Source organism: Malaclemys terrapin, chromosome 4 (assembly GCF_027887155.1).
Source record: "Malaclemys terrapin pileata isolate rMalTer1 chromosome 4, rMalTer1.hap1, whole genome shotgun sequence".
Classification (NCBI taxonomy): Eukaryota; Metazoa; Chordata; order Testudines; family Emydidae; genus Malaclemys; species Malaclemys terrapin.
The window spans coordinates 70,531,565-70,593,862 of record NC_071508.1 but is presented as its reverse complement, the minus strand read 5'-3'; the positions used below and the strand labels follow the sequence as shown (position 1 = coordinate 70,593,862).

The following is a 62,298-nucleotide window of genomic DNA, read 5'->3' as shown; positions in this document are numbered from 1 at the left end:
GAGGTTGTAGACTTCCCAGAGGTCCAGCTTGTTGACTATATGTGTGGCTCCTATTTGGTCCAATAATTCCAGAATCAGGGGTAGTGGATACCAGTTCCTGATAATTACCTGGCTTAAGGCTCGGTAGTTGTCACAGAGTCAGAGACTGCCATCTTTTTCCTTGATGAAGAGGACCGGTGCACCAGTTGGTGAGGTTGACTTGTAGATGAACCCTCTGGCCAGGTTCTGCTGGAGGCATTCATGTAGGACAGCCAGCTTGGGTTTCAACATGGCATAAATCCACCCCAGTGCATTCCCGGCTGCAATTCTATGGCACAATTGTGGTATCAGCGCAAAGGGAGGTTTTCTGTATTCTTCTTTTTAAATACATCAGCATAGGTGAGATATTTAAGGGAGAATTCTGATGTAGGTTTGGCACGTGTCCTTGCCTGAGTGATCATCTCTGCCTGAGCCTTCTGAGGTCCAGGTTCTGGGGCAATGTTGGTTTGTTCCTGACAATACTGCTGACAGAATTCTAAAGGGAAACTGACCTCCTGTTCTTGCCAGTGAATGAGGGGATTATGAAGGGTCAGCCAGCAGATTCCGCGAATCAGAGAGAAGTGCTGTGCAGGGATTGAATCATGCTGAATCACAATGTTTCTTGGTGCCCCTGGATAACAGCTCCAGGAGAACTGTATCCTTGATTACTGGACATGAAGACAGAGAGGCCCCATCAATAGTTTCTGTTAGTTCTGGAGTGGCCTTGCATTGCAAAGAAATCTGCAGGCCCCAAGCTGCCACTGCATATATGAAATTGTTGGCCACTCCTGAATCAATGAAGGCCCATTGGATGGGAATCTGTTCAGGCTCCCTGGGGATGCACAGCTGAATAGGCACCTGCAAATGGGAAGCCCCCAAACGCAGCTCGTTGCATATCCCAGGCCGGACTGAGGTGCGAGGGAATTCTTTTCTCACAGAGCCCAACCCAGTTCCCCTTAGTGAACTGGAGACAACTCATTTTCCAGGTTCCTTGGGGCTCATGTATGAAAGACAGAAATAGTGTATCCAGGTTCACTGCAATGGAAGCATAGCTGGTGCCGAAGGCCTTGTTCCTTTTCTTAAGGAGTGATCTGTCAATGAGCCAGATCCAGCTGTATTGATTTAGTGAATGGAACCTGTGTCAAGGTAACAATATGTGGACAGGGAGGTTTTAGGGGCCCTCTCCCTCCCTCCATCCCCCTAATTATCTATGTGGATGGTGAGATCAATGAAGGTGTTCTGATCCGGGGGTGTCACCATGTGGGCCAGTTCATCTTTGATCTCTTCCCACACACCCGACCATAATTGGTACTGCTGCACTGCCTTATTCCACTCTGTATTCACCGTGAGATGGTGGAAAATGTGGTGTAGGAAGCAACAGTACCTTGCCCCTGCCAGAGTCTGCTTAGCAGCCTCAGCCAGACATGCATGATGCGGGTCTTCAGAGATTGCTGATATAGGTTGGAGGAAGGCATTCTAATTTGACACCACTGAGCTGTTACTTTCCAGCAAGGGGGAGGCCCAGTCCAATGCCTGCCCTGTCAGCTGATTTCCAAGCCTGCCTGGGCTGGGTCAGAGGCTTGGGTCAGGGGATGCAACAAGATCTGAAGGTGGAATTGGTTCATGAAGCTCCAGAACTGCTGGCGATTCCCATTGAATTGTTCTGGAAGAGGTATCACAGGCCCCTGTTCAGGATAGGGCACAGTAGCCTGGGTCCAAAGCAGTGTTGGCTTACTTGATCCCTCAACAGCCGACTCTCAGAGGTCTGCTGCATGACTTGGTTATCCGCCTGGAGGTGGGCGGCAGTAGTTCGGCTGCTGGTTCCATACCTCTCACATTGTGCCCACCCTCTTGGGGATTACTATATGGTCCATACAAACTGTCAGGACTGGGACATATATAGCCCGGTCTAGTGGTTAGTGCAAGGTCCGTAAACCAGTCAGAATTCAGAACCAGAGGGTCAAGAGCTGAGATTAGGAACCGTGAGACAGATACCAGGAATCAGGCCAGGTCAAGAAACCAGGATTAGGAGACGAGCAAGAGATCAGGAACCACGAGTCTGATCCCAGGAACCAGGAGATCAGAACCAAGAGACAAGAGCAAGTTGCACTGGGTTAGCAGTCCAAAGCATGGTGAGTCCAGTTTTACAGACTTCATGTTCCTTCTTCTGGTTTAAGTAGGGAGAGCAGTTCGGTGTTCCACCAATCAGGGCCCCAAGGTGGAGACTCCTATCTAAGCTGGGTTTCAAGGAGTCCCAGTTCTAGGTGATGCCAGCAAGGAAGGTTGGAGTATGATGACCCCCAGGAACTCTGGGTATGAGAAGCATGGGTCATGACAGTGGGACCTGCTCCTGCTCCCATTGAACTCAATGACAAAACTCCCATTGAGTTTGATGGTGCAGAATCAGGCCTATAATGCACATTGAGCTTTAAGGTTGAGGGGAAAATTAGGGGTATAATCTTCAGGTGAACCTGAGGATTGAACTGGCTTTCGACACAACCTAGAACAGTCACTGGGCTACTCTGACTTGTGCTGGGTAGAACAGTCCCCTGTAATCATTTCCTGACCATGGATCAAAGGAGCACCTCATGATCCCACTTGGACACATTCCCACCACCAGGGGAGACACATCTTTACAATTAGTACAGCTTTAGTCAGTTTGTGCCACTGCCAATGTAAAATGATCTTAATAGGGCCAACGATTTGAGCCTAGGTTTTCATGGGGGAGAGTTCATAGATTCAATAGATTTTAAAGGCAGAAGGGATCATTATGATCATCTTATCTGACCTCCCATACAGGACAGGCCAAAGAACCTCACCCAGTAATTCCTGCATCAAGCCCATTTGTTTTTTAATCCTTTAATATGTGTTACGTTGATTTTGGATAGCACTATTTATTTTTATCAAAATGTCATTGGTGACTAGGTCAAATACTTTACAAGAATCTAAGTATATTATGTCAACGTGATCAGCTTTATTAACCAGACTTGTGATCTAATCAAAAAAATGACACGAGGTTTGTCTGACAAAATCTACTTTCCATAAACCAGTGATTGGCATTAATTACACTGCAGTCCTTTTGTTCTTTACTCATTGTATCCCAGACCTTCCTTTCCATGATTTTTGCCAGGGTTTGATGTCAGACTAATCAGCCTATAGTTACTCATTTACTCCTTTTGTGGCATGAGTTTTTTTCCTGTCATCTAGAACTTCCCTGGTGTTCCAAGATCTGTTAAAAACCAACATTAATGGTTCGGAGAGCTCCTTGGCCAATTCTTTTAATACTCTTGGGTGCAAGTTATCTGGTCCTGCAGTTTTAAAAATGTTTAACTTTGATAGTTGCTGTTTAACAATAATAGGTGCTTTTTAATAGTGTCTGTGCACTTAAGTGTAGATTGACAGATATTAAACCAAATTCAGATTCAATATAGAAGGTGCTATAAATTAACTCCTCACTCAGCTAGACACCTTGATCCATTTACACCCACTTGCTGATGTGTGTAAGGGAGTCTAAGATGTACTTAGTATCTTACTTTCTAAGTAGTGAGAATGTGAGTGGTGTAAATTAAGCTTGGATTAAAAAAAATCCTGTGAAAAATAATAGGTACTGTTTGACCACCATTAGTTTAGACTCTTTCAGACCTATTTAAACTCATTCTGAATTTAGCTTAGGTCTTCTCTTCTTCCATCATGCAAATGTCCCCCCACCAACCCATCAGCATGCCTTAATCCTTTTAAGGAGGGACCCTTTCTAGAGGAAAGTGCTAGTGTAGACCACATAATTCAGTCTCTCTTCTGTAAGGGGAGCCAGTAAGGGAACCAACTAGTGCCACTTGTAACAATTTTTGTGATGAGGATACCTGTGCATTGGGTAACTGCAGTGTTACCAAATCAGGCTACCAGATTAGATGATGACAACTTTCTTAAACGTTTTGGTGTAGTTATTGCATGAAAACTGTAGTGTGCTGTGAAGTCTAACTGGCAGGTGTTACACTGGCCACATGCCAGTTGCCCAGGAAACTTATGAGTCAGGCTCTAGATGTTTTCATGATGGGATAGGGGGGAAATGTACATCTGCTTTTAGTCTGGATCCTTTGACTGATGTAGCTAGTGAGAAATAACTTCCCCAATTTTCAAAACAGAGATTTGGGATAAAAAGAACTCGCCTTTGGGACTTCAGATTGGGAAAAGATCATATATAATTCAACCTAACTTTAGTTTGGTATTCATATATATAAACAATACATTGGATGTACACACACACACACACACACTTAACTTACTAATTGATCCAGCACATATCTACCAGTGTTATTTTTTCAAGCCTAGTTCAATTCTTTTCCTATTTTGTATATTGCCCTTTACTAGTGTTAAGCTCTGCAAACAAAAATAGGTATTTTTAACTTTTATGCCTTACTACTTTATTTGAATTATTAGTAGTAATACACAATGGAGACAGGTGGGAAATAAAAATCTAACACTACTGTCTTTGAAACACACTAGTCATTATCTAAAGGGGACATTTCCATTACTCTGGTAAACTTAAAAACTAGAAATAATTTTGTAGCATCAAAATCCTAATTTATTTTACTTATTATTGAAAATATCTACCAAACAGCTGGTTAGTTGAGATAGAGGCATAAAAGAAAATCTTAAGCCAAAAAAAACAAAAACAAAAAACCCACCTTTGACATTTAATATATACATCTCTATGAATTCGTGCTGACTGACCCATTGCCAAAATACCTGTCATTTCCTAGAGATGTTGAAGAATGAATTATTTAAACGCTGCAAACTTTAAAGCATGGAGTGTCAACACAAGAAAATGCCACGTGGTTTGCCCACTACATCAGATTCCAGTTGATTAAAAACTGCTGTGTGCTGTTAAACTGCAAATTTACATCCATGAAGCTAATAAAAACCACAGCACTCAGGCATTGGGTTTTACAAATTTTATTTCTAGACTTTAGTTCTTTTGCTGGAAACTTGTCTGTTACAGGTCTGTTGGTGAAAATGTGCATTTCAGACCAGTGATGCCAATAAGTACGATATAAAAAAAATGTACAAATCTGAATTGCTTGCTTACTATAGATTGTTATAATAATGTGACAAATAAAACATCTCTGTTGGCACATGAACCTGTTTATCAGGATTTGGCCTTTTAGTACATACATATTTAAAGAAATTTGCAGTATGCACTGCCACTCAGTGTAACACATATAACCAACAACCACTAATGCAATAATCATGTTTGGTTCAGAGACACAGAGATGCCACAAACAGAAGTGTTCATGAGGTAAGCAGTAAGAAATGTTCCTGAAATTTGGACAGAATGTATCCAGTCCTCCTGGGTCCTGCGACTGCTAGTAGCATTGCAATGCTTTATTTATACACTATGTAGGATCTTAACTGCATTTGCCCTCAAAATGAGTTCTAATTCTGTTTTGGTTTAGCAGCATACAGGCAACAGCTAGATTATTCTTCAGCATACAACTCTGTTAGCTGGCTTATTTATGAGATTTACAGGCTTTTTTAAATTAGCATTATGCTATAATTAACAAAAAACAAAACAAAAAACCCTAGTATATTATAACAGATTAAACACACAAAATACTTAGAGTTCCAGAAGATAACCTATCATACCAAATGATGAGTCCCAGCTGATGGGAAACAACACCAAGTGGCATATAAGAGTTATATTATAATGCACCTTTCATATATCAATGTGGCTAATAACACATCTTAAAACTACTATGATAATAAACCCCAGATCAGACAAAGAATCCAGCTTTATAAAACGCATAACAAAAAAACTGACATTACTTGATCTTCTGAAATGTCTGTCGTTTTTAAATTAATGCAACCTAGTTGCGAATCGCGAGACCCATTCAGAATAATGTTCAATGCATTTCAGTTTGCAGTAGAACTATGAGGCACTGTGTACGAACATTAAAACCTGGTCTAAACATGGTTAACTGAAGTATGAGGTATTGTGAAACAGGAACCTTTTTGGAATAGAGCAGTAATAATCACATTAAGTAAAAATTGATCACATAAAAAATCTACAAAAAATGATGTCAATAATATAATTTTCTATGAGAAAATTAAAACCTATAACATGGCAGTATATGACATTGTATAACAACAAAAAACAAAAACAAAAAAAAACTGATCCATAAAATAGCAGCAAAACACAATGACAAAGATACAGAAAGCAATGTTAATTTTTTTTCAAACCATGCTGGGAATTTATCCATAGCAGCTCAATAAAAATGGAGCATTCACTCCTTTTTTTTCTTTTTTTCCTTTCTTTTCTTTTTTAAATTTTTTTTTACAATCAACACCTTAGCGGCAGTTTTCTCACATACATTTCACCATCACATTCTCCTCGAGCATCAACTTCAACAGCTATGTCCACGTCCCTTCAGCTACTTTCTAAAATAATAATAAAAAGATACATAGCCAAGATGTGCAAATTTTCTATTTGTAGCTAAATAAAAAACAACAACTGGGGGATATATTGGAATAAGAACTCCTTTCAAGTACACCAAATCTATTCTTTTTTAACTATGGCGTTTCTCATGGTTAGATAGTTTTTGGAAATGTCTAATAAGGGGCCAAATACACTGTTTTTGAAAAGAGTGTCTTTTTTTTTCCTTAATAAGCTGTGTTAAAACTGCAACATCAAGGGTAGAAAGGTTTTTTTTTTTTAAATCAAGGGGCGATTGCGTTATTTTACAAATCATACTGGCCTTATGAACATCCTCTGCAATAAATATTCTTTTTGCCTTAACTATAAATTATATATTTTAGTGTTTAAAAACCTTCAGTTGTAAAACATCTAGAGACAATCCTTAAACTATGTGTCCTATACGTGAACCTTTAAGGCCCCTAATTTACAAACGTGAGTTGGCATCAAAGGATTTCTAAACTTCAACTTTTCTATAGAAAAGGATAGGAAGATATCCTGGCAATTTGTGAATGCAATTTCTCTCACTGGAACACAACCTTCGAAAAAAAATCACCTTTCCTCTAACACCATAGTTAAATGCACTTGCTTTGCAATTCAAAGTTTGCGCACAAGCACGTATATATTTCCAAACCATTCCATTTAAAAAAAAATTCCCACAATAAAAGAACGTATTTCCTATATCTAATGGACTGAAAGTGCTTTGAATGGAATGGTTTTAGAATATTTAAAAAAAAAAAAAAGACTAGGCTGTGGATTGAACCTGACCATAATGAGGCTGAATATCTGTTGGGTCAGACCAGCATTTTATACACAGGTAACTACAAAAATATGAAGATTACAAAAATATAATATATTATGTCAATATTTCGGTTTCTCTTTATAATAGAGTATCGTATGAGTAGTACATTGGCCCTTCCCCGACAATGCTAAGCTGGAACCCTACAAAAGCCTTATGCACAGGCAATCCACAGGTACAAAAGATTAACATATAATAATGCTGTATACTAAAATACACTAACTTATGGGTTACGTTAACCATTTATAAGGTGAAGAGGATAAAAACCTAAGAAAATAAAATAAACATTTACAGATGAATTATAAAGTGACTAAATGCATAAGCAAGCAAGATACAGAAAAGCCTAGAACTGCGTTAAAGCTATGCTTTTTATAGGAAAAAAACAAAAAGAATATGTCATTTTCTATTAAAAAAAAACCTCTTCTACTTTAAAAATGGTTCGTTGGTTGGTTTTGTTTGTTTTATATGTAAGAAATCAAATCTAATACCTCCCCTGGAGACATTTTGTGTGTTAATGTCTATTTTTACAACATACAGACAAGAACACTTTAACATAAAAACTAGTTGATTATTATTGTATAAAATCCTCTATTTTTTGTAGCACAAACCCCTTAGGTTCATGCAAATATTATTTTTCTTTTTTTTTAAGACAGTTTTGGGGTATTTTTTGTTTGTTTGAAGTCACAGATGGAAGGGAGAAAGAGCAAGGAAAAAAATAACAAGAGTGAAGCTTTCCCTTCTGGTATAAAAATGTCCTGGAGAAAAGGGTTTCTGGGGGAGAGATCCTGATGTTGATTCCTTCTCAGATGCCCTTTCTTTGTCTGCTCTCATTGCCAAACAAACCGATTTGTAGAAGTCCTCTTAAATGTTCACGTCTCGCACATCAGTGGGTGTGCAGGAAAGGTCTGCTTCATCCTCAACAGTCTTTGTTTCTGAAGATATGTTGTGTTGCTGTGCCTGGCGTAGACTGGATTCGAGGAGGGATTCAATCTGTTCTTGGCAAGCTCGTAAACAATCCTAGAGAAGATTAAAGGGGAGGGGGAACATAAACCTTTAGAAAATATATAAAACCATGTGCCTAATACTATTTTTGTTGAAGGCAAATAAAAATGTAACACCATTTATATAGGGGGGGAGGGAAGAGAGAGAGATGAAGACTGGATAACTCAAGGGGCTGGGCTACAGGTTTTTGCCATCTGGTATTTAGAGGATTATGTCAAATGAGAGTGTAGTCTCAGTTCATCTCCCAGTGGGATAAGTGTGCATCTCAACAAATTGCTACCACAGCTAACCTTAACTGGCCCAATGTTGTCTGTCTCAGAAAGAAGCCAATGACTGAATGGGCCATGGAGACGAAACTATAATGTCACCACTGGTAATGATGCCTCCATCCCTAAAGACACATTGATGGGACAATGTGTTGAAGCCTATGATACTTCTGCCTGTACTGTAAATGTTCTGTAGATGAACAGAGGGCTCTGTCTCCAAGGCTGTCGATTGGGCATCTTTCATGAGTATGAGAGTTTCATGCACCGTGTTTTTGGAAAAATTCGAATAGCCTCATTCTGATCTCATAGCAGTGTGAATCAGTGCAGTTACTGAGCATAAAACTGGAGTAAGATCAAGAATTAGGCCCAAGACTGTGGTGCTATGTAATTTCTATCTTTACAACAAAAATGCCTTGGTACTACAATCCAGTAGAAGTGATATAGGCCATTTCATAAACAATGGCTTCCCAGCTAAGGAATGGCTAAAAAAATTTTAAGAGCTTTTCAGATTAAAGGTGCTATATAAATACAAAGTATTAATGACTAATATTCTGATTATATTCAGCAATGGCCTGATCACATTAGCTAATTGATTACTAACTCTGCAAACATCTAAACAAAAAATGCAGCATTCCAAAAGACCAAAATGGATGCTTTTCTGCTGAATGCAGGTCTTTCACAACCTACCATCAAACAGCCAGTAACCTCGTGGCAATGATTTAGAAAATGTTGCCAACCTTTTAGCTTGCCACTGCACTCACCGTCACAGACAGAGAGACCAACTAAGAGTGAGACAAATCTCTCTGTGACTCATGGCTCAATATTTGCTTGATCCTGCTAAGTGCTGAGTGTCTCATGTCTCCAGGAAGGTGCTGAGCACTTTCCACTCACATTGACTTCAATGGGAATTAAGATCACAAAGCACCTCACAGGTTCAAACTTCATATGGGTAAAAGAACCCCCCCGAGCATCTAAGAGTACAGTTAGAATCAGCACATCTAGCATCCAAAATCTATTTATTCACAAAATCACAGAAATTAGAGATGGAAAAGAGCTGTTCAATCATCCAGTCTATCTTCCTGCAAATGCAGGACTAGATATTCTTTAGTGCCATGGACGCCCATTGCATGGGCATAGACCTGGAGTGCCTTAAACAAGCAAAACAATCACACAGCATATTGCCAAAATTCCTCCGGCACGTTGTTTACTCATATATTTATAACAAACATTGTGAGCTTTTCTCAACATATTTAACTTTGTGTATTAAGGACTTTGAAGTTTTCTTTTAGTATTGCCTCTTCTGATTTAACCTATGACATGCGTTAGCCCTTGCGGTGAACCCAGTCTTCCATGATAAATTGCTGTCAAAAGTGTTAGGATGTGCATGACTGAGAATGAATGTTGTTTTCCTGAGAGGGTGACCTGCCTGCTGTTTTCTTTATCTCCCAGTTTCAATTCTGCCTTCATTCAGAAGCTTCTTGTGTGATCTACCAGCTTTTCACTGATTCCACTACCACAAGAACCTTCTCTGCCACCAATAAGGGCACATGGCATTTGGGGTAAAATAAGATTAGAAACACAAGCAAACAATTCTCTGCAAGTCCTTTCTGAGACAGGGGGAGGTTAATCCTACCTCTAAGCAGATCAGACCATCAGTTACAGCTCACTGAAAACACATAACCTATGACCTTTTCTGGTTTAAACCCTAGTGTAATATTTCCTCTTGACAGAGACACACAGTATTTTAAATGACAAAAAGAAACGCCTCATATCCTAAAGTCATCATGCCTTTGACTCCTACATACCTCTGGCCTTCCCAGTGAGATCTCTAACAAGACTCCCCAAGATATGACAGATCATTTCTGACTTCAGATCCCACAGGACACCCATTTTAACTCCTGATAGCATGCATGCCATGACACACATAAATAGATATATAGAAATAATAAGTAAACACAGTTTCTTTTTCACTTCCAAAAAGTTCAGGCACTTTCAGGTTGACTCAGCCATAACTAGGTGGCAAGTTTCTCATTGAAAGCCAATGCACAGTTGTTTCAGAGCAATTCCAACACTGGCTCTGTTTTGTTGGAAACACTCTCACATACATGTTTGACTCTGAAAACTGAAATATGAACTAGTTTTACTCATAAAATTGAACAAGCAATGAATATATTGTGTAAACAGTTCAGGAGGGGTTTCTATAAATGATTATTCTTTTCCTTTTGGGTACTGATAAAAATCTTCACTCTGAGACTGCAGGAGTGGATTGAGTTCTGATTGTATGTTGTTAAATAACATACAATCTTTACAGCTTACTGTAAACAGGCTGTCTGCTAAATTGCAATTTAATGAACAATGTGATGTTTGAAATGTTTTATGTTTTTGTTCAAATTATTTTTTCACATAGATATTAAATGAACAGCTTCGCTGCAAGAATATTAAATTTCTCAAAAATGCTACATACAAAAAAAAACTTACTGTGTACATTTTCATCACTAGCATAACATTACTGATTCCCAGTATTACACTTAAATTTTGTTTTTCCATTCTACTCACAGCTTCTGAATACTGGGAGCAAATACAAACTTGTGTGTTAGTCTGATAACTTCTCCCAACAACTTTTCTGCTTCACTACCCAAATTTTCAATGCCCACAGTTTGTTCAAGGTCATAAGCCCTTCCTGGATTAATTAAGCTTCTCAGTTAAAAAAAAAAAAAAAAAAAAAAAAGGTCTACTAGCTTACTGACGTGGTCAAATACCTTTATTTAACAAACACAGTAGACATGATCAGATTGAAATTCAGTCCAGCATAAGACTTAAGGTCAGATCTGAAGGAAACAAACAACAACAAAATCTATTTGGAAATCCTTTGTTATTGCCTGTCTCATTAAGAATAAAAGACACATGTTTGAAGGTGTCTCTGGTGTGGGCAGGCAAGAGAAGCAAATTCCAGTGTATTAAAAGACAGCATGGAAACCCAATCTAATCTAGTTTAGCAAATTTCTGGCCTGGAAATGAATGTCAGGCAAAATTCAGTCCATTTGGATGATGGGGTCAGGAATAGAATGATGGAAGACAGCCCAAGACTTCTAATTGTGATTATCTGACTTCTAATTACCACTGATCAAAGGCAAAATGGGAAACTGGACTCCTACCAACATAAACATGAACCATAAAAGAATTTCAATCAGGTGATATTCATTTTACTTTAGACTCAACTTTCTTGAGACTAAGGTAAAAACTATCAGTATGAAAACTGAAATCCAACAGACCATCTGCTCCAGCTAGCAAACAATCAGGAAAAGTGTTAACCATTTTGTCAAAATGCATCAGTCTAATAAATACTTCAAAACAATCGAATCCACGTGATATTAAATGTATGGCAATATGTGCCATCACTTGTGGATCAGCAACCCAAAGATCAGGATTAGTGTTTGATCCATCAGTTAAGTTAATTTGTTTCATTAAAAATGTGTAGTAAGCTCTAAGGTCAGAGATCCCTTTTTGTAGAAAATCAAGCAATTGTCAAATTCACAGAATAATTATAGCAGAGGATATTTCACCTTTTTTATAAACATGGGAACAGAAATCATGTTAATACAGAAGACAAAGAAAGAAACAACAAAGATTTAGGTGATCTTTCCTTTCTGAGGTTCCTTAAAATTTTTTACATATAACATTATGCTATTTCTTATTTTATCTAACAAACTATGTAAAAATCTTAATATCTAGTTATTTTACATAATTATTAAACATAATTATCAAAAAAGTTTCCCTCCCACTCACCTTAAAGATCTTCCTTTTAAGTTCAGTTCATACAGACTGTGGCCTTCAGACTATTTATGAATAATAAAACTCAGTGCCCAAAGTGCTTTTACTTCTAATTAAAAGTACTTTCCTGTTTCAAAGAGCTCTGACATTGACCAAGTCAAATCATGTAAGGACACGTTGCAGTTCTACATGATATAGAGTTCTGCGATGTGATAGAATCTAATTCAGGTTACATATCAAAAAATTGTAAATAATATTTTCTTTTAAATCAGACATTCACTATCGGTGTTGATAGCAGGTCCCTTGCTTCTTCCTAAGTTCCTGATTCAAATTTCTTGAATTGGATAGAGTTCGAGCATACCCTTAAGCACCTGCATGGTCCTAACAAATAAGCCAGAGTATTACAGGTAAATACCACTTCAGCAGTGGGATACTTAAAGCATCTGTAGTACTTAAGAGTATTTAACATTTCAGCAGTGAATCAGTACTAGTGAATTCTGCTTCTAGTAATACTAAGGGCAAAAATAATTTGCTGAACTGTGTGGTATATTATCTTGAAATAGTTAGGATGGGCAGATAATAAGCAGCAGTGAAGTATTTGTCTATGTTGGCATCACCTAAATTCTATCAAAATATCACAAAAATATTCCCTTATATGGGAACTAATCATTACAATGCTTTCACGATTTGCTAACAATCATTAACATTGTTCTACATATCATAGCTCCTTATATTAACTTGGGTGTGAGTTGTTTGGTTGTTAGAAGAATTATATACCTTCAGTTTATGAATACATAAAATGAAGGGTTTTACAGCATCTCAAAGATTCTATTGCAAACCACAGGGTTGTCTTTATTTGAGTCATTGTCCAGAGCTTGGAGACCTCACAAGAACCTTTTTAAAGCATCTATTTATTGGTCTTCCACATTGTTACAAAACAAAGCTAAACTCTGCCCCAACTTCACACACCATTATGACATGGATCATTGACTTTAGGTCTTCCTTGTAGGCTCCCTTCCTGGCCCATTCACTCATGAAAGGTTTATTGCTCACTAGTTACTGATGTGCATCTCCTGGAAGCTGCAGGGCAAAATGAGAGTTCTGTGAGGACCATCTACCTTGTCAGAAAGTCGTGGGACAAACATTTGTTCCAAAAGGGAATTCAATACCAGCTACTGTGCAGGTCTAGCATGTAATAAACCAAATTAGATAATTAGAACCCCTTTAAAAAAAGCATTTCACACCACTTGGCACAATAAAGGGTCTCAAGAGTGGTCGGAGATAAGGTTAGAGATACCATGAAGTCTATTTATTGCAATCTTAGTAACTATTTCCTTGTCTTATTTTAAAGGTTTTTGTTCTACATAGGCTGCTGGTTTAATAATCTGCAAACCGAATACAGCCTCAGAAATTGTCCTAAACCAATTTAAGAGTTTCCTTTGCTTTGTTGATATGTCTGTCTTAACAACATTAGAACTGGCCATGGTATTCATATCAATGAACTGCAGTACCGTAATCTCTGATTTTTAATGTATATAACGATGACTAATAGTCACTGGGAAGAACAAAAGAGAATACATTTGAAAAACCACATCCAAGTTGTACTTTGATCAGCGTTTACTGTCAAATCATACACTACACTGAGACACTCAAAAAACTCTAAGATAGAGAGATTGAAAGAATCACTTACCGGGTCACATTTGATAACTTGTGATAGGAAATGTGTGAGACATTGATAGGAGAGGAAAGTGTTAGTGTTTCCCAGGTGAAGGCCTTGCACAGCTGCTACCACACTCCCAGCTGCGATCATGGAAGGTGGGTTTGAAATAAACTTAACATCTGTTTAAAGAGAGAAGCGGGGAAAAAAGAGAATTGATTTATTTAGGATAAATTATTGCTTCTGTCACGCCTAAGAGTTAGATATGATTGCCAGATAATAAATCTTAAGAGGCTGTAGGAATGAAAACAAAGATTCCTCCTAATGTCATTTAACAATATAGGCAATTATAGGGCCCAATCCCACAAGCACTTATGCACATGAATAACTTTACCTGAGTGAGAAACCCTTTTTAGAGAAAGGCCTGAAAGGCTAATAATTCCTTTGAGGGATTTTTAGGATATTAGGGCCCTAATCCTGCAAAAACTTATAATATACTTTACTCCTGTGAGTAGTCCCATTTAAATCAATGGGATTACTCACACGAGTAAAGCTATTCACATTTTAAAGCATTTGCAAGATCAGGTGCATTATGTGATGTAAGCAGTCTCTGCATCATATACCATTTAAAACATAAACCTTTAAAATTATGTTAGAGAGAAATGTATAACTTTAATATAAAACAAAAGCAAAAACAAAAGAGATTGAGACTGCTTAAACCTGTTAGGAGGTGAATATTCCATATTTAAATTAAGGTTTCATCTTAAAAATGCTTTGTCTCAACCTAGTCTCTTGTCAGTCATTGCCATCCATCCTGGCAACAGGGATTTAATGTAAATGTGGCATAACTAAGTGACGGGGGTCCCAAGAATTGGCGGACAATCAGTTACATTCTGATGTGACACCATGCTGACAAGAGGCTGGGCCCCCTTCCAGACTGCATTGCTGTAGGTCTCTCTACAAAGCCACTCCCATGATTCCTTGAGGGGCCTATCTCTGCCATTAGAATGTTATTCTCACCCCCCCCCCCTTTTTTTTAATAAGGGCAATAATCCACATTTTAATGCTCTTTCTGCTATACCGGAATGTGTTTGATTTTTGATTCATGGCAAAGTGCACCCTAGACCAAGTATTGGGAGGAAAAGAAATGTGGTACTAGTAAATGTCTAACCTTTTAGGGGAGAAAAGGGAAATGATACCTTATATACAATAACTTGAGATACATTCCTTCACCTATTATTAAATGTACAACGTACAACTTCTCCCTTGCTGTATAAACATAAACCATCTGTCAAACCTTTGAATTAAATCAAAGACATGAAAAAGCTAAGCCGGGGAGGCTCTATGAAACAGTTTAAATATTAAATCATTCATCTCCTTTATGATTTAATATCTTTTGTGTAAAGGCTTTAACAGTAAAAGCATCAGGATTCTCTCTCTGTATATACTAATCACCTATTGTTGTAGGTATTATAGGTACAGTTTGGGGTTTATATCTCTGCCACTCCATCTGTACCCCAACCTGTCCCATACCCACCTTTCAAAGGGAAATTTGCCCAGTGCTCTATGAAATTGAAAGTGCCTTCAAAATTAAATTGATGTGATTAAGTATGGAAGGGTTTGTTATGTGCTATGTTGCCAGCTAAAAGCCAATCTGTATCTAAACTCACGTCACATCTTGACATATCTGAAATAGGTCTAACTTACCTCTTCACTCCCCCACCTCTCCCCAACTCTTTCCCAAAAGATATCTAAATAGATTTAGTTTGACCATTGCCAATAAATGCATCCCAGAGATAGTATCTGATCCGTTCACTCAAACAAATCACTAGTGTGTTTTCTTAGGTATACTTAAAAATGAGAGGCTTCTGTTGGTTTAAACAGGTCTGAAGAGTTGATTCACCAAAATTTAGTTGTATATACATACACAGTCACAGTGAATTAGCTCCAGTGTTTATTAGTTTCTGCATAATTATCATCCCAAAAAATGGCCAAAATTGTATAAGTTTAATGAGTCCATTCAGACAGTAGCAAGTTTGGGATTCCTATTTGCTTTTTTCTTTTAAAGGGGGCAATAAACAAGAACATGAATTCACAGTCACACCCTTAGTATGTCCAAGGTGGAAAAGTAATAATGAAGTTTAAATGACCAGTTTGTGTCTGTCCCCATAACCGCTCCAGACAAGCAGCATGGACTGTCTTTTTGTTGCAACTCAACAAGGAATTATTTGTGGCAGAGGCCACTAATTTCAGCATATTAATCAGGGGGCCCCTCTGGCCTGTAATTGGATGCCCCCAAGTGAAGAGTGTGGCATCATTGTCAGCCTCCATCGCCTCATCTTGCGCTATTGAGCGCTCAGGAACAAGGGGGCTTCGGTGAGATGAATTAGACCTGACACAGCCACAATGGGGAAGGGGGCCCCATCAATTGAAGCACACATCCCCAGTAGCCTATCTGAGACTTCATCCAAAAAGAATAAACAACTTCAGCGTTGTTAAAAAGAGAGAGAGGGAGAATGAGAGAGAGAGAGGGTGAGAGAGAGAGAGAGAGAGAGAGAGAGAGGGGAGGGGGAGGAGAGAGAAGAATGCCAGCCACCCTGAAGGGAGGACAAAGCAGGCATCTAGGCGCTGCAGTGCTTTAAAAAAAATTCCTAACAAGGCGAGTCACCCCTTTTCCTTTTTAAATGGAGCAGCAATTCCATCCGTCTGGAGAGCTGGGGGCTATGAATGAAAATCTTTTCATTGAGGCAAATCAAAACTGTGAACATAAATCACTTGCTGCAAGATGCAACAGGTTCCAACTGGTCACATACCTTGAGTCTCCCAATTTTATAAAGGCCAGAGAATAGAAGAATTGTAGCAAAGTTGTTTCAAAGGGAAGTCTTTTTTTTGTCTCTCCACCAGGGAGGAGGAAAGAGAGGAGAGAAGAACAATAATAATAACATAAAGGGGCCTGGTATGTTTAGATAACCAGAGGGCCACAATGAAACGCTGAAGCTCCCAATATTTGTTCCTTTTCATTGTTTTGCTTGTATAGAGCTGGAGTTTTTCCTTAACTCCAGTCTTAACTTGGGCCAAAAAAAGGCCTGTTTCCTTTTGAGTTATCCCTGCCTTGCTTGGCCAAGCCAAAGTCCCATTCATTAAGATCAATTATGTGTTAACTTCAAACAACCCCTGGTAATTTTTTATTTCCTTCTCTAACCTAACACAGCAAAAAGGCATCCTTTGGTGAAAGTATATTTAAAAAACAAAACAAATCCCCTTCTATTAGGCAGACAATTGAGGAGGGAGCATAAAGGGAATTCCACTCAACATCACCTTTCTATGTAATCTTTTCTACCAGGAGCAAATACACATACACATCTTCGAACACTTCACCTGCCTTCACCTTGTATTTCAAGTAGTGCTCAAACAAGGCCTGACCCAAAGGCCACTGGAGTCAATTTCCCAGTGGCTTCCATGGGCGCTGGATCAGGCCCACAAGGTATTCAGGGAAGTACAACAGGTTTGCAATCCACCTAGATTAGGGCTGGCCAGAAAAAAATATCACACATCAAAAAGTGAAGGTCAGATGCTGCTGATGCCACATGTTCTTCATTTTGTCTGGGCATCACTAGCCAACAAGGGAGTCATCAGGAGACAAAAAAATCTGGGCATCCAAAAATGAAATAAAAATCTAAAGCTGATCAAACAGCTCTGTTCAACACTACTTACTCAGGTAATATTCCCAGTGACTTCAATGGAGTGCTGAATAAGTCCCGTAATCTTGATGACCTCCATGCTATTTTTAAAAGCTAAGTAAAATTCTCTGAACGTGGGTCACATTCGCTGATCCATTTTCCAACTACCCATGCGGTGAGGAGCATAGTGTTAAATATAGACTCTGGATGTGCTTTCTAAAAGAACCATAACAACACTGACAGTAGATCAAAGTACTGGACTCCTAGCAAGGCTTCAACCTTTGAACTACTCTTGTTTTCATCACTATCACTGCCAGCACAACCACCTAGATTAAACATCCCTATATTCAAAGGGGAGACTGGATAGCTATAAAGAAACACCAGATACAACTAACAACTTCGGTGGTTTCAGACCAGGCAATCACACATTAGAATTCACTGCAATCTCATTGTTCTGCTTGAATCTCTGTCTAGGAGAAAACATTTGATTTTCCACAAATGTTTCAAATCCTTTAAAAGCTGTTTGGAGAGGTTGTAGTACTCACATATTAGGAGCAATGCACTGAGTCAATCAAACTTGTGAGCTGCCTGCTATTCTGTACTTAGGCCTACGATAAAGGCAAGGCTGAACCCTACCAATAATGTCTATATTTATCTTCAGCGATTCTATGGCTGTATCTCCAGGCCAGACACTTCAGTGGGAGTTACTATGTGAGACCAATAAATTATTTTTATTTTTTTTAATGCTTATTTTTTTTCTTGGATCTTTTGACCAAATCCATTCCTTGTGTAATACCACTGAACACTAATTTACATCACAAATTAATTTGCTCTTTGGCTTTAAATACACCCTAAACTTTCAAGTACAGAGAGACAAGAGGGGTAGCCGTGTTAGTCTGTATCCACAAAAACAATGAGGAGTCCAGATACAACTAACAGAGACCTTTTCTTCAGACTGAACGACTCCGTGTCATGCAGGCATGACCTCTCCTTTCACTTAACTGTTACTGGATATGAATATTCATATTCATAAAGACAATATTACTCATTTCCAGTGAGTTTTTATTAGTGTCAACATGATCCTTGACATTCATCTTTATGTGATGCTTATGTGATGCTTCCCTTCAAAGGAACATTTGCTTTGACTGCCTTTGATTCCTTATTCTTTTGCTACATTTGGGTTTCTCGTGCCACACTGAAGGGAATCACATGAAGTAGATTTTAAGAAAAAGTGATCAATCCTTTAAAAACCACCTTTGTCCTGCCAGCCCCTCCACTCTTTCCCATGAGAACAGTGGTATCTGGAGGAGATCATAAAGGCAGTGTTACTCTTCTGATCCCTTGCTCCCCATCTTATTCTTATTATGATTCAAAGGATAAAATGCATGCACGCCTGCACACCATTTGTGCACGTGGGGTTTCCGGGAATTAGCACAAACACACACACAGTGCCCTTGAAACCAAAGATCAGGCCTCTGGAAACCTGGCCTGGGGAACAGTCAGTGTCTCTGGCTCCTCTGCAGTCCGCCCCTGCACATGCCTCCAGCAAAGCACGTGGCCAGCTGGGTGTGGACAGCAGATTCAGCCCTGTGCCAGAAAAGCGTCCACGCCATGTGCCCCTTCTGCAATCCACCATCTACCAGCATGGGAAAAGGGGAAACTTGAATGAGGGAGATTTTAAACATGCCAGTGATGTGCAATACAGAACTAACCACATACAAATTCTTCCTCCTAACAACTTTCAAAACTGCCTTAAAATGAATCCACAATGAGGGAGTCTGCCTCCAGGCCAGAGATTCTTTGACAGGCCTGCAGAGGCCTCGATATACACTGGAGAAGGAGCTAGCCATTCTTTGAGATATTTTTATGTAATCACTTTCCATGAAGAGTTTTATGCATTTACTTTATGTTAAACTCAGAAGAGAGGCAACTTCTTAGAAACTTACCTTCTGCAAAGTAATCCACCTTCTGCAAACAACAGGGGACAACAATCAGTGCTTAAATTATCTGCACTGAGTTCTGTGAACTTGATGTATGGTAACGCTACGGGAAGTCTTAGGAATTGGGGATAAGGGTGGGTGTGCATGTTGGGTTAGGGGAACAACACGCCATTTTAGTGTGCAGGGCATACCTGTAGCGCACAGAGCCACAAAAGTCTGGGCATGTTTACGGATGATTTGCTTGGTGTCCTCAGCCACAGGCATTTTAGTAAGGAAATGTTCAATGAAATCATGAGGGGTCATTGCGGCCAGATTCCATTTCAGCTTATTCACCAGAAACAGCTCCATTTGCTACAAAAACAAAAAGGAGGAAAGGGGAAAAAGAAGGAAAACAGTTAGAGGCTCTGCTTATAAATAGCTTTGAAATGTAGCAATTGCTTCTGAAGTAGTTAAGGTGAATTTCATCTGTTTTACTGTATTCTGGAATCTTAATGTACTGGCATCTTTTTGATGCACTGACTTCTGCATGATTGGGAGACTGATGACTAAAATACTACACTTCCTCACCAGTGGTGCTCTGATGCTGTTAAGGAGGATTACTAGCAGGAGCGTACCAAGGTGAGGTTGCCTTTATGCATGAAACTACTGCAAGACTATCCTCACCCAGCAGCCCTTAAATGAAGCACTCCATTAACCAGTCAAGTTGCTGAACTGCACATTAGAAACGCATGAGGGCGCCAGCCACCCACTTTTTACCCATTGTACTGTACTTTCTCTTAGGGTGAGGTAATAATGAGTATATTAGGGTTTTTTCATTCGAATAATCTACTGTATCATTTAGTCTGCAATCGCTGAGAGTTTTCACAAGCCCAACTTTCGCTGGCTAAGAAGCGCGTGAAACCCTTCATGCCATCTTACTGGAGCTGAGGGGGTGGGGGCAGATCCACACTCTGAGATAGCCGTGTAAGTTACATCTCTTGCTCCCATGTGCAGTAATGGAGTTAGCCTGGGAGCTGGAGGTGAACGAGCAATAATTCTACGGGGTGAATTGCGCATAATTATTCAGTGTGAAGTAGGGGGCCACACTGGGCAGATCTGAAGAAGGAGCCTTGCGATTTTCTCTGTCGGGGTTGATTTTTATTTATTTTCCTCTCTCCTGATCTTGCTTTTTCCAGATGAACTAAACATGAAATTACCAGTAATTCGTCGGGTCTAATGGAGTTATCGGTGTAAATGCACAGTTTTTCTGCGGTTAGAGGAATAGTTTCCTTCATTTTTGAAGCCACAAACATGCAGGTAGCTCCCAGAAGTTGCAATCGGTTTTTCTTGAGGGGTTCAAACGACAAAAATCTGTCCAAATAATTCATAGCCAAGGGGAAAACTTCCTCTTCACATTTCTGCTCCTCGCAAACCTGGAAAAGGAGAGAGCTCGTTGAAACGAATAATAATTGTAGCAACTATTAAATCTAGTCATGCCTCCTCCCCCCAACCAAAGCTTGAAGGGCAAGGCAGAGTATGTGGGGGACGGGGGAGAAATAAATTTCCCCCCAAAGAGTGGAGAAAAGACTTAAAAGAAACTGAAAGAGAAAGTCGCAAACGGAGAAAGTAGGGAAATGTGGCGTTACAAATCCGCAGCCGAGCTTTGGCAAAAAGGGGAAATCTGGATTCTCACAGATCGGTTGCCGCTTTAAAAAAGGCAAATAAATTGCAAAATGATGCGGGGACAGAGCTGGGTTCCCAGGTTTTTGTTCTTATTTGCCAGGGTGCTGCCGATCCTCTGCTTTGGTCGAGACACAAAGGTGGCGTCCGGAGCAGCAGCAGCACCAGCCCCATTTCCCCAGACGTCATCTTTTCAAAAAATATTTAAAAATATTTAAAAAATCAGCCGAAGCTCCAAAAAGGGCTGAAAACGACCCGGCGGGGGTCCTTTACCGATCCCCGTGCTGATAAGACACCTGGGGGCGTCCAGGGAGATACCCCGAAATCAAACTCACAAGGTCCCCCTCACCCTCTTCAGAAAAGCAACGTGCGACATTTCGTAGAGCAAGGGCAACGTGCTGCGCTTTCAAAAATTAATTAAAAATAGATCGCAGGCGCCCAGGGCTTCGGAAAAGGCATGAAAATGTAGCCCCGGCTCCCTAGCTCCTGCTGGGAATGCCCTGAAACATGTCCTGCCAGGAGAGTGGGGCATTTGAACTGGATTTTGCCATGCGACCTTGCTGAAAGTTTCTGCAGCACAAGCATGTCTTTGAGGGGTGACCACAGCTCGCTCTCTGCTCTGAACAAAGAAACTTTCACCCTGCATTTCCCCAAGAAATGACAGAGCCCAACAGCCGATCCTCCTGTCCACAGCCCCAGCAGGGACCCCCGTTTCTGGAGCACCCCTTGCCCTCCTTGGCTTGCTCCTCGGGACTTGCTAATTTTCTAATTATTAATAAACACTTTTGCTTTGCAATAAAAGAACAAAGATGGCGCATAATACTGGCACGGGCAGCACTTGCATACGTGTACATGGATATTAATTTAAAATAAAATCCCAATAAAATAACTGGCAAGGTTTAACTGCAGCCCGAAGACAAGAGTGGGGCGTTGGGGTGCCTGGGAAGTTGCTGTGCTCATCTGGGATCCTAGAGAAGGACTCTTAAGGGGGCTTTTTCCAAGTGGGGCTTTCAAACCTTGTTTTCTCTGGCAGTGAGTTCATTCTAAAAGGTTCAAGGGAGACCCCCAGAATTTATTTTCTTTAGAGATGGGGGTGTGGAGTTTCCTTTCCCTCTATCGAAGACACCTCATTGTTAAGAAGTAAATAAACGATAAGGGGATAAAAGTCATCACACTCTTGACTGTCAATATATATCGGTAGCAATATGTCCTGTACTGAAGGAGGGTTTTTTTGGGGGGGGGGAGGGAGAGAGAGAGCTGGGGCTGGAATGGGGGAGTCATTCAGGGTTTATTCATTAATGCAGAAGCTTGCAAAGAAATCTCTGAAACATACAAACCTCCAGCATCCAAGTGGCAACTATTTTCCTCATATATGGCAAGATTTCCTTCTGCACGCACTTGAAGTAGGACACAGAGGGCGAGCAGGTCTCCTCTGCCTTCAGCATTGTCTGCAGAACCCTGTCATTTAGTAGGTTGGCATCTAGATAGGCTCTTCTGATGGTTTCCACTTCACAACACAGCAGCTGATGTTCCATGTCTGTCTCCTTCTTCTAAAGTCAGTTTTCTAAAGGACTGACTCAGTCTCTCGCTCTCTCTCTCTCTCTCTCTCTCTCTTCCCCTTCCAGGAGTCCCTTGGATGCTGCTTGCTGCTACTGCCGCTACAGCCCTCTGGAGGCTGCAAAACTTTCTAACTTCCAACAAAACTCTCCTGTATAAGTCGCTGTGACGTTACTGTTGTTAAGCAGAGATCAAAGCACAAGAGAGAATGAGAAAGAGAGTGAGAGAGAAGCCAAAAGCAAGGGGCAGAGCCCTAAAGCCATCCCATAGGCTTTAAGTCCTTCCCCTTATACAGAAGCAGAGGTTTAATGCAAATGAGACAAGGGCTTGCTTTCTTCAAGGGAGGCAGAGAGGTGGGGGAAACCCAAATTGTCTCTTCAATGTATCATGCATAATTTTGCAAAATGGAGAGAGTTTTGCAGTGGGAGCTAAATGATGAATGGGACTAGGCCACACACAGTCAAGCATGGATATAAATACAGGGAAACTTATTTATTATTATTTTAGTGGGGGAGGGCAGCAGGACCATATTAATTATTAATTATTGCCCAGCTCTAAATGAAACTAGTATTATTTAAAAATATGCTTCCAACCTGGACTGCCAGGGCATGTACAGGACCATGTCCTTTCCCCTTTCCATTCCTTGTATTCTCCCCCCAATCAGCATAGATTTTTGCTACATCCCTGAATTTGAAAGGAATTAAGTTCCCCCTACAATATTTGTTTGTTTTAAACTTTAAGCTTTTACCCTGCAAACGGTGTGGGGAGGAACATGGTGATAGCTCATCCAAGCTGCAATAAGAAAGCAATTAACCCTAAACAGGCAATAGATCAGATATCAACACCCCACCCCCACTACACACACAACCACCCAGAAAAATCCCAGCAGTGCAGCAAAATGGTGGCCAGCATTTCTTTTAGCACAGTTAATACCTAGAGGAAGGTGCTGATATTCACTGGGGTTACCAAAGGCCTGAGCCAAAGCTCATTTAAGTTAGCACAGCCTTTCCGCAGTTATAGTATTTTGTAATGTGCTCCCAGCATGGGTGACTTTAGTTTCCCAACAAAGTTAGCCTATTTTATACCTATGAAACCTTTTCAATTTTTTTTAAACACTTGTTAAAGTTCTTCCCTTTAACCTGAAACATATTCAGAAAAGAAAGCTGAGCAGGCATTTGGGACTGAAGGGATTTGGCTGCTTCTTGCATATGGGTGAATGCTATGAGTGAAATCCTAGCCCCATCCAAGTCAATGGCAAAACTCTCATTGACTTCAGAGGAGCCAGGATTTCATTGTGTCTCTTGACTTTTTGGGAGGATTGTAGATGTGGAGGTCCACTTTTGTCTCCTGCTTGCTGAAATGGTTCTCTACCTGCCTAGTGTGGGCACATCTTAATAAAAATGCATAATAATAATCATGAATAATAATAAATAATACCTACTCTTCTACAGTGCTTAGCAAAGCATCACCAACTGGGTTGGATTGCATGGATGCCACAAGTATGTATAGGGCATGATATAATGCTGTGTAGCCACATCCTCGTCCCTCTCCCACACACAGATAAGATATATTGGATATATTGCTACAAATCAAAAGACATATGGCTACAGTTTTATTTATGTATAGTCTATATATGATAGGCGACTTTCACATCTGACATTTGTCTTTTCTTTGTCTTATCTATATTATGATGACACATAAAGGCCCCAATCAGGATCTTAGCCCCTATTGTACTAGGCACTGTCTACCTATGTGAACTTATAAGTTCCTGCCCAGAACTTATGGGATTTTTTTTTTAACGTGGGAAGAAATTTCCACTTACATAAATTACATTTCTTTTTTGTTATTGAAAAGTAGCAAATACGTTTCCATTTTTATTAAACAAATAATACGCTCACCCCTTTAAATTAAATAAACTATTAGTCCATCCACCATGGCCAAGTTTAGAGTTACATTGTTTCACAAATACTTAAATCCCTCCTCCACCTCAAAGGTTTTTTTTATAATACCTGATTTGTTCCTTTCAAGTATTAGTGACATTTTCTAAGGCATTACAATTTGGAGACCTACATGGCATCTTTTCTCCCTCCCCCCCCATCATGATCACATTAGTTTGTTTGTTTCTTGATCGCTTTTGCTAATAAATCTTCATCAGTGATCAGCTGCACTTATTCTCCTTCCCTCCCCCCCACACTATATTTGCTTTATGCAATCCTTGCTTTCCTGATGCATTTTCTTTTCTTTTCTTTTCTTTTTGCACGATGCGAGCAAAGTTGTGTGTGTGTGTGTGTTTTTTTTTTTTCATTCATAAAAATCCGCGTCGGTGTGGCAAGAGCCCTTGATTTATGAGGCGGAGTGGTATCAGCTACAGCTTTTCCGGAGCCCCCCTTCCACCACCACCCTCCAGCTGAGTCTGCTGCACAGACTGGCTTCTGCTGCGTGTGGCAAATTATTGCATGAACGAGATCGCCCACTTAAAACAAAATTGGCTCTAATTCCTGGAGGGAACCCCCGCCCCTAAAATGGGCTGAAATACAAGAGGAAACTGGAATTAGCATAAGCCAATAGGGGAATAGATCTGTTACCAGGCGGATCAGGCAGATCTGAACTAGGAACTTGGTTGATTTCTCTCTGACAAGACAAAGGGGACTGCTCAAAAGTGCAAGAGCTACAGAAAACCGTGAAAAACTTGAGGGAGGAAAAGTTTTATGATACTTTACATGCAGAGGTTCACACCACTACTGCTGTCACTGATAGTGACTACTGCTCTTTTACAGAAATAATTCTCAAACATCAAAGCAGAGTCATCAAAGGAATTATTTACTTGTGCACACTTTAAAAATCGCATCCTAACGCCGAGCAGAGAGAATTCTGAGCTCATTGTAGAGCTTCAAGGCTGATGTTGAATAGCTCACTTTGTTCTAACACGGGTGATCTGCAGCAGATTTAGCGGTGTTGCAAAGAAGCATTCAGAATGCAGTTTAATTCCCTTCAGAAAGAAAAGCGTTGCAACATTTTCAAAACAGATTGCGTATTCGTGCCTGTCCGTTTATTATTCAAATGCAGAAGGACTTAGAAATTGCTCAGGTGGGGGTAGTTTTCTACCTCTATTAAAACATCCATTTGGGTTAAGTTACCCACATGTACATGACTAGTCCTGTTCATTGCTATCTCTTCTAAGTGTGCACTTTTCACTCGATCCCAGACGGAGGGAACCAGCCTTCTTTTGTTTGTAAGAATGCCATAAATTAAACAAACCACTTCCCACATGTGTAGGTGGAATCTCACCTTGAGCCAGATACCTGATCGGCAACTTTAAAGGTTTCTTTTTCCCCCTCCTCAGTCAATGTTTTCCATTGTTAAACTTTCTCATTGAAAAAAAAAAAAAAGCTTCTTCCTCCACGCTCAGTCTCCTTTTTTACATCGCAGATTTCTGAAGTTTGCCTAAAACATGCGGCGAGTCCCAACCACCCCCAATTCTGTCTCGCATGTTGCCTTTCGCAGCACGTATTGTTCCTAGGGTTATATTCTGCTGGCAGTTTCCACGAATGCCCAAAGCAATCAGCCCTGTCCATCTCTCAAGCTATGCACACATCCCATGGTTTAAAAGACAGAGCGAGAGTGCGTGGAGAGGTGGTGTGGGAAGGTCGTTAGAGTGTGTTTAAAAGCAAAGCTGCCTGTTTCTTTTGGATCAAAGTCACACGAGGTCTTGGGCAGGAAACGGCTTTAGCAAGGGCCTAGTACAACTAGCTACAATACATCCCAGGAAGGCCCGGGATTGGGGGTAGAGGTGCAAGGTGGGAGTCCCCATAGTGACCCAGGTGCACCAGGCCCGAGCTAGAGCAGCACTAATGGGTCGAACGGGCCATTTCTATAATCACACGTTTGCCTTTGGAGGCGACGTTCTCATGTGCAGAAAAAGTTCCATGCGTGGTTCGTCCCATAACGCGTCTCACAGCCAGGGGCAGCAGCAAGCAGGGATCCCACACACCCGCAAACGCGCCCGGACTGAATGAGCACAAGCAGTCTCACGCAGCAGCAATGTGCTGGCGTTTGCTCCGCAGCCACTTTCCTGGGTTGAGTCACAACCTCAAATTAGTTCTATTTTCCGCCCCCACCTCCACTTCTCTCTATATATAAAATGATTAACAGGAAGCAGGCTTTGGGGAAGGGGCGCTGGGCACTTTTTAGATCAGATCAGTAACCAATAAACCATATAGTGCGAGAGATTTTTGTGTTCTAGGATTGCCCAGACAGTGTGTTCTTGTTGCTGTTTAGATAATGACATTTTCCATGATCCGACTTCGTCTCTCAAAGGACTTCCTTTTAATTGTTTTTTTAGACAAGGGTACCTTAAAAAGCCCATGAAGGCAAGAGATTTTTGTCTTAGACATCTAACCTCCAGACTGCCTGGCGTAGCAGTATATGCCCCCCTGTTCTCGCCCCTCTTCCTCCAGCACACACATGCATGTTTTCTAAGGGCTTGCTGTGTCTTGCCCTTGATGTTGAATTGCATTGTGTTCCTAGCGATGAGCATTTCTATCACTTATCCAAGGATTTTGAAGAGATTTGGATGTTTAATGTGCGAAATATTCGCCTTCTTCGTCTGGTGCTTTTTTCCTACAGTAAGAGGCTCATTTATTTAACTATCATGCAGAATCGAAGAGGTGGGCTTTTTTGGGGGGTGGGGGGAGGGTCCTGCAAGCCAGTTTCTAATGATATAAGATCATTCCCTTCTCCTGGGCAATGGGATAACTGCAGAATATAAAAACTCCGGGGGCTGGCAGTTCTCTGAACTGTGTTCCTGTTACACAACGTGGGCAAAGTGGTTGCACACTCTTACATATTCTGGAGGTCTCAAGTAATAAATACTGGATTATGTTTTGCCTCAAAAACACTTTCCCCCTTACATGTGGGCCACTGGTTACATTGTATTCTCATGAAAGAGGATGCATCCAAATAGGACAGGATAATGCAAATAATTGCTATTGTTATTGTATGAAAATCTGTAACCTTAGGTATTGTAATGACAAATAAAAGGTGACAGTTTGTAACTGCATATTTCATAGATTCTGCATGTTTGTGCAGTGCCGCTGAATATTTTGGTATACATTAAGTAACCTTTTACTTTCTTTGTTTAGTTTTTAACAAAACCTTTTAAAATAAAATAAAAAATGGTCGTAATGATCAATCTCTAGTATCCCATGATACTGTCCAAAATCCAAAATATGCTAACCCCCTCCCCCCCCCCAAAAAAACCCCCAAAGCCCACTAGCTAAGATTTTTATTTTTTGGTGAGTTCTGCATTGAAGCCAAGGCTGGGGAAATATAGTATGCTATCGCTTTAATTGAGGCTTCTGTCTTCTGATCATTAAATGGAAGCGCTGCACATTCCTCACATTCCTGCCTGTGCCTAAGTTAACAAGCCCACATGGTTTCTCTTATCACCACCGTATGTCGTAATCTTTCTAAGAGGCGGACACATTAAACGTGAAAAGTATACAGCATCTTCTTAGCCACATGATTTACTGTTTGCAGGTTTTATTTATTTTGGAAGCTTTGTTAACTCTGAACAAAGTTTTATATAAGTAGAAGGTTTGCTTTTTGCAGCACAACAATTGATGTAGCAGTGTCAATGTTTTACACACAAAAAAAATATACATTTATTGAAAGTTGTATTGTTAGAGGTGAGAAATTCAAATCACAAATGAAGAGCTAACTAAATTTATATAAATATCATAGAAATTAACGGTGAAATAACAGACCTATGCACTGATGTCAGACTCAGGAATAAGAGGGTCACATCACAGAAAACATATCATTTTAGAAACCTGGACAATATATCTTCACATTTTTCAGAATTACAATATTTAGCCAACGGGAGTATTTTCTTTAAATTAGCTTGAGAACTTAGTCTTGTTCTGTCTGTTTTCCACTATTTTCCTTATTTAACTCAGTGCTATTTCTAATTCTATTATATTTCTTTATAGTAGCACATAAAAACCTCTCTCAGTGTTGGGTCCCATTGTGGTATGCAGGACTGGCTCTAGGCACCAGCAAAGCAAGAACGTGCTTGGGGAGGCACATTTCTAGGGTCAGCATTCTGGCCATCCTATTTTTCCCAGGCAGTTGTGCTCACGGAGCTGCGGCACTTAGATGGGGCGAGGGCACTGCGCCCCTGGCTGCAGTGGGAAGGAGAAGCCCCAGCCCCGGGATGCTAAGCTGCCAGGGCCCAGCCGTTACCTGGGGAGGAGAGGGCGAGTCCTGCTGGGGAGCAGGGGCTGCGCACAGTTGCGCACAGGCTGCTGCGCTGCCTTGTGTCATCCCTTATATCGGGACTTCTCTGCGTGGCCGGGTAGGGGAGGGGATAAAGCCCCTGCAGGTGCTGGGAGAAGGTGACATCACTCCCTCCGCTTCCAGCGCCGGCTGCGAGCCCCAGCCCCACCTGAGCTTGGGGTGGTAAATTTTTTGCTTGGGGCGGCAAAAAACATAGAGCCGGCCCTGGTGGTATGTGCTGTACAAACACATAGTAAGGGACAGTTCCTGCCCTGAAGATCATACAATCAGTGCCCCCAATCTTGCAAACAAATCCATTCAAGAAGACCCTTGAAGTCAGTGGGGCTCTGCACTAGCTCATGGAGATCAGTTTGCAGGATCAGAACCTATATGAAATAAGGAGGAAGGACAGAAGGAAGAAATGGGTAATACAAACAGAATCATACAATTACATGGATTACATGGGCAAGGATCATGTGATTACATGGACTAAGATCACAGATACATTTTGACAAACCAGAGAAATAGTCTGAAATAAATAGGATTAAATTCAGTAAGGATAAATGCAAAGTGCTTCACTTAGGAAGGAATAATCAATTGCACAAATACAAAATGGGAAATGACTGCCTAGGAAGGAGTATTGCAGACAAAGATCTGGAGGTCATAGTGGATCATAAACTAAATCCAAGTCAAACAATATTATACTGTTGCAAAAAAAAAAAAAAGCAAACATAATTCTAGGATATATTAGCAGCAGTGTTGTAAGCAAGACAGGAAAAGTAGTTCTTCCATTCTACTCAACACTGATGATGCCTCAACTGGAATTCTGTGTCCAGTTCTGGGCACCACACTTCAGGAAAGATGTGGACAAATTGGAGAAAGTCCAGAGGAGAGCAACAAAAATGATTAAAGCTCTACAAAACATAACCTATGAGGAAAGATTGAAAAAAAAATGGATTTGTTTAGTCTAGAGAAGAGAAGACTGAAGGGGACATGATAACAGGCTTCAAGTACATAAAAAGTTTGTATAAAGAGGAGGGTGATAAATTGTCCAGCTTAATCACAGAGGACAGGACAAGAAGTAATGGGCTTAAATTATAGCAAGGGAGATTTAAGTTAGACATTAGGAAAAACTTTCTAACTCTAAGGGTAATTAAGCATTGGAACAAGTTACCTCAGAAGGTTGTGGAGTCTCCATCACTGAGATTATTAAGAACAGGTTAGACAAACACCTGTCAGGGATGGTCTAAATAATAGGATAAATGCTTGTTTTTTCCCCACTTCATGAATATGCATGTCTAGTTTCATAGATTCCAAGGCCTGAAGGGACCATAGTGATCAGCTATAACAAAGGCCACCGAGCTTCCTCAAAATAATTCCTAGATCATATATTTCAGAAGAACTCAATCCTGATTTCAAAATTGTCAGTGATGGAGAATCCACCATAATCTTTGGTAAATTGTTCCAGTGGTTAATTATGATGAATTACTCACTGTTAAAAATTTACACTGTATTTCCAGTCTGAATTTGTCTTGCTTCACCTTCCAGTCATTGGATCATGTTATAATTTTCTCTGCGACTGAAGGGCCCATTTTTAAATATTTGTACCATGCATACTTAGTATGGCCTCAGTGCGGGGGACTGGACTAGATGACCTATCAAGGTCCCTTCAAGTCCTACATTACTACGATTTCTATGTCAAGATCATGTGATTACATAGATTAGGATTACATGATTACCTGGGTTATTTTACGTGGGCTAGCATCATGCAATTACATAGGTTAGATGTTATATAATAACTTAATGGTTCCTAATGGCTCCAAAGAGTCTTTAAACTAAAATTAGCTACCTTGAACTAATGCACAGTCAAGCCATTATTAGTTGGATGACTTCTTGTAGGTGTCACAACAGAAGTGAATCTTGAGGAAGGTTCTGAAGGAAGAGACAGAAGTCACAAGGTGCACTGGGTCAGGGATGTTAGTCCATGTACAGTGAATAGCATGGGAAAAGAGTGGAGTTCTTGTAGGAGGACAAAGTCAGCATATAAAGGAGCTGGGTTTGCATAGTAGAGTTTCAGATCCAGTATTGAGAAAAATGAGAGCTGAGGCTGTAGCAGAGCTGTATAGGGCCTTTAGCGGGAGGATGGGTAGTTTTAAAAAATTGCAAAATTAGGAAGGGGATTTTAGTGGGGAAATTACATAATAAGGTCAGCAAGAAAGGAAGGTAATTTTTAGTAACAACATTTTAAACAATTTGAGGGACTGTGTGGTGAGAGTAGGTCAGAGAGTAGGTAATTAAAATACTCTAGGTTTATATCACCAAATTGTGGAGAAGGGCTTTGGTAGTAGGAATCAAGAGTCAGGGATACATTTTGACGATGTTGTAGAGGAACAATTGATAGACTTTACCAAAAGCCTGTAAACTGGAGGTAAGTAGAGAAAGAAGACAAGTATGATACCAAAGTTGTAAGCTCAGGAGATGTGGTAGACAGTCCATTTTCTGTCATGGTGGAGAAGGGAGTGCTTGGGGATGGTCTTGTGCTTTTGCGATGCCAAAACTGAGTGGTGGTAATGACATCCGGGAAAGAAAGAGAGAGAGACAGTGGCAGATGTGAAACTGAGCAGATATAAAGCTGTCAGATAGATCTGGAATCATCTGCATACTGGACATGGGATAGCTGGAGAAGAGCAGGGAGGCCAAGAACAGAACCATGAGACACACCAATGGAGATGGGAAAAGCAACAACCAAGGGAGACACATCAGGAGAAGGAAGGACTTTCTTTCACTGTGTAATGTTTGAACAGTGTCTAACAAAACTAAGATGGTGGCCTCTGGGCCTACTATAATAATAATAATTAATATAAACAACCCTCTTCAAAGTTTATAGATGAGATATGACTTTCTGTGAGATATTTCCTAAAAATCTGTGAGCAATAGAAAAGTAGAAAACCTTTTATTTCATTGAAGTTTGTTTTAAAATATAGACTACAGTTCTAGCTTGTGCTTTGCAATGTGTGGGTTACTGAAAATCCTTTATTACCAGTCTATTTTGATAACACATGCATGGCAATGGCAAATGTAGATGATCTCGATTTGTGAGCTTTGTAAAAACACATATTAGCCATGCTAATACATTTAAACACAGTCACACAGCACAATTTAGAGATAACAAATTTTCCCCCTCAGAAATGTACAATTTTTTCTGTGTAATATAACAGGATGACTTAAAAACCATATAGTAAAATCAAATTTGATTTTTTTGTAGAACTAGATATTGATGATTTTTAGCCTATGCTCTTTAATTGCTTTTATAACAAAGACATTGAAGGGAGATGTTTCATTTTCATGTTTAGGGTCTGATTCTGCTCCCATCAAAGTCATTAAGAGTTTTGCCATTGACTTCATTCTGAACAGAATTGAGCACCATCTGTATGCAGAATACCTGATGGTGTGGTAGGGAATCAAGGTGTTATTGGAATTATGTTAGGTTGGCTGTGTGGCTCATAATTTCACAGCCAGGAGTGAATGATGCAGGTCATCCCAATTGTGTGCCGGTAAATTCTTTATCCCACAGCATATCATCATATATTGAGTATATGTCACATATGTTACAGAAAAGCTGTTTTAGCAACATTTCCTGTGCAGATGTACAAGATTCAGAAGGAGTTAGCTAAACAGACATCAACAGGTGACCAAAACCACTTTTCTATACATAATAATGGCATGACTTTAAAGACTTTTATCTCCAGACTTTCTGGGACTAAAAGCAAATGAGACAGGGCATATTTTTGTTAGCAGCTCAACCACTCATTCTCCACTTCTTTGAGAGAACCTTTGGGTGTATAGCATCTAGGCTTGGGATTTGTTGCCTCTTTATTTCAGTACCTGCTCTTCTGACACCTTAGAATCTGACAATATCTCATCTTTATTACCCGAAAATGGCATGTAGGTATCTCCCTAGCATTCTTTGTGGTGAAGATGATGCAAGGCATTAATTTAGGGTTAGATTTTCAGAGGTGCTCAGCACCTACAACTCCAGTCCAGTCAGTGGCAGCTGAGAGGACTCAGTACTTCTGAAAATCAGGGCCTTGACTTCTCTGCAATGTCCTTACATTCTTTAATCACACCATCTGCCCTTGGTAGTCTGGTGGACCCACTAATTCTCTGGCAGGCTTCCTGAACCCTATGTATTTAAAGAATTTCTTGTTTGTTTTTATGTCTTTGACTATTTGCTCTTCAAATTCCCTCTCAGTCTCACTGAGTTTCATCTTGCATTTGACCTGCCACATTTAATGCTCCTTTCTATTGCCTTCACTAGGGTTGGTGTTCCATTATTTGAAACCTACTTGATTGGTTTGAGTAACCTCTTGAACACTGCCATTTAAACATACTAATTTGAAAGAATATGACAGATGACCAAAACAAGAGCAAGAATTAATCTTCTCTTAACCTGTAACATACTGTTCATATATCATGTATCATTCTATTACAACTTTACCATATAAAACCAAAGAAAGAAAGAAAGAAAGAAAAGCTGGTAAATGCAGAATTCATTTGTGGCTTTACACCAATGCAGCCCCATTACAAGCAGTGAGGTTGGATATTGTAAATGACAGAAGATAATATTTCTCAGGATGTTTTATTTAAAGGGTTGTGGCTAAACACTCATATCCAAGGACACTGGAAAATCATACCATTTTCACCTGACCTCTGAAGCACATGTCAAAAAAAAACCCCAAACCTTTCTTCTTTCTAAATAGTCATCTTAGGGCTCCCAATAAAGTCAATGAAAATTTTGCTATTGGCAAAGCAGAAATGCATGAATTTAATGGGAGTTTTACAATCAACATTAAAAGGAGCAGAATTGGATCCATAACTTACAACACAAATGACTGATGTCAAACAAAAACTTATATTGGGGTGATTCTCCATGGCTTTGCACCATCTCTGTGTGGGCACCTTTATGTACATGCCAAGTGAGTACTACCATTTTGATTTGGTATCATTTAATATCCAGTTGATGCAGGTGTAAACAACTATACAATATGCAAAGCAGTGGAAAATCTGGTCCATAGGTTTCTGTAGATCAGTAATGGAATTGAAGGCTGGAAAACCTTGAAAGATGAGGTATAGTCTCCAGGCAGACTTTAGAAATATTTAAACTTTCCTTTTGTTAACCGGTGGCTTCTTCCTTGGTTCTGTGTCTACATATTAATTAAAAATACTTTCAAAGTATCACAGCCTACAGATACTGTGTATTATTTTAGCTCCATCTTTAGGATTAAATTGTTTACTTTTGCTGTGTTTGGGGATACCTGCAGTTTTCCAGCATTGGGTTAGCAGATGGATTGTTTTCCCTGTATCAGGAGTTCTTACTTGATCAATTGCCCATCGAGCTCTAGTTGTTAGAGAAGAGAATGCAAGGTATGATAATAGCTTCCTATTTAACTTAATTAAATTTCTTTTGTTGAGTAATTTTCATGTGCATTCACATTGTGTACTAAATTGCTCAGATTTACAACCTTAAACTGTGGAAATATCTAGTTGAAAAAAAGGAGTCTGCCTTCAGCATGCTTTCTATTTTTCACTGGCGCTAATGATAGACAGACACAGCAAGTGAGAGTATTTCTACAAGTTGAAATCAAGTTAGAATGTCAATGTTGATTAACAGCTGCATCAAAGAATACTTTGGTTCCAAAGTACAAAATATTTGTGCATGGAGCTCACAGATGGAATTATGATCAGATAAAATAAAAAGTAGCTGCCAATATATCCGCATTGACCTCCTGACTTTACAAAAGCAAGTAAATTCAGAATTAGGGATGCCACACAAATGGGATTTCTAACTTCTCCTGTCCATTTACATTCTTTGATTCCCAGCTTAGTGCTTAAGAGATCTTAAATAAATGCTGGGTCGTTCGCTGCCCCATGACGGGATTTCAGTTCTTCACAAAATTGTAGGGCTCAGTCAGCTTGTTTAAATCCATTCATAATGCAATTATTTCATTCAATGGGGATAGGAAGTGTTTTTAATACTAGACAACAGATTCAGAGTGGAAACCAAGCTGGACTGGTCTACATTTTTCAATCATGAGTGCATCAGCCTGCTTAGAGGCTAGCCATGGATGGACCTAGTGGAGCAACTGACAGAGATTCTCAGCTGGAAAATGGTACCATTGCCAAACCCACAAGTTTAAAAATCTGAAAACAAACCAAGATAAACCCATAATATTTATTTCAAACCAGAAATACATATAAAATCCATGCCAATGCACAAGTCTATATCCCTTGCATGCGTGCTGTGGCTTCACTGCAAATAGTACCATGTCTTGAAAAGACCAGGAGACTTACAGAAAAATATTCTGATGGATAACTGGAGGATGACCAAGTTTTTGCTTCTCATTTACTCAGGGTTGTCTGCTACAGATTTTGGAGAAGACTTCTGACCCTCCTCAGAACCAATTCAGAGGTCTAATTTTGTGTGTGTGTGTGTGTGTGTGTGTGTGTGTGTGTGTGTGTGTGGCTACATCCAAATTGCAGTTCAACCAAGCTTTGTCAAGGTTAAGCCTTACATTTACACTAGAACTAGTGGGGGAATTTGAGTGGAAACAAAATGTCAATGGAAAAACAGGAAAAAATTTTCACAAGAAATATTGAGAATATTTTTTCAGTTTTTTCACCAACTCTAACATGTGACTCAAAACATAACACAGTGATTCTCACTGGAAGAAATGGGTCTGGATTCTAAATGATTAAGAATGGGACTACTCACATGTATTAAGAATGGGACTACTAATGTGCTTAAGCATCTTGTTGAATTGGGGCCTAAATGTAGATCAACTTGGGCTCCTAAGTCTGAGTGATATTTACACATGCAAGTCAGACAAGCATTTACCTTGACCTAAATAAAAGAGCTTTAAAAATACAGGTTGGAAGGATTCATCATGCATTAAAAACCAATGACAATATATGCCACTGCATTTTTGTTCTAAATATGAAATACTTATTTGATTTTACCAGGTGCAATCTGTTAGGAAAGGAACAGTTTTTATGTTGAGAGTAGAATACACTTGTTTCTTCAGCTTATGATGGGCTCCCTCATCTTCTCAGCTGTACACAGACATGTGGAGGAGGGGCAAATGCAACCAAAATTTGGCCTGTAGCTAAGGAGATGTGAAGGAGCATGGTCTTCAAAACATCAGCCGCTCATCCCTCAAGACTGTGGAAGGTGTTCTGCATAAATACCATGGGTAAAATCCTGACTCTATTGAAGTCAATGACTTCAAAGAGGTCAGGATTTCATCCATCTGTTTGGGGCTCTATGAGATTCTGGAAATGGTGGCCATCTGGAGATAGGGCAAAGCTGGGGAATTCTTCTGGAAACTGTAATGTGGTAAACTGGCTGATTTTTCAGGAGCAAATTCATTAGGACTGAATGCAGCTCAGGGGAGCTGATATGAAGACATGTGGCCCTTTCACAAAGGCTGTGCTTTGCTGAGGATACACTGGGGTCTGGGCAGATCCTGGGAATGTGTGGAACGTGGCTGGGATATGTCAGTGGCATCATTGTCCATTATGCAGGTTGTAGTGGTGGCAGATCTTCCCCTCTCCCAGTGGAAAGATTTGGGGAAAACTCTGTGAAGGACCCTTCATGCAGTTTTGTGCCTTCAATATCCTTTCCTGCATGTTTTCTGCAGAAGGGGAAGATCTGGTTCCATGTAATTATATCATGTTAATCACTGTGATATCTCAGCACTTTATTGTCTGTCATGGTTTCACAATAAGTCCCTATACAAAGATACATATTTTTAATAGAACGTTTCCGTTACTTCTAATGTATTGTACACACCAGATAATGATCACTCAGCAAAAATCCAGCCTTTGATGCATGATCTTGTTTATCCATGATTCTAACATGAACCCACCTCTGTTCTTATTGGCTTTGGTTCTGATTGTATAGTGTAGTATGTTTTATGTGGGTGAACAATGAGTCGGGGTGGAGCAACTGAGCCAAGGAACATCAGACAGTAAAATACAGTCTTGATGACATATTTCAGCTCTTGTAGACTTTGGGTTATCTGATTGTCAAGGTCACTGCTATAGCCCGGGACAGTTTGAAAGAACCAGCTCCTGTTTCAGACATAAAGGATCCCTCTTGAATATTTTAAGCCTCAAATTCAGTTTTTTTAAGTATATGTTGTCTGTGTCTGTATGTGTATTTACAAAACCTATTATGATTTTTTCTTTTCTTATATAATTTCAATGGATTTAAACATTGGAAACCCAACATAGCAGCATTACTTTCTATAAACAGAAAGCAAAACTGGGCATAATCAGGCCACTTTCACTGTCTAAACTGGGGGAAATGAAAAAGTAAACAAGCAGCAGAAACAGTGAAAAAAGTTGATCTTTAAATTTCAATTTCAGTTTTAATAATTAAATCTGTTATTAGTAGCAGGAGTAAGGAAATGTGTTTTAGATATGATTTTTTATCTCAGCAGTGTTTTTTTAAAAGAGAGAAAAATAAGCAAATGTTTGGAAATAAATCCACCTCTAAATACATTAATCGTCTGGATAATTATTGCATCAGTGACTTAATGTTCAGTGTTATACTACAGTGCCTTGCTCTTACTTTGATGGTCTGTTCCTATCACTTTGATAAATTGTTTATCTTGTTCTGCATGTGATAGTGAGGGTGCCTATCACAGCTCACACAGCACTTAGAACAGGCTAGATTGTGCAACCTTTACTCACTGTGGTGAGCCCTTGGGTCCTGATGGTGCAAACAGAGCCATGTGGGTGGATCTTTGCACCTGCACAGAGCCCCTTTGAAGTCATGGGGCCTCCATACAGTCCCAAGAGTCTGCCCATGTGTTTTTTGTTGCAGAATTGGGATATTACATTGACTTCAGTGGGATTATTCCTGTGACTAAACATTCACTAGGGTGCGTAAGGGTTGTCCAACCTAGTCTATTATAAGTGGTGCTGTGTGAATTGTGATATGCACTCTGGCTATCATATGGTGAACAAGATAAACGACTTATCAAAGTGATAGGAACAGACGTAGTCAAAGGAAGCCGCTATACTATGTTGCACCTTTTGTCCCTTACAGTTTGCACCAATTCCTGTCCATTTTCTCACTTAGCAGCAGAATTACACTGGTTCCATTGACTGTGGGCCTTTCACACCTGTGAATAAAAGGGCAGAAACTGCCAACCCATAGTCATATTTTTAATAAATGAGCTCAAGTTATTCTTCACTTTGTTCTTGGGGATTTCTTATAAAATTTTATATTAAAATATTGGATGTAAGAGTCAAAGAGGAGATAAAAACAACAATCTAAGGGCCTGACTTTGCAAACCATCCCCCTCACCCCCCTATTTACTCACATGAGTAGTCCCATTGCAGCCCATGGGACTTCTAGTGTATAAAGGCTCCTCAAGGGAGTAAAGGTTTTCAGGATCAGGCCCTAAGAACCCAAATAGCTTTTCACTTGCAGCTTGTAGAATGGTGATGACCCAGATTTTAGCCATTCTAACTAATGGGGTTGGGGGAGAAACAGGAAAATAACATTACTAAAAAGTTTCTTCCATCTGTGTTTATGAAAATTCAAGTTGTGCCTTGCTCAAAATGTTTGAAGCTATTATATTACAAAGATTCAGTATTAAAATGATTAGGTTAACAGTATTCTTCTGTAATACACATCATAAAGTCCTGTCAGAATGAAATTTAATGCTAAAAACATCCAGTAATAACTTTCACAGACCATTAAGGTTTAAGGCTACAGCGTGGGAGTTTATTACAAAGGGACCCTGAAACATTGTTCTCTCTTACATCAGCATATACTTTAAGCTAGAGGTATTCCCCCCCAACCCCCCCGCCCCTCCAGGCTTTATTTGATCCAAAGTATGATGTAAGTTCTTGCTTTGGCTTTGTTCATGTTCGTATACAGACTGGCTTAGCTTTGCTCTGGTCTGTTGCAATGAAGCTAGGAATCCAGTAGGAAGGGATTGAAGAAGTCTACTCATTTTCTCTCACAGGTATTTGAATACCTAAAATCTTGCTCACGGTCATCCTTGGTTGTGATGGAAAACTGCCCTCCTCTTTTTTTATAACCCCTCTATTTTCCTCCTATTATAGTAACTGCCACTGCACTACACAACAGGATGAGATATGCCCCTTCTTCATGGCTGTCTTTCATGGTGCTGTATGGAGCAGTTGGTAGAAGGTGATACCACAGATATAGTTTATGCCCTCCTCTCGGTGATTAAATATTTCAATCCTTCAAGTCACTTGATTAACCACACAGATCATTGCACGGTGCCAGGCATAAATATACTCTGTTCAGGTAACCCAATGGGAACTTCGGTTCAAATCCATCTATTTAAGTATTTGTAATGTACTTGTTTGTCATTGTGGTAGCTGGGTGGGATCCACAAAGGGACTTAGGCATTACAATGCTGAGTGTCATGGCGCCTAACTTTTAGGCATCTAGAAAATCAAAGGAACACCACTGTGATCCACAAATCCTGAGTTAGGCAGCTGGGCTCCCTATACAATGAATAGGTAGAGATAGGCACCTAAGAATGTGATCCACAAAAGCTAGCACACTATACAGGGAAATGCCTAAACTAGCCAATTGGAGATGCTGGTGACAGGGATGTGTGCTAAGCCCCACCCCTCTGACAGAGATAGAAGTCTAAATCTGGTCTGCAGGGAGGTGCCTGCTTAGAGATCCATGAATGGGGACCAGTCGCCTGGAGTCAGATGGCTTAGGTGCCTAAACTGCTTCTTGAGGGAGTGAGTAGCTACTCCCTCTCTCCACAAAAAACTGCCACCAGAAGAGGAGGTGGTGCTGGTGGTGCCCACCTTACCACATTTAGCCCAGGGATCAGAGGCCAGAACATTTTTCTGGATATGGGCGATCTGACCCAGTGTCTGTTCCATTGTGGATAAATACTTAAATAGTCCTTGGGCCAGAGACAGAGTGAGAATGACTCTGTAGTCCAGTTGTTAGGGCACCCTCCATTCTTATATTGACTCCATTGATTCTAGTGAAGCTACTCCAGATTTAAACTTGGGTAAATGAAAAGAGAATCATGCCCGGTGAATCTAATTGACAGAATAAGGTTGATAATGCATGTGAATTGGCAACTGGTGCCTTGGGTGGGAAACTTTATCAGTCAGTAATGATAAAAAGTTTATGATTAAACAACCAGTTTGATTATATTACCCTTTAAGTAGGATTGTAAGCTTCAAAGACCAGGGACTTTGGTTTTTCTCTTTTTGTATCTTTCTTGTTTGGTTCTGCCAATATATGATAAATAATACTTATACCGGTGTAGGTCCTTTCCTTCCACTCTGTGTTAAATGCAAAGGATCCTGCATTGATTTCCTGTTACTGTAATCAATAGAATCCCAAAAAGGGAATTTAAGGTCATATTCTTGTGAACTGGCATTTCCACCATCTGAAACATTTTTATGAAAAGTGGAAGTGTACATGAAAATATGGTTTAATTTAGTTTATTTCTCAACGTTACCTTCCCTTGCCTTGGCTTCCTATTTCAACTTTCATTCAACCCTACAGGAACCTGCACACACATCAGAGAGGTTTCCTTCTGCCGAAAATGGCTGATGCTACAGCACAAGCGGCTGTTACTAATAGAATTTTACAGTTATTTAGTGCTTTTCATCTTGTGTGATCCCAAAGCACTTTACAAACTAATCAAATTCAGCACCACTAAAAAGCAGCCACCTCTGGGGAATACAGTTGCAGCTAACCTGCACACAGTGCATCATGGGAAGAAAATGTTGTCAGAAGCCACTGAGGTAAATTCTGTCTCTTGTGAAAAATGCCTTGGGGTTACACTGCTCTACAGCCAAAATGCTTCTGAAATAAATGTAGTCAAACTTTACTAATTCTGGGTCATTGAGAATGAAAATGATGCTTAAAATTGTTGATTGGCTCTAGTTTTCAAGATATGCTATTGGGTCAGTATATACGACCCTTGACTTGGGAATGGCGGAGGATAAGTGAGTTATAAAGGGAAGGGATCTCAATTTAAACCAGAAATGACTAAAATGCATCTTTGACTGGATCTATGAATAAATCTATGACTGGGTTTGGACAGTACTTGCTTTTTAGGCAAAACAATGAATGATGCAATCTGAAGCTGGTATTGCATCATACATGATATGAATTGCATCATATTATTCCTAGAAGTCATCGATGATGCAATCATAATGAAGCTTACATCACTCTGCTGAACAAATTGCCCTATATCAGCTCTAGAAATCATACAGTGTCGTGCTCTCTTATTTGTCAGTGTTTGATTTTGCAAAGGGACACATTTCCGTTTAGCCAAAGTGAGCAGAGATGCCTCGTACTTGTGTGAACAGTGCAGATAACTTCTGCTGTGTTTGTGGTGAAGTGACTTTTGCATCACAAAAGCGCAGTATAACCACTATGGTTAAGAAAGCCTATCACCTTTCTTTTGGCTGCAAAATTGGAGATCAGGACAAGAGATGGGCCCCACACATATGCTGCAACACTTGTGCAACAAATCTTTGCCAGTGGTTGAACAGGAAAAGGAAATCTATGCCTTTTGCAGTGCCAATGATTTGGAAAGAGCCAACAGATCATACCAGCAATTGTTACTTCTGCATGGTGCCTCCAGTTGGGAAAGATGTGTCAAAAAAGAAAAAGTGGACTGTACATTATCCAAACATTCCATCAGCTATATGCCCAGTACCTCACGGAGAAGGACTGCCGGTTCCTGATGCACCAGAATCATTCTTACTTGAGTCAGACGGGGAAGAGGAAGAGGATGAAACTTCTGGTCCTGAACCATCAATGTCATAGGACCCACATTTTCTCCCATCCTCCTCCTCTGAACCACACCTCATAACACAAGGTGAACTGAATGACCTTGTCAGGGATTTGGAACTACCTAAGAGTAAGGCAGAGCTGTTGGGCTCCAGACTACAGCAGTGGAATCTCCTGGCAGGTGATGTTAGGGTTTCCATGTTCCGTGACCATCAAAAGGATCTTGTCCCATTCTTCTTCATGGAAGGTGATCTTGTAGCCTGCAACAACATTGATGGTGTGATGACAGCCCTCAACATCGTTCACGATCCAGATGAGTGGAGACTGTTCATTGATTCGAAGACGAGTCTTAAAGCTGTTTTACTGCATAATGGCAATGTTTTGCCATAAATTCCAGTTGGTCATGCAGTCCATATGAAGGAAAACTATGACAACATGAAACAACTTTTGAGGTGCATAAACTATGACCAACATCAGTGGCAGCTTTGTGGCGATTTGGAGGTTGTTGCTCTCTTGCTTGGTCTGCAGACTGGATACACAAAGTACTGCTGTTTTCTCTACGAATGGGATAGTCGTGCAAGAGATTCCCACTACATCAAGAAAGATTGGCCACTCCGACAGTCATTGGAGCCTGGGAGGAAAAGTGTTCAGCATCCACCACTTGTTGAATCAAGGAAGATTTTGTTACCACCCTTACACATCAAGCTGGGTCTGATGAAGAACTTCGTCAAGGCCATTTACAAAACAAAGCAGCTTTCAAGTACCTCCATGGAAAATTTCCAAGGTTAAGTGAAGCTAAGATAAAGGAAGGTGTCTTTGTTGGTCCTCAGAGTCGTGAACTTTTTCGAGATGATGCATTTGACCATGCACTGCGTGGCAAGGAAAAGACGGCATGGAAAGCCTTCCAGTTAGTGGCAATAAATTTTCTCAGAAACAACAAGGCAGACAACTACAGGTTTTTGGTGGAAAACCTCCTCAAGGCATATAAAAGCCTTGGTTGCAACATGTCACTAAAGATACATTTTTTGCACTCTCATCTAGATTTTTTTCCACCGAACTGTGGAGCAGTGAGCGACGAGCATGGCGAGCGATTTCAGCAGGACATTGCAACAATGGAGAAACGCTATCAGGGCAAATGGAGCCCATCAATGCTTGCAGACTATTGCTGGACAGTGACAAGAGATGCTCCATTTAATGAATACAAGAGACAAGACAAGAAGCACCGAGTAGACACTGAATAGGACTAAACTATGTACATAATAGTTTTTGCCTTTTGTTTCATAATAAATTTTATTTATATAACCCTTTTGCTGATTTTTAAAGTGTTACATAAAAAGGGCAGGTGACATATTATCATGTAAAGCAACCATAAACACATGAAAAGACCTAGGTTTACAATTTATGATTAAAACTCTACTATCTACACAATATACATAGACATAAAATGTAAAAACTTAAATATCTTAGAAACAGTAGCCAATCAGTTGTTTTAATTGTCATATTTGAATTCAGCACATCAAAATACAGAATAAATAGCACATTTTATCTCTGAAGCAGACGACTTCTCAAAAATTGTAGACCAGTGATTATCAATGTTTACAGGGAAAAGCCAGGACCTTGATCTGAGAGACAGAAAACTGTCTAGGACTCAGTTTATGTTCCTCAGAGGGACAAGAAATTTAGTTGACCCTGGCAGGATAAAGGATTCTAACAGTTCCACTGAGTTCATGGATTTGAATCTGATTTTGAACCATTTTTACCCCATTCACTTCAGTGGAATTTCTTTTCATGGTTGATGTCAAGATCAGGTCCTATGGGCTAGAATCACAAAGGGACTTAGGAATCGCGACACTCAGCATTGCAACACCTGATTTTTAGGCACTTTTTCACACAGTGGAATCCACAGCACTGAGTTAGGCACCTAGGCTCCCTATATCATGCATGGGGAGAGACCGGCACCTAATAATGGGATTCACAAAAGCCAGCTCACTGAGTGGGAAGCCACCTAAGCTACTGGAAGGAAATGCCAAGGGGAGGGGTGTGGCCTAAGATCTGTCCCCTCAAAGGTAGTAAGTCTAAATCTAGGCTGGGGGGAGGTGCCTATCCCCAGCTGGATTTTTCTTAGTCATGACTCCTCTCCTGGAGATAGTGATGTGTCCACCACCCTCTTATAACTTGTAAACCTGTCTCATAATACCCCATAACCAAATGGTTAGTGCATGCTGCTTTGAGGAGAGAGATCCAAATTCATATTCATGCTCCACATCAGGCAGGTCAACCACATCTTGGGTGAGTTTTTTATCCACTAGGCTAAATGGTATAAGAGGGAGTATCACCTTCTCCTACTTGGCTGTTTTATGTGGGCTTAGATATGCTCTGAGAACACCTACTGCATTGGGCCCCATAGGTGAGTCTGAGTTTCCCATTGGAGCTTAGGCATGAGATAGGTACCCAGATGCCTAGACCAGGGTGTCTGTGCACATGCCCCATTGGCAAAAGCTTAGGAGTGTAGGGGACTTTAACGGTCAAAATTCAACTAATTCTGTGTAGGGCATTTAAAAGCCTAAGTCTCATTGAAAGTCAATGAGTCTTGCTCAATGAAACTTAGGCTTCTAAGTGCCTATGACACTTCTGAAAACAAAATTTAGCTGTCTATGTCATTTGGGCCTTGCAAAGCTGAATGGAACAATACCTAAATACCTTTAAAAAGCTGGGCCTCAGCCACTTTCAGAAGGGACTCAGGCCCTGATTCACAAAGATATTTAGGCTCCTAACTTCCACTGATTTCAAGTTAGGAACCTAAATACCTTAGTAGACCTGAGCCTCAATGTTTTCTGAGATTAGGCTGAGTCCATTACTGAGATGATATGCTTGGTCCCCAGGTAAAGAGGGTGGAGGAGGAGGATTAGTGTTCGAAGCACTTTACTTTCACTACACACTTGCTGGTCAATCCATGGAGCACCTTGATGGAGCCTCAGGGGAATTCACTTTTGACGACTTTCCTGCTGCAATAGAAATTGTGCTTGATAGACGAAGCAAAAAGAAGTTGGGAGTGGGAAGAAGAATAGGGCATAGGATTTGTCATACCATATCTGATCCATTAAGTTTGACATCTTGTCTCTGGCAATAACTAGTAAGCATATGGCTCACACAATGCTGTCAAACCACCCCATCGAGGCCATGTTGAAATGCTAATGTGATGTGGATTGTTTATATGCAGTAGGTGTTGCTTCTTGCAGGGAGAGTGAACTCCAAAAGGAATCAGGATGTCTTTTTTTTTTTTTTTTTTTTTTTGCAAGCCTGAATAAGGAACATCCCAGCTCCCCACTTTCCTGTTTAACAAGGAAACTCCAATCATTAATCCTCTAAACTCTTCCACAAATTCCTGGCTCAGTTCTGGAAACATTACCTCTTCGTCCTCCTTGCAGAAGACTGAGACCCACCTTCTAGCTGGCCTGGCATAAAAGACCTTTGGGCTTTGCAAACATTGAGCTGAACCAAGTAGCTTTGCTCTGGGGTGCCAGATTTTTTTAAATTTTTCCACTAGCCCTGCCAATAATTGATACTTTAGAGGAAGAAAATAAACTTCTAGAATCTCAAAATGCACCTGGCCAATTGTACAGCTTTGTACGTTGGGAGGTAGAGGGAGGGTGAGAATGGAAATTCTACCTTCTGCTATTCTCCTCTTGTCCCTTGCAGTATTAGACTTGATTACCTCTTGGACTAAATCAGGGGGAGAGAGAACCATCAGCCCTAGAAAGAAGGAACGAGCTATTGCTCATACTGAGATGAACTGGTGTTCCCACAGAGGCACACACCAAGCCACATCAGTAAAGAGAGATTATAGACACAGCATAGTGTATTAGACTCAGTTAAACATTTGTGCATGCTTTCCCACCTCATAATTAACAACATTTTTTGACATGCCATGTTGAACCAATAGGCTTTGTGAAAATTTCCAACTATCAGTGAAAAGCCAGCAAAACACTTACTAGCACTGAAATGGGAGCCCAACATGATAGCATCAGTGATTGTATTTTAGTACCCTTTATCAAAAAATATCCAACAGCCTTCTATAACGGTTGTCCTAAGCCTTGTAACTCCATTGTTAATATTAGGGTTTGGGTTCTTCCTGCAAAATATTGTAGTCATTTTTAATAAGGGATGGAAGATCTAAATTTGCTCCTGTTTATCTTACCACCTGTTATATATAAAATAGAACTTTGCTAATCTGCACAGCCTTTAATTGGCACAGAAAGATCAGTGGTCTCACTCTACTTCTCAGGAAAGACTTAATAGCTGGATACTGTAGTGAGATCTTGTACATCATTATATTAATACTTTATTACTTTTTACAAAATATGTCACAATACTTTGAGAAATCTACTATCCAGTTTATTAACTGAACTAATTACAACTAAACTATACTTGTCAAATAGATGATCATTTTATGTTGCCTCTCCCCTGCTTTTTATTGTTTATCTTTGCTTATTTGGTAGTTTGCAAAGTTCAGCCGTTTGCAGTGAGTCTGCCAGCCATTTGTACAAGTTAGCAATGTTTTACTCTGGATAATCAGAACCTAAAGTTTCCTCCCATCCCTCATTTCAAAACATTTTCTTTATTATTAAAATTAAAATTTTCCATAAATATCCTTTTTCAAAGGGGAAACATTTCAAAGCACTTAACACAAGTTTAGAAAAGCAATGAAAATAAATAAAAATCAAAGCCATATAGAAGGGTCAGAGTCTTTAAGGACCAGAACCCTGCAAGGTGCTGAGCATTTCCTGGAATGTGGGAGATCAACTGGGGAGAGAATTCTAGGGAGCTAATCCAGTGAAGTATCATCCCTCAAAGATGAGACAATTTAAATCACAGAGGTGAAGGAGGGACATAGCTGTCCAGGTATAATCCCTTGTGTATATGCACTTATGTCAGAATAAAAGTGTTTTTGGTGGTATAGCTTATGACTCTCAGGGAACTGGTGTAAGATATGTTGGCTGAAACACTTTTTTTGTTGCTATAAAGTGTGCCTACACTCGGAGGGCTTGCTGGTATAGCAATATTGGTTAGACAAGACCCTAAGATGACAGTCACCCTAGAAATTCCTACAATAAGAAAGATGGGGTGTCTGGCTGCCTAATTGGTGTTATGCAGGATGATGCCATCCCCTCATCCTCACTCAGTTCCTCAAAAGGCAGCAACAAAATATTAGATTGAACATCGTATTTCACAGGGAACTGATATATGCTGTGTCCACTGTGATATAATATTGACAGATAAATAAACACATTGTATTCGACAGCATTCACATTACCAGTTCACTGTAACTAAGGGCATGTCTACACTACCTGCCGGATCGGTGGGTAGTGATCGATCTATCAGGGATTGATTTATCGCGTCTAGTATAGACGCGACAAAATCGACCCCCAATGGCTCTGCTGTCGACTCCGGAACTCCCACCGCGGCGAGCGGTAGAAGCGGAGTCGACGGAGGAGTGGCAGCGGTCAACTTGCCACCGTCCTCACGGCCAGGTAAATCGACCTAAGATACGCCGACTTCAGCTACGCTATTTGCATAGCTGAAGTTGCGTAGCTTAGGTTGACCCCCCCCCCCGCTAGTGTAGACCTAGCCTTGATATACTTAATGCTAATGCGATATGGATTGCAATGTAGTCATTGTCTTAAATGAACTGAGAATGCAAACAAAAATAGATTAACCACAACTGAATTGTATTTATCTTCTTTGGCAGAGCTAGCTCAATGATGAGTCATTTTCTGATCTAATATCATTGCCATCTCTAGTGTCCCATGTAATTGTTACGACTGAGAGAAGAAGTTCAAACAGGCTGAAGTAGCAAGGGAGTATTACAATGGCAAGCCTGATCCCTAAAAGATGCAATACACCAATTAGTTGCATATTTCTTTGAGCCATGAAACTGAGGTCTAGGTCAGCTGGGGTCATTAAAGAGCTCATGAGACCTTTTTGTAAATGGTGGGGGGTGTTTGCCCTAGCAGAATTCTAACTGGGATAATTACATTTCACCGCATAGATTCTACTGGATACTGTATTTGCCACTTCAGGTGTTTAGTGCTGATGTGCACAAATAAACATTTGGTCTGCTTAAGCCTTAACCTCAGTTGTTTATTTCATAGTGGATGAAGGAATCCCTGCATGCTGTTTAAAGGGCTAGCCTGTGCCACCCTGACACTGAATGTGGATAAGAATGGCATAATCTGGCCCTAACTGGGCTTCTTTAAGGGATCTTTCCAGAAGAAAAGTAATATACAAATATGCTGTAAGAACATTATAATTTAAAATAGTTTTCAAATTGATTTTCACTATATCAGATATTACAACACATCAGGGCCAACCAGTTTTGAGCTGGACAGGGGGTGTGGGAGATAAATAGTCAAAGCAAGAGTAATATTTTGTGCATAATTAGCAAATGCAGAAATGATTTTACAACCTTAACTATATTGGCACTACATGTGAAAGAAAATGTAGAATCAAATGAAGTAAAAATCTTAAATGAATCCACATGTTCCATAGAATCTCTATGGATAGTAATGTCATGCTCTTTTAAGAATATAACAGTAGGGACCTATTATCGACCACCTGACCAGAACAGTGATAGTGACGATGAAATGCTAAGGGAGATTAGAGAGGCTATCAAAATAAAGAACTCAATAATAGTGGGGGATTTCAATTATCCCCATATTGACTGGGTACATGTCACCTCAGGACGAAATGCAGTGACAAAATTTCTCGATACTTTAAATGACTGCTTCTTGGAGCAGCTGGTACAGGAACCCACAAGGGGAGAGGCAACTCTCGATTTAGTCCTGAGTGGAGCACAGGATCTGGTCCAAGAGGTAACTATAACAGGACCACTTGGAAATAGTGACCATAATATAATAACATTTAACATTGCTGGGTGGGAAGAACACCTCAATAGCCCAACACTGTGGCATTTAATTTCAGAAAGGGGAACTATGCAAAAATGAGGGGGCTAGTTAAACAGAAATTAAAAGGTACAGTGACTAGAGTAAAATCCCTGCAAGCTGTATGGACACTTTTCAAAGACACCATAATAGAGGCCCAACTTAAACGTATACCCCAAATTAAAAAACACAGTAAAAGAACTAAAAAAGAGCCACTGTGGCTTAGCAACCATGTAAAGGAGGCAGTGAGAGATAAAAAGGCATCTTTTAAAAAGTGGAAGTCAAATCCTAGTGAGGTAAATGGAAAGGAGCATAAACACTGCCAAATTAAGTGTAAAAACGTGATAAGAAAGGCCAAAAAGGAGTTTGAAGAACAGCTAGCCAAAAACTCAAAAGGTAATAACAAAATGTTTTTTAAGTACATCAGAAGCAGGAAGCCTGCTAAACAATCAGTGGGGACGATCGAGATACAAAAGGAGCACTTAAAGATGATAAAGTCATTGTGGAAAAACTAAATGAATTCTTTGCTTCAGTCTTCATGGCTGAGGATATTAGGGAGATTCCCAACTCTGAGCTGTCCTTTGTAGGTGACAAATCTGAGGAATTGTCACAGACTGAAGTGTCACTACAGGAGGTTTTGGAATTAATTGATAAACTTAACAGTAACAAGTCACCGGGACCAGATGGCATTCACCCAAGTTCTGAAAGAACTCAAATGTGAAATAGCGGAACTATTAAGTATGGTTTGTAACCTGTCCTTTAAATCAGCTTCTGTACCCAATGACTGGAAGATAGCTAATGTAATGCCAATATTTAAAAAGGGCTCTAGAGGTGATCCCGGCAATTACAGACCAGTAAGTCTAACATCAGTACCAGGCAAATTAGTTGAAACAATAGTAAAGAATAAAATTGTCCGACACATAGAAAAACATAAACTGTTGGGCAAAAGTCAACATGGTTTCTGTTAAAGGAAAATCATGTCTTACTAGTCTATTAGAGTTCTTTGAAGGGGTCAACAAACATGTGGACAAGGGGGATCCAGTGGACACAGTGTACTTAGATTTCCAGAAAGCCTTTGACAAGGTCCGTCACCAAAGGCTCTTACATAAATTAGGATAAGGGGATAAGAGGGAAGATACTTTCATGGATTGAGAACTGGTTAAAAGACAGGGAACAAAGGGTAGGAATAAATGGTAAATTTTCAGAATGGAGAGGGGTAACTAGTGGTGTTCCCCAAGAGTCAGTCCTAGGACCACTCCTATTCAACTTATTCATAAATGATCTGGAGAAAGGGGTAAACAGTGAGGTGGCAAAATTTGCAGATGATACTAAACTGATCAAGATAGTTAAGACCAAAGCAGATAGTGAAGAACTTCAAAAAGATCTCACAAAATGAAGTGATTGGGCAACAAAATGGCAAATTAAATTTAATGTGGATAAATCTAAACTTATGCACATTGGAAAAAATAACCCTAACTATATATACAATATGATGGGGGCTAATTTAGCTACAACTAATCAGGAAAGAGATCTTGGAGTCATCGTGGATAGTTCTCTGAAGTCGTCCACACAGTGTGCAGTTGCAGTCAAAAAAGCAAACAGGATGTTAGGAATCATTCAAAAAGGGATAGAGAATAAGACGGAGAATATCTTATTGCCCTTATATAAATCCATGGTATGCCCACATCTTGAATACTGCGTACAGATGTGGTTTCCTCATCACAAAAAAGATATACTGGCATAAGAAAAGATTAAGAGAAGGGCAACTAAAATGATGAGGGGTTTGGAACGGGTCCGATATGAGGAGAGATTAAAGAGGCTAGGACTTTTCAGCTTGGAAAAGAGGACACTAAGGGGGGATATGATAGAGGTATATAAAATCATGAGTGATGTGGAGAAAGTGAATAAGGAAAAGTTATTTACTTGTTCCCATACTATAAGAACTAGGGGCCACCAAATGAAATTAATGGGCAGCAGGTTTAAAACAAATAAAAGGAAATTCTTCTTCATACAGCGCACAGTCAACCTGTGGAACTCCTTGCCTGAGAAGATTGTGAAGGCTAGGACTATAACAGGGTTTAAAAGAGAACTAGATAAATTCATGGAGGTTAAGTCCATTAATGGCTATTAGCCAGGATGGGTAAGGAATGGTGTCCCTAGCCTCTGTTTGTCAGAGGGTGGAGATGGATGGCAGGAGAGCGATCACTTGATCATTACCTGTTAGGTTCACTCCCTCTGGGGCACCTGGCATTGGCCACTGTCGGTAGACAGGATACTGGGCTGGATGGACCTTTGGTCTGACCCAGTATGGCCTTTCTTATGTTTCTTATGTTCTTTTGGGAGAGCTTGACTGTGATCAAGCACACTGAGGTTAAATCTGATCTCACTCACATTGATTTAAAGGCCTGATCCAATGCCCATCATAGTCATTGGATCCAAGGAGTAAATATTTAAGTCAATGGAGTTACACTGCTTTGAAACCAGTGCAGATAAGAGCAGAATCCAGATCATTTATCTTTTTGTGCCTTTTCTTTTTCATATTAATAGGGATTTTGTATTAAGGACCATATCCACTGCCATCAATCATTTTGCAAAACTCCCTTTGACTTCACTGGGAGCTCTGCATGTCGATTGATGGCAGTATAGTAACACAGGGAGGAAAAAGATTACATACCTTTGGGCGTGTAGCACATCTTTTTGTTTACACTGCCAGAGGCAATCAGTCGCAGTTAAAAGCATTTACATAGAAAGATCAATTGACTGTAAGTGGTTTGAAAGCATGACAAGGCATGAAAATACAAAACAAAACTCTAAGAATGAATTAAACCACCAAATTCTTGGGGGAAACATTAATGGATTGTAATAATCAGTTACCAGTTTGCTGTCCTGTTCTTTCATCAAAACCCATTACCTATTGTTGTTGTTATTATTATTTATTTATTTATTTATTTATTTATTAGCATGATGTCTTATGAAAAATAGGTCTATGGAAATATTGAAAACCAGTAAGTAAGTAGGAATGAAGGATGCAAAGCTGGAGTTTTCCCATGGCCTGAAAATGACTCCCTCCCTGGCTTGGGGCAGCCACAGGTATGCTGTTAATTTTCAGTCCCCTTGCCAGAAGGCTATAAAATGCCTTTTCATCTTATGTTACATAAGTATCCAACAAATAAGAAGACTGTTATTACAAAGGCAACCACACTGAAAAAAGGTTTCATTTACTCTGAATATCTGCATGAAAGACTTCTGATGTCTCTTTGTGCCTTTTAGGTTGTTGAGTGCTTTTGGAGAGGAAAAATGCATCAAATTCTTTAAAAAATATATAACTTTGATGCAACACCAAATTGGGAAGTTGATGGAGAACATGTGATTTACTTTCAGTTAAATATTACAATGATCTATGCTCTCAGATGAGCTTTGATATTCTTTCTGCCTAGTTGACAGCATTGTGGAAAACAGTGTTAGTATTTAGCATTGTCTGGTGATTAAACACCTTGGTGACCCTTCTGAACTAAGCTGAAAAGGGTCCAAGTACAATCAGGGCTCAGAACTGTGAGCTGCTGAATATGTCCTGTGAAGTGACAACTGTGAGGGCTGAGGGTACTCAGAACTTCACAGGAGGTGCTCAGCAGCTTAGCCGACAGTGCCCTAAAGTCTAGATCCAATGCCCTTTGAAATCAAGGGAAAGATTCCCTTGGAGTTTAATGGGAGCAGAATCAGGCCCTATAGAAGTGTTTGCAATAAATATGTCACTATCTCCATGGTATCATTTTCTCTAGGAAGGCAAACTTGTAATTTCTTTGACAGTGTGAGATAAGTGAGGGAAGTGGGGAGCTAGGAGAGCGATTCAGCTTTTGGCCAACATGTCCCTCATAATTAGAGGACCCTTCCTGAAGCCATTCAGTTGTATTACGTCCATCTACATCTTCACTAAAAAGCAACAGAGGGTCCTGTGGCACCTTAGAGACTAACTGTTAGTCTTGCTTTTTACAGATTCAGACTAACACGGCTACCCCTCTGATACATCTTCACTGATTCTAAAAAGTTCAGTTTCAATAAGAGTAAAAGCTATCTTGATCTGACCATGCAGTTTCATACATTTGGGCCTGGCGTATGTTAAAAAATATAGGTTTGAAGGAGAAATACTGGCCAGTTATCTTCTAGGTGCCAAGGAATCTCTGCTCCTCGATTCCCAGTAAGAAATAGAAAATGTCACCTATGTTGACAGCCTCCTTGTGAACTGATGATACTCTCACAGGCACTAAAGTTTAGAAACAGTGGGTCAGTCAATGAAGTTAGGCTGATTTACACCAGATGAGTATCTGTCCTTTGATTTTTATTGAGAGTGTTATTATTAATTAAATCATTATATATTAACTATTACGTATTCTTTGTAATACAGTGGCTCCAACTGAGACTGAGAGGCCAGTTGTGTTGGGCACAGTACATACACACACTAAGAGACAGCCCTTGCCTGGATGTGCTCTTTTCTAAATAGGCCAAAGGAAGGTTGGGAGAAAGGAAGTATTACTTATTATCTCCATTTTACAGATAGGTAACAGAGACACAGAAGAATTTATGTAATTTGCCCCAAATCACCCAGGAATTCTGTGGCAGAGCCAAGAATTGAACATAGATCAGCAGAGTCCCAGATAAGCCCCCTTCCTGTTTAGTGAAGCACAAATGTCTCTTTCTCTGAAAGACTTCTCATGTATTAAAAAATCTGTGGTCTTATCATTTTTACATTGCATTAATTCTTCTTGAGGACAAAGGCATGCGTTGGCTTTAGCGGGCCGGTTTTTCCTTGACTGTTGATAATACTGTGTGTCCTATCCACCCAACCCATATTAAACATGTGACTTTTCAATAATAACAAATGACATTTCAAAAACAATAGATAAGGGCCTCGATCATGCAATGTCCTGAGTGCCTACAATTCACTGATTACTTTCAGGTGATTTAAGTGTTCCATGTAAACCTTTCTTCAGCTCTCAGGCTAAGCATATTCAAGAACACAGGTGTTTGGAAAAATAGACTGTGTATAGATCACTTCAAAACTTTCACTGCCAGGGAAACAACGGGCTCCCTTAGCTCCAGCAATAGCCTACACCCTGGATTAATTGTATCTCACAATTGTCACCTTGTCTCCTCCTACAAAGATATCCTAAAATCCTACTTTCCTGGGAAGCATTTCAGTTACCATGGCTTCGCACCAAATTATATTTGCCAAGATGAGACCTTCCCAGCTAATTTGTATTGTATTATACCCACTCATGCATCTAGATTGTAAGATCTACAGGGCAGGGATTCTGTTCCTTGTTGTATCCTTCTGTCCATGAATTCTCAGTTTATGGTGGCCACACATCAGGTCTTAAAGCCAACTTATTTTGCCACAGGAGAATTACATTTATGCTGTGGGATCTTCCAGTGTCAGAGTTGTTTACAGGAGTTTCCACATTCCTTCTCTCCCTGCCTTCTGTCAGCATGTGGGTCATTGGCAGCTTTCAGTCTTCAGGCTGCTCTTGGTTATGCTGGGGACTTTCCTGACAAACAACTGGCCCAGGAGTTGGGGAGAGTAAAGGTGAGTGTCATGTTTTATAGGAGGCGTTGTGGTCCAGTGGATAGGGCACTAGATTGGAAGTGCAGCCCTTGGCTCTGCCACTGGCCTACTGTGTAACCTTGGTCAAGTTTCTCTGTTTTTCTAATTGTAAAATGAAATTAACGTTACTTATCCTCCTTTGTAAAGTGCTTTGAGATCTCTGAATGCAAAGATCAAAACTATGCATTTTTATAAACTTGTTGGACATCTCAATAAATCGTCGGAAAAGACTCCTCAATATATTATGCATTTGCAAGATTGGCAGGGCAAGTAATATTTGAAAGACATCAAAATCATGACTTTCTGTTCTTAACATGAAATAAACTCAAAGCCATACAAGCTTGGCAACTCGGTGTGATATAATATTGGCCAGAGCCCACAGACCTACTGGCTTGCAGATCTACCAACTTCCTAAGCTATATGTTGCAATGCCCTCAAAAGGCTTCTAACACAGGCCAATGGGGGATCAAATATATTCTAAAGATAAATCTGTTATAAATGGACTTTGTTATTCTATCCTTCTAGGAGATCAGAAACTGTACTGCACTTGCAATTAGTAAAATGAAAACTATAATACAAAAAGGTAACAAATCCGCCCATCCTGGTGATAATAAAACATTGGCCATTCAGTTATACCAACTACGTTCATGCATTTAAGAGGCAAACAGATTAATATAAACAAATCAGAATTAGGGACCAACTCAAACATTAGAAAGCCAGGAAATGTTAAGATAAGACAACCCCCAAAGAATGCTACTGTTACAAGAAAAAAGTCAAATCACAAACCAGGAAAGGAGAGAGACAAAGTGGGTGGGATATCTTTTGTTGGACCAACTTCTGTTGGTGAGAGACAAGCTTTTGAGCTTACATGGAGCTCTTCTTCTGGGACCAACACGGCTACAACAATACTACATGCACCTGAAAATGCAGAGTTAATGTGGTTCTCTCTTTCTTTTTCTCTGCCATTTCTATCCAAGAGCCTGTGCAGTGCTGGTATTTTATGAGGTGATCTGGTACAACACTCCATAGAACAAAAAAGAAATGTAATAACTTTTTATATATGTATCTGCATTGCTTGTTCTTGTATTGAACACTGGGGTGAAACCTGTCACCATTGAAGTCAATGACAAAAGTCCAGCTGGCTTCAGTGGGGCCAGGATTCCATCCTAGATCTTAGCAGAGGCAATCCAATTATATAAATTAAATGTGGATATTGCTCAAAGATTTTACCTTCTGTTTGAACAAAAAGTTATAACAAAGTTGAAGGTGGTGGTGAGGAGGCTATACCTTGGGACCCCATGACCAAATGCTCTTAAAGTTGCACCACAAGTTCTATCCCAAGCCCTGAAGTGGTATGCCAGTTTTGAAGCCGATCTGACTACATATATGGATTTTGGGGAGATTTTAAATTTGGCTTGAAATACAATCTATTCATTCAGCCTTAACTATGAAGTGATTAGCAGTTGCTTCATAACAGTAAGTTGCTTTTCCACAATGTTAACGGCAAAATATTAATATGTATCAGTCCTAGAGTAGATATTGAATTCTTCAAGTGAGACCAATTCAACATCCATGCCATTTTACTGGATTTTAGCCATAACATAATTTTCTGCCTCATTCTCAGATTGAAAGCTATTTGACTATGCAATTTCACAAATAACTGATCACGGAACAAAATAATAACTTCTCCCAAGTAGCCTCTTTCTTTAAATAAAGTGGGTGTATAATCTGGCTAAGTACTTATTTTGCAGTTCTGGAAGAACTATTCACCTGAATTCTGTTAGCTTTAAGAGCTATATTGTGAAATGACATGGCGATGCAGATTAGCGGATAACATGTGGCTTAGATTCTAATAATCAGTTTTTCCCACTCTTAGGAAGTCTCCTGGCTGAAAGTACCAGAGCAGAGTCCTCTATGTTAGAAAAATGTGATAACTCAGCTAATGGTTTTCCAAAAAAATGGAGAAGACCTTCAGAAACACTAATGAGACTTAAATGCTTGATCTCTATATCATTGTGTGTGTGTGTGTGTGTGTGTGTGTGTGTGTGTGCAACATGTTGCACACATTTAGGCTAATAATGAATTTGGCCTGTTGTGTGCAAATATAGAGCTGGTTGAAAAAAAGGGGAAGTGGGGGGAAATTGAGTGAAACATATTTTCCATTTTTGGAATGGGAATATTGAAACCAGCTCTGATTATATACTAAGTACTGTACTTTGTATTCCCCGGTATTAACAGGGAATGTTGTCACTCTTTTTCTGTTTCTCAAAATACATTTCATTTGAACATGGTGAAAATGTGATTGTGGATATTTTACCTCAGTGTAATTCAGGAAGACCAACAAAGAGCTCTAAGGAGTTTCCATGCGATGTTGTGGCTGGCATGCCAGCTTGCAAATCTAAGACTGAAACTATGTTCCAGTCAAAGATGTCTATTCAGACTGACTTCAAAGAGAAAAATATGTGAACAGGTCAAGGAGTTTAATTTCCATAGCACTTGCACTTGTAACTCACATGTAGTGTACAATAATGACTTAAATGCCCATTGGCAATAATGTAATGGGAGACGCCTGTGGATAAGAAGAAAATGCATTGAAGGTAACAATCACAGGCTAAATTCTGTGCGTAAACCATTGAAGTAATATGATGTAACCGAGAGCATAATTTGGCCTACTGTTTTCAAGCTAGTGCTCTTATGAATGTTGATTTTATTGTTATGAATGAAGCTCTCTTTAGTCAGGACCTTAGGCCAAGATTTTCCAAAGTGACTAGTCATTTGGGTTGCCTCAACTTTTGGGTGCCAACCTGAGACACTTAAAGGAGCCTGATCAGGATTTAAATTCAGCTGGAGCAGTCCGGAGCACAGCTCCGGTAAATATTTTCAAACCTGTGCAAGCCCTAGCACCTCCCATGGGGCTGAAGCCCTGCGCCCCAGCGTGCCCCGCTGGGCTGAAGCCCCAAGTCTCAGTGCTCCCCAAGGGGCTGAAGCTCCAAGCCCTGACGCATCCTGCAGGGCTGAAACCCCAAGACCCACCGTGTGTCCCCTCCCCCTCCTTTGCAGGGCTAAAGCCCCGGCACCCTCCACCCTGGGGTTAAGCCCTGGCACCCGCTTCCCTGCAGCTGGTGCCTGGAGCCCCAAATGGGAGGACTCATGGGGGGCTCAGGGAAATAGTTTCTCAGAATTTAAGCCCTGAGCATGATTTTCAGACTGCGGGCAGCTCATCACCTTGTGAAAATCAGGTTCCTTTAAGGTATTTTGTTGGCCATCCAAAAATGGGTGCACCCAAAATCACTAGTTTCAGAGTAGCAGCCGTGTTAGTCTGTATCCGCAAAAAGAACAGGAGTACTTGTGGCACCTTAGAGACTAAGGTGCCACCAGTACTCCTTTTCTTTTTCCAAAATCACTAGTCACTTTTAAAAATCTTGGCCTTACTTTTTAAAACTTTTTGGAATAATTTGAAGTAAATTTTCATAACAAAACACTGAATTTATTTTAAAAAATCTCCAGTGAGGATTAGGGAATCTGGCAAGAATATAAGTGCAAGGGATATTTGCACAAAACTCTTTTTAACAGTTTGTATATTTTCCTCCTAATCCTTATTCACTTTTCTCCATGAGATGATTCAGCTCAACATATAAACTGTAGATAAATATATTTTCAGCTAATCTCACTAACTATAATTGTATTTCCATACTGAGGCGCTGACTTCCCCTCTGCCTGGTGGGTGCTCAACCCCCTGCTCCTGCCCCGCCTCTTCCCACCACTGCACCGCCCTCACCCCGCCCCCATTCCACCCCTTCCCCCAAGTCCCTGCCCCTTCCCCGCCACTTCTCCGCCTCCTCCCCTGAGCGTGCTGAGTTCCCGCTCCTCCCCCACCTTCCCAGAAAGTCCTAAGTGCCGCCAAACAGCTGTTAGGTGGCGGGGGGGTGTGTGTGGCGGGAAGCAGGAAGGGACAGGGAGGAGCGGGGATGCCGCACGCTTGGGGGGAAGAAGAAGGAGGAGGAGAGGAGAGCTTGACTGCTGCTGGGTGCAGAGCACCCGCTAATTTTTCCCCGTGGGTGCTCCAGCCCCGGAGCACCCATGGAGTTGGCGCCTATGTTTCCATATCAAAGTTCTTACATTCAGCATGCCCAAGCCTATTTTATTTGAAATAACTTCTCAAATTAGAAGCTTGGCATGTTTTTTTTCATTAATGTTTCATCTGCAATGTATCACCTTCATGTTATTTTTTAAGATGAGATCTTATAGTATACCTCTAGTCATCCCACAACTCATTGGATCTTATTTATTCTGGCCTTCTAATCTAACAGAACTTCTATGTTGTAACTTGTTGCTGTTTTTTTCCCAAGGATACATCATATGATTTTAAACAAGTGCTGTATTTCAAAGTGCAAATATAAACTACTCAATGGTCTCTAGTCACTCCCTATATAGGTGTGGCAGTCGGGAATTCTTCATTTTCTGGCTGTAGATCAGAATGTGTTTAATGTGATTTCACATACAGTATATTGGTTGGAGAGAACTGGCTCTGATTCTTCTGAGTATGATGTTGAAAGGGGGTAGGGAGCAAATTGTTGTACTGTTTCCAAAAACAGATTTTTACTTGTTGGGTTATATATAGATCTGGAATGTAGAGATATTGGGCATGATTCTCCATTGTCTTGTATGTATGTATGTATCTATTTATCTATCTGCTTCTTCTTCTTCCAGCGCATGGGCTACCTTAAGCCTTAATTTCAGCCCTAATGAATGGTACTATTGCACTAGTCTAGGAGAAGCTCCAAGAAGGAACTATGACTCAGAGAGCCACAATTCCTTCCACGGTTCCTCCTTACTTCAGTGCGGAAGTCAGGCCTGGTCTACACTGGGGGGAGGGAGGGGAAATCGATCTAAAATACACAACTTCAGCTACGAGAATAGCGTAGCTGAAGTCGATGTATCTTAGATCGAATTAAAATTACTTACTTCGCGTCCTCGCAGCGCGGGATCGACTGTCCTGGGTCTCCCATCGACTTTGTTTTCGCCTCTCGCACTGCTGGAGTTCAGCAGTTGATGGGAGAGCGATCGGGGATCGATTTATCACATCTACACTAGACGTGATAAATCGATCCCCGATAGATCAATCGCTACCCGCTGATCTGGGTAGTGATCCGGGATCAGTTACCTCAGCATTTACACTTACAGAGTGCAGTTTATTTCTCTTCTTGTGCTTGAAAGGCTCTGCCCACTTTTTACTTCTCCCTATCCCTTCTCTGCTCATCTACTCGCAGGTGGGAGTATGTGGAGGGGCTCGACTCAGAACAAGGGTAACTGGGAAACTTCTTCCCTTTATTCTCTGTTTGACCAAGAGAGATAAGGACATAATCTAACTTTATATGAGTGCCTTCTCCTTGGGTAGTCATTTACATATCCACTCATTAATGTTTCCTTCGCAACCACTTTGCACAGGTAGATGCCTTGCACAGGTATAAATGACTATAATTTGGCCTATTAATTTTTCTGAGTTGGATCCAAATTAATATTGGAATGATACATTAATAATCGGGCTGCTTGTTGGGTTTTTTGCTTGTGGAGAAATGCTATGTTGTTCTGATTTTTCTATTCTGTCTTCACTGACTTCCACATGATAAAATATGGTCACCATCAGGCCAGTATACCATTCATCGCACACATCTGAAGTGCCCTTTAGGCAATGGATTTCCCATAGACTTGATCCACTGTAATATAGGCCTGAGGAACTACATTTTATTTTCCATGGTAGCAGTTTGATATTTTACCCAGGAGCAGGAATAGGACCAATAATTTATTTTGTTGCTAAAACAAAAGCACTAATTAGTATTCCCTCTGAACCTAATATTGGTAACGTGATTCTGGGACCTGATTCTCCCTCTGCAAAACACAAATAACTTTTCTTGAAGACAATAAGAGTTACTCACATCCTCAGAAGGGGCTGAGGGTGGGAATTAGGTCTTTTGGATTATTATTTTTAATGATTAGATATCGCCAAAATATTCGGCTGCCTCATGCTCTGTAGTGTTAGAGCAGTTTAGAAAAAATGTAAATTTTTTTGATACAAGCAAGATACCAGCATGTATTTGATGTACTTCTCCAATAGATAGACAATTGGGAATAAGCTCTTCACAGATTCAAAGCCTGATCCAGCATGCATTAAAGTCAACTGAAGCCTTTCCATTGATTATTATTTTTTATTTGTATTACTGTAGCAACTAGAAGCCCCAATCAAGATCACAGCATCATTGTGCTAGGCACTGTACACTCACTTACCTGCCCCACGGACTTTTCAATCTAAATAGATAAGACAGACAAAAGGTGGCAGGGAAACAGAGGTGCAGTAACTTGCCCTAGGTCACACAACACATAAACGGCACAGGTAGGCAAAGAACTGAGATCTCTTGCCTCCTATGAAATGGATCTCACTGCGCTAGTGACTAGAATGGGCTTGGATCAGGCCCTCAGAGGGAAGATTTCTACCAGCTGATCCGCTTACCCACTTCCTGCAACATCTGGTAGTTTCCTGCATGTTTCCCATCCCAGTCTGCCATGCTAAATTGTGATCAAGCTGCATCACAGCACAGGGTAGTATGGACAGTAGGCAATTCAATTTTTGTAAAAGTTTTCATTTGTGCAAATAAATAAAAGATAGGATGTAGAATAAAGCCTGAGCTATGCATAGCTTTTGTATTGGTCTAATTATTTTGGTATGGGGTCTGTTTTTTTTTACCAAAGTGGTTATTCCAGTACAAGCTCTAGCTATATTGGTTATAAATATGCATTATACTAGTCTGAATTATTCCCTTTCCCATTTGGGAATAGCAATACTAGTATAAAGCTGTATCCACATGGAGTGAGGGCGGGGGGAGGGGTGTACTGCTTTAACTATACCAGTAAAATTAAAGCCATACAACATTTTTTGTGCAGACAAGCCATAATGACTGTATACACATTCAAATGCCTCTTTCTCCCATTTGCCATGTCAGATATAGATATTAAAATATCTATTGATTGATCTATTGATCAATTAATCACATTGATTAAGGAGAGTGATTCTGCAGTCAGATCTACATGAATCTTATCTCTGTGCAGAACCCTATTGACTGAGTGAGACTCCATGTGGGTGGAAGGTCTGCCTGCATGGACTTTATTACAGAGTCAGGACCTGGCTGCATTTGCAATGGATGTTCCCTTTTTCCTTGCCTATGTACTTTCTGAAGGTTAACTTAGTGGAAATAAAAGCTGTTAGAAAGCAGGAGTGTAGATTTTTGGGGGTGTAAATTGGAAATGTTAAGGAAGTAGTTTCCTGTCATCTGAAGACTGTACACCAGAAAAAGTTATTAATACATTTGAGAACTTATTAAAATTGCAGCTCAATTTTCAAACTGTATCACTTATGAGGATCATTTTACTAAACGTGCTTTATCTTGACTTGTATCCATTTACACAAAGACTAGCAGACTTAGACAGTGAGCTAAATTCTCCTTTCATTTATACTTCAGTAAATCTGAAGTAACTCCACTGACAAAAATGGGCCAGATCATCAGCTGATGTAAAATGGTGCCGCTATCCAGAAGTTGATTTACACTACTTCCATTGGTCTTACACTAGTTTTAAAAATAATCTAAATTAGAGGAGAATCAGGCTTACTGGACCAAATTCTGCTCTCAGTAATATGAATTGAACTAAGAACTGAATTTATCCTTTCAAGTGTAGTATTGTGAGAAAAATTGTATAGGTTTAGGTGTTTAGGTATATATCCCAGCTTTGTACTCTGAACTTTGAACAGTGTCAACACTGGTTTGTCTGCTTTGAGGATCTAAGAC

At 40.1% G+C, this 62,298-nt stretch overlaps 1 protein-coding gene across 2 annotated transcripts; it reads right to left on the bottom strand.

Annotated features, from left to right (window-relative positions):
• Positions 1-4,955: 4,955 nt before the first annotated feature.
• CCND1 (cyclin D1) lies at positions 4,956-23,009 on the bottom strand. 2 transcript variants are annotated; one of them, XM_054027005.1, is made up of 5 exons: positions 22,599-23,001; positions 20,799-21,014; positions 19,794-19,953; positions 14,016-14,164; positions 4,956-8,303 (listed from the first exon to the last, which is right to left on the bottom strand). In XM_054027005.1, the coding sequence occupies exons 1-5, from the start codon at positions 22,794-22,796 to the stop codon at positions 8,148-8,150; spliced, it is 879 nt and encodes a 292-aa protein (XP_053882980.1). In that variant the 5' UTR covers positions 22,797-23,001; the 3' UTR covers positions 4,956-8,147. The 2 variants fall into 2 exon arrangements, with proteins under 2 accessions (XP_053882980.1, XP_053882981.1); XM_054027006.1 differs by lacking the exons at positions 4,956-8,303; positions 14,016-14,164 and adding an exon at positions 18,750-19,298 and having other exon boundaries at positions 22,599-23,009.
• Positions 23,010-62,298: the final 39,289 nt, after the last annotated feature.

Coding starts and splice junctions, on each gene's coding strand:
- CCND1 (XM_054027005.1), bottom strand. CDS start 22,796: ATGGAACATCAGCTGCTGTGTTGTGAAGTGGAAACCATCAGAAGAGCC. Junction 21,015..22,598: donor TTGCCACTTGGATGCTGGAG/GTTTGTATGTTT, acceptor CTCCTTTTCCAG/GTTTGCGAGGAGCAGAAATG. Junction 14,165..19,793: donor TGTGGCTCTGTGCGCTACAG/GTATGCCCTGCA, acceptor CTCTTTAAACAG/ATGTTAAGTTTATTTCAAAC.